We start from the raw sequence: 71239 nt of genomic DNA, 5'->3' as shown, positions 1-71239 counted from the left end.
TTCATCCCCCTCGCGTGCTCCTCCATCAGTGCCGACATCACCAGCATCATTAGCACCATCTTGATTGCCAAAGTACCGACCACCTTGTCCATTGCCATAGTCATAGCCCATTTCTTCTTCAAGCTCAATTGTGTATTGGTGCATCGGCTTCGGCGGCATCTCCTAGATCAAAGTTGCCATCATCAATAACCGTTGTTTCGCCAGGATGAGTCCACACTGTGTAGTTCGGAACAAATCCTCGCATAATCAAATGTGATCTAATGGTATTCAGATCTGCAAATGCCATAAAGTTCTTGCAATCTTTGCAGGGACAAATAATTGTATCCTTATAATGTGTCAACGTTAATGCATGCTTCTCTGCGGCTTCAATAAATTTATCCACCTCATCGCGAAAACCTTCATCAATCCTTGACTAACCATACATCCAAGAGTTCCTGTACTCCGTCTTTTAAAACAAAACAAAAATACAAAATACATAAAAAAATAAATTAATGAAGAAAAAAATACAAGCTAGACATTAATTGTGTATATACTCATGGTAGAGGATAATTATTTAGTTGGCTATTAATAAAACTAAATATTTAGAAAAGGAATAAGCAACAAATATTATTTTACCAATTAGCAACAATTAGCAACAAAACGAAAATACAAAATACATAAAACAAGCATTATTTTATAAAATATTAACTTATATATTAATTAGTTGGCTATTAATGAAACTAAATATTTGGAAAAGAAATTAGAAACAAGTATTATTTTACCAATTAGCAACAATTAGCAACAAAACGGAAATACAAAATACATAAAACAAGTATTATTTTAGAAAATATTAACTTATATATTAATTAGTTGGCTATTAATGAAACTATATTTAGAAAAGAAATTAGAAACAAGTATTATTTTACCAATCAACAATAATTAGCAACAATTATTAAATTATAATTATATAAATAAACTTATATATAGTTCCATTGTCAACAATTAGAAACAATTATTATTTTACCAATAATTTTTCATATCCAAACCATTCTAATTTCATGAACCATAAATAAAAAAATTAAAAAGCAAATCCTAGATCTAGAACTAGATGAACATACATGATAGAGTAAAATATATCACCACTAAAATCAAGCAAGAACGACCAATAAAGAGGGCAAGCTCATATCTTTAACTAATTCCAACTAATAGCTTAAGAACAAGGGTCTAATTTGCTCCATACAAAGCTCAAGCACCATGGAAGAGAGAGAAAAGCAAAACTCAAATTACTCACTAACCAACCACTAAAACTTTAATACTTTAATTAAAGTGTTGGAATAGCATTTTCTTACCTTTTCTAAGCTCCCCATGATAGTTTTTGAGACCAAAACCTCCTGCCCTCACTAGAGCAATTTTTAGGAGGTGCCCAAGGCCTCCCAACCTTATCTCCTCGGGTTGGAGTGAGTGACCCGAGGAGGAAGAAGGCTGCAGCCATATATACAGTCGTGATTTGTAAGGGCGGCTGAATCACCAACCGCCCTTAGAAATAAGTTTGTAAGGGCGGCTGGATCACGAACCGCCCTTACAAATCCCACAGTAAGGGCGGCTGGATCAACAACAGCCCTTACAAATGCAATCATTTGTAAGGGTGGCTCGTGTTACCAGCCGCCCTTACTGTGGTATTTGTAAAGGCGGCTCGTGATCAACTAGCCTAGTGCTGATGGAAAATGCACTGTAAGGGCGGTTGCATCACCAGCCGCCCTTACAGTGAAAACCCTTGGCTCTTACAAACCAATTCTGTAGTAGTGGGTGTAGGGGATCGAATGATATCATCATTATCATCATCATCATGGTTCGCCCACTAGCGGCTTGATTTTGATCCCACGAGAGCTCCCATCTCGATCCACTGGGCGGTCGGTCATTTGGTTGGTGCTTCTGCTCACGTACGTAGCTTGGTGATATATATGGTGAACAATGCCGGGCGATGACTCTGATGAGATCGAGAGCGTATCTCGTGCTAGCTTTTTGCAGGAACAACGACGACCATGCATGTACCACTACAAGTGCAGTGCACACCATTATTTGTGAACTGCTGAGAGACGATACATACTATATGCACCAGACTCACATCCACGTGCTCGCACTGCTCACCTACAATAATCCACCTCCACCAGTCGAGATAGCATATATCCTATTTTGCTTCAGATTTGGATCCGGTCGTTATATCTACTAGGGTTTTGTTTAGATCCGAAATCTTTTTGAATTTGAGTACTATAGTAATTTCGTTTATATTTAATTATTTTTTAATAACTAATTCAACAAGGATTAATTATCTTAAAAGGTTTATTTTATAAATTACAGATAAATTATATAATTAATTATTTTTTTATCTATATTTATTGCTCATACATGTACTCCAAAATTCGGTATTACGAGAGAATCTTAAAAAAAAATTAAATTTTGGAGCTTCTCTGCTATCGTATGTGGAGTGGTCGAGTGGACTACTTGTACTATGTTGTCAAACTTGCATGATGCGTGCCTTGCTTGACAGTGCGATCGAGGAATGTGATGTGCACATGCACTATATATATATATGGACCTCTACGTGTATATATGTGTATATGATGACCAAAGACAGACGAAAAAGGAGGCGAGAATGCGGCGCCAAAATGCCAAATCATATAGATATCCATGATCTCCCTTATTATATATATGTTGGTGGAGGTGACACGCTGTATCTGATCTTCCTACCGCTGTCCCAACGGGATATATAATTATGATGTGGTAATTATGGTTTTGTTTGGTTTTTTTGTCGAATATAATTATGTGGTAGTAATAATTGACCAATTGTAGAAATGTTATACTAATAGAGTGTGAATTATTGACGCATAGTATTGCTTTTGTAATATTACATACCATTAAAACTATTTAAAAGTGATGACTAATAATATTAATTTAAAAACTAATATGTATCTATACCTATATATAAAGAGACAAAATTTCAGTCTGCCTTTTTTTTTCTGTCCGCCAATCTCGAGTCCGTATAGGACTATGCCATTAGCTTGGATCAAATCTTCATCTGGCCAACCATCCCAATAATCACGACCCCAGGAACGGGTCGCCCGCGCCCAGAACCGACCGGCACGTACGCGACCCCACCGAGAATCAATCTCACCTCTAGAACGGGCGCCGCCGCTGTACGCCGCCGGCCGTGGTCCCATCCGACGTTGGCTGGATTCCAGCGCGCGCCGATGGAGCCGCTGGCAACGGTCTCATCCGACGGTGGCTAGATTTTCGGAGGGAGGGCAGGGCGGAGGCAGTTGCTGTGGTCGGAGCGAGGCGAGGTGGCAGGCGAAAGCAAGATGAAACGAATGGAAAAGGAAGGGAACAGAGGCGGAGACAGAAAGCGACGTGTGGCCTTTCTTCCTGGAGACCGGTAGCCCGACCTTGAAGAAACAGACCCAAGCAAATTGGCGTGGGTGAGATCGGTGGTGCAGCGTGGGGAGAAGCTGAGGCCAATCGATGGTGGTGAGAGACCGAGCGACATCGGCGTGGGTGAGGCCAAGCGATGGCGGGGCGAGGAGACGGTGGTGCGGCGAGACCAGGCGATGGCGGCGTGGGCGGAGCTGCGTAGAAGAAGTCAGGCTTGTCTCCGCGTCCAAGCCGTGCGTATGGGATAAGGTAGAGAGAGAAATAAACAAAGAGAAACAAAGGAGAAAAATAGAAAAGAAAAAATAAAAATCAAATAAATTAAAATAAAGGGGAAAATAAAAAAGAAATAGTGGAGAATAATAGACAATAAATAAAAATAAGGGTATTATAGAAATTTCATTTTTATTTCTTTTTAAGGATAAATTGGACACAATACAATGACTCATAAATTGAATACAAAATGGATTAAATTGGACACTAATTAAATAATATACACAAGACACCATATCGGCACAATCAAGGCAGAGTGAAAAGATGTTGAGGTATGAACGACGATGGCACGAGGTCCGAGACGATGGTGAGGTCAGGAAATAGTGGTGTGACCTGACAAGACACGGCGACGTTTGAGAAAACGAGTCAAGGATGTGCGACAGCAATATCGCAGGGCAAGGAGACAGCAACGTGGCCGAGGCTTTCGAGTCGTTAGGGCGTGCGGCTACTAAGGCTCTATCACATGGAGCTATCAGGCTATAGGGGCATCATCGTGTGGAACTGCCGGAATGTGGTCATGCTAGGGCTCTACGACCGCCGAGTTGTTGTGACCATCAACCCATCAAGGCTTTGTGGATGTCTTGGAAAGGCTCTAGGCGGACGAAAGTCTTCATGGACGCCTTGGCAAGGCTCTAGGCGGACGAAGTTGAAGGCCCCAGATGCAAGTGGACAAGGCCTCATGACTCCAAGCTAGCAAAAAAGGATAAAAAAAGAGAAACAAAAGAAAAAGAAAGAAAACAAAAAAAATATGGACATTTTATAGTTTTTATCTACTATAAGAAGTCGTTTTAACAAATGTTTCACCAAAACAGTTTTATCTGGATCACTAAAGTTGTCTCTGAAGTTGAAGTAAGAAAAGTTACTTCACTTGTGATATTCCTCATTGTTATGGGTTTCGGCTTTTTAACAAAAGTTGCATGATGAAGTGTTTATGCCTATATGTAAATTCACTGGTGTGCAATATGCTCAATTGCATCCATTGATTTCTTTGATTAATGTTATAATTAGAAGTGGATGTGAAAATGTGCACCTCTGTCTCTTCGTATTTCTAAGAGAGGCCCTGCACTATGTCATGGATGCAATTAATTATTTAATTAGAAGAAAATATATTAACTAAACATTATTTATGTACATTCAAGTGCAATAAAAATATAATGATATAAATAAAAAATTATAGCTTTCAAGACAAAACAATATGTAGATGTTAAGGCTTTGGATGATGCTATATATTTTCTCCCGTCGCAATGCACGGACATTTTTACTAGTACATAAATAAAACTTAATTAATTTTATATACTAATGACATTAATTTAATAAGGATAATTATGTTATGATATATAACATAGTTTTTTAATAGTTGGCATTCATCTTTGAAAGGTTGATTTTTTTTAAGTTGTATCTACAAGTAATTAATAGTCTTTAATTTGTTTTATCTTCAATACTAGTGTTACACATATAGTGAAGATTATTTTGACTTACAATTTATAAAGTTAATATGATTATTGATTTATCATTAATATATTATAATTAGTATGACTAGAAATATAGTCTTATTATTGTTTATCTATACATATTGAATTTAGTGTGCATACTATATTATATTTTGGCATATCATTACATTATTTGTTTATCTAAAATCATTGATGCATATTATTGAACCTACAAATCTCGATATTGACAAAGTCACCATAAGTACCTCTAGGAGCACATTCGAAAGATTTGCCCTTTTGTACTACCGAGGTACGCTTATGTTCTGATGATGGCTTCAAGCTTTCTTGGTTTGATAAAGTCAACATAGGTGTCTCGTTATCATTCTAACAACTAGCATGTACCCTATAAGCACATTTGAAAGAAAGACTAGGTTGACATATTTCGAGATTAATAAAATCAGCATAGGTGCCTCATTGTAGACATACACACATCCTAGAAAAAATGCAGGAAAATACGATCACTCACATCAAGTCATGGACTTAAGGTCGACAGTTTCTAGAGCGTAATTGGTACCTCGCACTTGTCATGCCTAGTTGGACTAGCAGAGACTAGTCGTCTAGAGCCGGATCTACTGCATGCACCTCACACACCTGTGCGTGTTTGGTTTTGCTCTTGTCTTAGCAAGGTGCAACAAGGTCTGGTGTTTGGTTCTGGTGGATCACGTCTCACGGGTGGGCATCCTTCGCATAAGTGCTCTAGCGCCAGCCAGACTCGATGGAAACAAGACCTCGCTGTGTTTCTCCTCAGCCTGGCTGTGAGAGGAATCTTAGGGCATATTTCCTAACCTGTATCTGGTTGGCCTGGCCGGCTAGCTTGGCTATGGCCAGCTAGAGACAGGTTCAAATGGTGCAAGTGAATGTATTGGGTTATATGTTCCCATAGAGTCGAGTTGAGACGGGATAGTGTTTGTTTGCCGTTACACAAGAAGTGTGGCTACCTTTCGTAGGAACATGGTAGCCTTACCACTCAAGGAGTCCACACTTGCATTACATGGAGCAGTTGGTGGGTGTGATCAAGTCTAACACTAGGATGGCCATGGTGCGGAGCAACACCGGTGAGGGACGAGGATGACACTGCGAGCCTATGCATCTGGCTGGATGGCCATGGAGAACCTACAGCCTAGGTGGACAGATGCGGTGAGGTAGAGAATGGAGGTTCTGCCACTGCTCTTGCCATCCTGTTGGTGTCGGCTCCCCTTGGTGATGAGCCCCCTCGACTCGCTTCGTGGCCCCATGGCGACGGTGGAGCCCGCAACCATGGCGCGACAAGCCCGGCACGTGGAGCACCTAGTAGTGGTGTGGCTTGCTCCAGCCCACCCCAGCGTGGTGCTTCTGTCGGTGGCGTCCCTCGTCAGCGGCGCGACTTCCCCTGCCTTCCCCTTCCCCCATGCGCAGAGGCCTTAGCGGCGGCGTGGCTTGCCCTAGCCCACCACCCACGCGGCGCCTGAATCTGAGACTCAACCTTATGAGGGCATGGAGGGCGAGGGAGCCAATGATGAAGGATAGCGAGCGTGGCATCTCCAACAACTGAGCGCGAGTGTGGAGGGCGAGGGAGCCAACGACGACCTCCATGCTCTCCCTCGATGACGGTCGTGTCTCTAGTAGCTGAGCAAGAGTGTGGATAGATACGTCGTGTGCTCGGTCTCGCTCCATTGGGCCAGGTTCCCAAAAAACGAATCCCCCACTGTTTCCTAAGAGCCAGGTCAAGAGGTGCTTTGAGCAGCGTGCAAGTCGGGTTGACAAGTGGCCTAGTGACATCAAACACGGGTCACTGCAACTGGGGAGCTCAGGCCACCCCCAGGCCATCTAGCAAACACGCTCTTATTGGATAGTCCCTCCGTCCCTATTTAAATGTCTTTGTTGGTGTACGTATCATAAGTTTGACTCGATTTGTAGAAAATACGTACAACATTTATATCTTCAAATAAATTTATTAAAAAACTAGATTCAAAGATCTTTCTAATAATACTAATTATATACCATAAATATTAATATTTTTAATTTATATTTAATTAAAGTTGTTTCTCGAGAAGCATAAATATTTAGGCATGAAGGGAGTATGCCGAGACAGACAGGCCCAAAGTCTAGTCCAGAAAACCCACGAGACGGGTCTGGCCGAGTCATGGCTTTTGCAAAATGGGCACCATAGAATTTTCGTTTGTATTTGACAAATATTGTCTAATCATAAAATTAATTAGGCTCAAAAGATTCGTCTCGCAAATTACAGGTAAACTGTGTAATTAATTTTAATTTTTATCTATATTTAATACTCCATGCATGTGTCTAAAGATTCGATGTAATGAGAAATGTGAAAAAAATTATAATTTTTTTAAACTAAACAAGGCTATAGTCAGGCTACCGATCACGCCCCTAATACAAAAAGAAAACAACTGTTACACCCAATTTGCATTCATGCCGGTGCCATAGAGAATTGGGGGCAGGAGATCGAGCTTTACCAAATTGGGACCCGTACATGCGATTTGACATTGGGATGTACAGTCTCTTCTCTTGCTCCGGCAGCCATACATGCACTGGCTCCGGCAACTGTACAAATGCGGTAGTTTGAGGCCGAAAAAATTAGGTACTACCCAACGATGTGCATGTGTACCCATCATGTGCACTGTGCACATGCACACTGCCACGCGCCTCAACTTTGCAAGAAAACGGCATTGGCCTAATCGAGATGATCTATGCCCTGTTAGGCCTTGTTTAGTTCGTAAAAATTTTCAAGCTCCGTCACATCGAATCTTTGGTCGCATGCATGGAGCATTAAATATAGATGAAAATAAAAACTAACTGCACAGTTTACCTGTAATTTGTGAGATGAATCTTTTGAGCCTAGTTACTCCGTGATTGGACAATGTTTGTCAAATAAAAACGAAATGCTACAGTAGCCAAAAACAAAATTTTTTCGAACTAAACAAGGCCTTAGCTCGTGTTTTTTTCCGATAAAAATCCAATCATCGCTTCTACATCAATTCGAGCAGTAGTAAATAATTATCGACGACATTTTATTCCTTCAGCGGACCAAAAGTTGCACTGGGCATATGGCCAACGAGGCAACGACAAGCTAATTATGATACTCACTATCATTATATAGCAGGTGCAAACATTGGGGGATATGCTATCTACTCTCTTCTGTCTCTGTCCTTTTTTTTTTGAAAAGTCTACTTAACTCTCTCAACTATTAGTGGTTATCTACTTCACCTCTTTACCTATAAAACTAGTTATTCCACCTCTCAAACTATGAAAAACCGTCTACCCCTAAGACGGTTTTGAAAGTGGTTTTTGCTGACGTGACATATTAAAAGTTTGTATAACTCCCTATCATAAAGGATTATCTGCATAACCTTCTTAGCTGTAAAACATGATGTTATAGCCTGTAAAACATGAAATAATGTTTAAATGACTCACCAGATGGTATTTAGGGTTGTTTGGACATATTATCGTGCCACACTGGCCTAAAAACACAAATTTACACTCAGGCCATTTGTTGCCTCTATCTCCCTACTCTTTCTAGAGTGACCTACCATTTAACATGCAACATGTGACATCTTATCTCCTGCTCCACATCCCATCACTCATCGATAGCATTGAGCTCAAGCATGACATGCCTACATCAGCGTTGTTTCTAGACTGACGAAATGAAGCTTCTCCCACATCCTCCATCCGGTTGTCCTTCATTTTTAGGTAGCCATAGTAAGAGAAAGTGAGAAGGGACGAGGATGTGGGAGGAGTCGGATGACAAGAGTGCAAGCGTAGTGCATGTGCTCATGTCATCGAGAGTGCATGATGTGGAATAGCAAACAAGGTGGTGCTTTTCGTGTGGTAGCACAAGCCTAGAAAGAGTTCTGAAAGAGAGACAACCAATGGGTTGAGTGCAAGCATGTGTTCTTAGGCCTATTGGTGAGATACAGTGTCCAAATTAACAACTCTACATAACCATCATTTCAACATTATTAGGTACTTTAAGGGCTAATATCGTATTTTATAGTTGATGGGGTCATGCAGTCAACCCTTGATATGTTATGGGGTTATAAAGACTTTTTAATATGTCATGTCAGCAAAACCACCTTCAAAACCACTTCAGAGAGTTATTTAGACGATTTTCAATAGTTTGAGGGATAGAATAACTGGTTTTATATATGAGGGGATGAAATAGGAAACCACCAATAGTTGACAGGGATTAAATATACTTTTTCCTAATTTTTTTATGTTTTAGTTTTATCTGAAATCTAACTATGTAAAATTTGACTAGATTCGTAGAAAATAGCATTGACAACATTTGTATATCTAAATAGGTTTATTGTGACAATATACAACACGATTAATCTAGTAATGCTGATTTGATATCACAAACATTGGTAAATTTTATGTATTTGATTAAATTTGAGATTGATTGACTCCTCAGGTGTACACTTATTTTGAAATCAAAGCAGTAGCTGACACGCTGCTATGATATCGCAAAATTGAACAAACTCAGTAGAGATAAAGGCATTGTTGGCTGCAAAGCATCTCCAATAGTTTGGCAAATGACTTCCCATCTCCAACAGTTTGGCAAATGACGCTAGCGGGGCCCGACTCCCTTCTCCCGGCGATAAGGCCTTGAGTCCCTCCTTGACGGCTCCGAGATCCGGTCCCGGCGGTGCATGGACCCCTCCCAGGCGGGCGCGCGACGGACGCAATGGACGGGGCCTCCTTCCTCGACCCGGTGGTTCTCGTGGCGACGGCTCCCTAGATCCGGCCATGAGCAACTCCATCCGGCGATTCGAAGCCAGATCCCGACGGTGTGAGGCAAGATGCTGTTGGTGCACGCATTTTAGGTTATGGCGAGTAGCTACAGTGACAGCACCCGTGGATGGGCTTAGTGGGCCCCTGGATGGGCTTAGCGGGGCTATCTATGGGTTTTTCTTTTTTTTTGTTTTCCATGTTTGATTTATGGAGGCGGGCAAAGCAACCGCCTCCGTAGGTCACGGATTAACGGAGACCTTTCATTGGAGCTGGACGCGGTTGCCTTTGCCTACCTCTAAAAATATAAAACAACCGTCTCCGTTAAGTTTATTGTAGTAGTGGTTGTTGTTTTCATGGTTATATTATGTATTGTATAGTTCAATAAGAACATGGTTACACAATTTTTTTATTACTAATTTTAAAAATGGAAATATATAGTGAGTTTTCTTTTGAAAATTATTTCTATATTTCGAATATAGATCAACCAGGAGTTGACTTGAACTCTCCGGCTCACCCCATCACGTTCTTTATGACCAAACATCCGGTAATTTTCCATGAAAACCTCTCTCTAGCCAACCTTCGAGAGGAGTCCTCGCCTTTCCAGCATGCAGCTGGGCAAATAGTGCTACCGACAAATCTTGGCTTATACTTGGTGGTAATTGTACTTCAATCCGATCCAGCATAACAACGCCTTGACACCTTTATGTGCCGAAGATCAAAGTGCAGGCCGATCGAAAACGTGGTCGATCTGTGTCTTGATCATGCATGATCAGTCCCACCAGCACTGCCGCCGTAGCAAAAATCAGTGGATCGAAAATGAGGTCGATCTTGTGTCCCAGTCCCACTAGCTAGCACTGCCGTAGGCCGTAGCAGAAATCAGCGGGATCAGCCGGCGTTGAAGACGTGTGATATTTTCTCCGATCCATTTCTCTCTCGATCGATCTGCTTTATTTCCTTGGTGGATCCGATCCGACCGAACCCGGCCATGGCCGATCGGTGGTAGCAGCTCTGCTAGAGATCCCGTTCGCACCCGACGAGATCGATCGATCGATCACGGCGGGCGGCGCAAACAGTGGCAGTGCGTAGCTAGTGCCGGTAGCGAAGTGGATGCCAGACACTGCCTGCCGCCGGTGGTGCGAAGCTGCGTGCATGCACGTCCACCTACGCAGAACGCAGTAGGTAGGTACACGCGTGGCCGTGACCCCACCGCACATTTTCTGGTGCTGCAGCATGGCCTTGCGCCGTCACCTAGCTTTTCGCTCGCGCCAAAAAGAACCGGAGAGCTTTTGCATGCCTGTATATGTCGTTCCTCTTCCGGCCTTACCGGCAATTTCTAAGCAACACAGAATGTGCTCCTTTGACCTACATTTGATGTGACACGGCCCTTGATTAGTATTAGTAGTTACTAGTAATAAACTTTTATTAGTTTTCAAGTAGTTACTAGTTTTCAAGTACTAGTATATTACTAAGTTTTCAAGTATTAATAAAATCCCTGCGTCAGTCAGCTGGCTATATAAAGCCCCACATATCCATCTCTCTAGAGAACTGACTATAAGGCTATCTGCTTGCATTTCTTCTCTAGCTAGCAATCTCTCGCTACAAAAACAGGGAGGGATCGAGAGGGAGAGATAAATAATCAAGCAAATCTCTTGAGTTCTGAGCTAGCTAGCTTGTGATCCATATACAGTTATATATACGCTGCTCACTGCATATATATATAGTGCATACCCATGGCGACGACGGCGAGGAAGGTGTCCGTCTCCGTCTCCGCCATCCTGCTAGTGCTGGCCGTGCTCTCCTGCCTCCTCCTCGTCCACGGTTTGTACGGCTTGCTCGAGCTGTTCGGCCCGCCGGACCTCTCGCCGGAGGCCATGCTGCTGATCTTTGCCCTGTGTTTTCTTCTCCTCCTCCTTGCAGCGGCAGGCAACCGGAGGGCTCTGCTGCCGAGGGAGACACCAGCCGACGACACCTACGCCGGTGGTGGTGGTGGTGGACAGGTGTTGCCGACGACGGGGGACGAGGAGGCCGCCGTGCTGGGATTGGGAGGTGACCTCGTCGCCGACGACGAGGAGACGATGGATACAGCAGCCGCCAGGAGGGCGGGGCTGCTGCAGACTCAGGACTACCCGGGGTCCGGCCCCAACGGCCGCCACGATCCGCGGAACCCGCACTGATGAGCTGCTGCTGCCTCCCTGCTTGTACAACCTGCACAACACGTATAGTCGTGTATAGACCTATAACGTATTATACGCATGTTTATCACACCATAATTTTGCATATAAAATACTACTTAGTTTACATATGAAGGAAACATGATCTAAATTAATTTAATTCATCTCGTGGAAATGACAACCCATAAGCCTAGCATGCATGTAAATGTACTTGCATCGTGTTAGTTTTCAAGTACTAGTATAGTAGTTTGTGATCAATCCTAGCTAGTTGGAGGTTCAATAGCTAAGTTAGAATTAAGCATGTGGGTACGTACATGTGTCATCATCTGTACTCCCCGAGACCAATAATGAATAAATCAAAAACGGTTGTTTTTGTATCTATCTAGCTCCATTTGCTTGTTTTATAAAGCCGTATTTTTCTGTCAAACAACAGTGTTTTTTTTCTCATAATAAATCAGCGAATAGTACTTTCAATCATGACTTTTCAGACAAGCGGGTAAGCCCGATAGCTGGGATTTTCTAATTGATCTAGGCCAAGTTGTGTAAGCTCATGGGCTTCCTATTAATGCAATGCTTATCTAAGTCTATATATGAGAAATTACTTCCTAATATATTAAAAATAATTAGGGTGATAATGTCTATCTATGCTCTAGATTTAGGGTGTATACATCAAGTATGCAATATATGGTTATAATGGTATTATAATAATATATCAAATAATTTGAAATATTTAAAAATAAGTATAACTCAAACAGATAAATATGTATCATACATACTTAATAATGTGATTTATTGAAGATGGAAGTAACTACTCACATGAGTAGAAAAAATACACCCTATAATAATAATAATATTAAAAGTAGAAACGCTATGTCATCCATCCGTCTTTCATCCGAGACTTAAGAGTTAAGACCCATACAAATATGACTTAGATGTGCAAGCATCTAACCATAACTTAGAGTCTGGTTACCAGATGTATTAGAATAGAAGACGTGATACAGAGTCTAATTCCAAGATATATTGGAACATATGACAAGATGGTTACACAAGTCCACTACAACACATATGTCCTTCTATGTCATTTCCTTTATGTCATAATATCTAAAATTTGTGTCACGATTCAATAATATGTGACATTCGTGTCACAAAAATACAAATGTCACTTATCATGTGCCTCTCTCTCTCTCTCTCTCTCTATATATATATATATATATATATATATATATATATGACATTCACAGACCTATGATACTACTTTATACGTTCCAAATTTAAAGACATGCCACATAGGCAAAATTAGTGTTTTTCTAAGTGGTACATGGTTGGCAAGGCCTCGCGTATCGTTTAGACGTGGACATGATGTGTACAGAATGTTTTACACGGGACTACAAGTTTTTGTACTATATTTATAAAAACAACTTTAACAACATGTATATAACCATAGATTAATATATTCCTAGCAATATAGTAAAGAATACAAAATTACACAACAACTTAGTCCAATTTTGCAACAGCAACTTGCAAACATACTACCACAAACAAAAATAGATAGACAACTATGAATAGTTGATATAGTCCATTGATGCATCCAATGATCCAACACAATTATCACAAAAAGGATAACTCTAACATGAAAACAAACATGCGCGCGCACACCCACACACATAATTTTCACTTCTCACAAACATGTCAGGTTAACAACAATTTTCGTAGTTCTCACAAATGACACATAGCATCATAGACATATAGTTCTAGTCTCTATCACACACACAAACACATAGTTCTCACAATCATAGATCAACATCTAAAAGTTCTTAAGCATGTCATCTGTGTTTTTTGTTCTAATATTAGTGCTCAAGAGGATTGCTGACTTGGACCTATCAATCATATGTCTGAACATCATTCATATAGATCAAGAATGTGTTGTAGCTGCATAGCCTCCTTGCATGAACCAAGACCAAAGAGTCATTGGCAAAAAAAAGGTGAGACCGCCTTATTTTGCTCTATTCAGCAATGCAGAAAAGCCCTCCGCACATAAGAGGAAGAGATAGGGTGATAGTGTATCCCCTTGCCTCAGCCCTCTTTTTGGTTAAAACAACGGGATAGATCAACGTTTACTTTGACTTGAAAGAGACTGAAGTGACATATCCATTATCAGACTATTTCATTATTCTGCAAAACCCATCTTACCCATCTTTTCATAATGTCCACCCTATCATAAGTCTTGCTCATGTCAAGTTGAATGGTTGCGTGTCTCATGCACCCCTTCCTTTTATTCAGCAGGTAGTAAGTGAGCTCATATGTAAAGAGAATATTATATGAAATTAATCTCCCAGGAACAAATGCATTCTGATTCAGAGTTATGATCTCGGGCAAGTTCTATTTGAGGCAGTCCCATGGTTTGAGCTGATTGCAAGCACCTTATACACCACCTTCTACAAACATTACAAAGGGCTAACGGGTCACAAATCAGTAACTTTTCTGGCTTACTTACTATCGCGATGAGAGCTATGGAAGTGTCATTCCACGCCCTCTTGCCCCATTCAACACTTTTGAAACCTCCATAGACAACTTCCCACGCCGACCACATCTCAAAATTTCTTGAAGAAAATCATTGACAAGCCGTTTGGTTCATGTGCTTTCAAGTCAACAGTGGAGTCCAACGCCCTCTTTACTTCATCGAAGGTGAACTCCTTTATCAGACGTTCATTCATGTTATTAGTAACACACGAAGACAACATGGAGAAGGAGATATGAATCCTATTATGAGACACAAGAACACTTGACCTAAAAAGGTACACAAATGGTTAGTAATAAATTCCTTCTCCTCTTCATCCTCCACCCAACTCCCATTCTCTTTGAACAGAAGTGATGTACATTAACAATAACTAATCCAGTGCACAGTACACCCGTTAAGTAGAACAGTAACGGATCCAGTGGAAAGTATACTCGTTATGCTCTAGTGAACAGTACGCCCATTATGCTAAATAGTAACGGATCCAATTAACAGTGCGTACCCGTTATGTTTAACAGTAAGGGGCCCAATGAACAGTGCACACCCGTTAGTTGCGAATAGTATCAGATCCGTGAATAGTACAATCCCCGATAGGCGGTACCCGTTAGGTTGTAAACGCTTATAAACAATACCACAAGTCTTCCACTATTTCTCAATGGTTGTTACCTCGTGCAACTGCACGGAGATCCCGACTAGTTTACATGATTCTTTGCTTTCACTATACATCAAGCTACTCCTCGAGCCTATCAACTTTGGAGCTCAACATGACTTCTTTTCCTACCGACTCATCACCGATCTCCTGCATGCTTCCAAATCCTTTTTTTTTACCGATTTCAACCTTTTTTTAAATCTCCCAAAATATTCATGCTCCAGTCTTTTAGACTAGTCGCCACCCCCTTCGAATTGTCCTTCATTTTCAAGAGTGCCAAATTCTCATGTGCTATATTAGATTTCCTGCAAGAACACGAGTGCTAATTTGCCAATAGGTATTATATCGACATGGCACTTGGTTTTTTATATTTTAATCCTTTTTACTAAATATTTCAATAATAATAATCACATCTTTTTTTTGCAGGTCTAACCCTTTTGGTCACGCTAGTCTCACTGGTGTGATCAAATAACGCTGTCGTGCTACATGTGTTGACGCGGCAAAATATGCCACGTTGGATGGCGTTCCCAATGTGAAAAACCTTATCGCACCACTCCCACGGGCTTGACAAGACTAAACTTTAGAAAATTCATAAAGCTTCAATGATTTTTATATAAAAATTGTAGTTTCTTTTATTTAAGGACGTTAGATGCTCAAAAAATATTTTTTATGAGATCAAATGAAGATACTTTTATATCAAAGTGGTAGCTTTTAATGAGATCTACAACTTTATAACTAGGAGAATTCTCCACGCGCTGCTGCGGGTATGAAGGAGGAATATAAATATAACCTATTATCGAGTTATCTATATATAGTTTTTGTAGTCAGTTTTTGAAGAGGAAGAGAGGTCACGTGAGAGAATAATTTCTAGCAATATACATGCTTGGTTATGTATAGGTAGCTGCATCCACTACTAAAACCATTTATGAGTGGACACTTAATTGTATGCGGCAGCAGAAGAAGTGGATAACGATGTGGCGCAAGGAGGTGCAAAAGAATTAGCTTAGTGGAATTTGCCTTTATAGGATACTAGGAGGATTTTCCGCGCGTTGCCGCGGATATGAAGAAGGAATATAAATATGTTAAGAGTGTTAATCACTAAGAATCAGAAGATGTATATGTATGATGTTGGTAATGTAGCAATGTATATTAATAAATGATGTGGTTTTGCTAATGTGAATAGCTTGAATGAAGACATAATGACATGTGTTAGTTGGATGTGTTAGTGGATGCTGATGTGGATATAGATATAGATTTTTAGGTTTTATATTTGAGGTTATTAAAATGCTTGATAAAATAATATAAAGTTTCAGCAGCATGTTATTTAGGTGCATGCTTGTTAAAAAGTACTTATAAATTTATAAATAAGTTATACATGATCCAATGAGTATAATTTTTTACTAAAGTTTAAGCATATAATGATTAGTCCATCATAAAAAATTCACCACAATTGGACCAAAGAAATTACAGCTATGAATTAATTACAGAAAAACATAGATCTAAAACTACACTAAAAAATTATACTAAAGTGCACCATATTAGGTCTTGTTCCCTTGAGCTTATCTGCCGAAACTGACAGACATTCAACAATGTTTTTATCTCACAACAAATCAGCGAACAGTACATTCAGTCATGACTTTTTAGACAAACGAATATGTTCTATATGTTTATTGTGTAGAACTATTTATGTGAAATCCAACAAAATTACATTTTAAATTTTATAATTTTCTGTGGTTTATTATGATTGTTTAAATATTCAATAGAAATAAATATAAAAAGAGATAAAACCGTCTTTGAAAACCGTTTATAACCGATCAAGGATCAAGGAGGTAAAATAAAAATCAGATTTTCGTAAAAGTGGAGAGAGATAATGTCTATATATTTCCTTTAAAGAAAGGCCCACTTAGACACTTAGTCTTGGACTCGACCTAAAAACAGGCCCGCGACTGTAGACACTTCTGACCATGAATTTTCGGCCCAAAACAAACCGTGCTATTTTTTTTTTATCCTGCCTGCAAAATGCAAGTTCTAGTATACACTCGGCTTTGCAGTGTGGGAAGCGAGGCGGAAGAACTCGGACTCGAGCGCTCCGAAGCGAGCCACCGCCGATCTGCTCCTCCTCGCCCTCCTCCGTGCGCTGAGCAGGCATGAGGCTCCTCCTCGTCGGCGCCCTGCTCCTCTGTGCCGCCGCGGCGGTGGAGTCCAAGCCGCCCCTCGACACCCTGGGCATACCCCCGCAAGGTTCAACCGGATCTGTCCACGCCTGCTCTGCTATATTCTTCCCATCTTTCTCTGTTGCCTTCCGTTGATGTGGTCCCTGATTCGACGTTTCTGGGGGTCGCAGATGAGGCGTACTACAGAGGCGGCGTGATCAAATGCAGGGACGGATCGGGCAGGTTCTCCCAAGACCAGCTCAACGACGACTTCTGCGACTGCCCCGACGGCACCGACGAGCCCGGTACTGCCTCATCCTCCTTGCCTCAAAGGATTTCTCTATTCTGGGCTTGATATCCCCCGGGTTACTGTGGAGGCTCTAGTTGCTAGTTTTAAATTGCGAGAGATTTAGGGTCTTTGAAGTAGATTTCTTTTTCTTTGTGTGTGTGTGTCGTGACACCACTATGTGTTTGTTTGAGTTGGTGTTTGAAATTTGAACTGTGTGAGAACAGTTACGTAGTTGAATAATTATGTCTCTTGCATGCAGGGACATCTGCGTGCCCTGAGGCGAAATTCTACTGCAAGAATGCAGGCCACACTCCAGTCACCATCTTCTCATCACGAGTGAATGACGGCATTTGTGGTAAGAGGGTCATAATTGTTGGCATTGTTCGTTTCATTGCTTACTTGTTTTGTTAAATAAAGATGCATGTGCAAGGCACAGACTGCGAAAGTCGTTGGAGCTCTTGTTTTGTGTGCCGTGGTGCTTTGGTGAAATCCCACTAGGCGACTAATTCTCTGTATTTGTTCCTTCCTGCCTTCTAGATTGCTGTGATGGGAGTGATGAATATGACAGCAATGTCACCTGTAAGAACACTTGCTGGGAGGCTGGCAAGGCAGCAAGGGAGAAATTGAAGAAGAAAGTCGCTACATACAAAAATGGTGTTGTTATTCGGAAACAGGAAGTTGAAAGGGCAAAAGAGGCTTTTGCTAAAGACGAATCGGAGTTAGCAAAATTGAAGGGTGAGGAGAAAATACTCCAAGGACTTGTCGACAAACTCAAAGGTTTGGTCTTTGTATCCATTGGTCTTGAGCCATCTGTCAAAGAGTGGTATATGGAACAAATGCTTGTTTTTTTGTAGCGTTGTTGTTGAAATAAGTCTTTCCATCTTTGTAGAACAAAAGAAATTAATAGAGAAGGCAGAGGAAGAAGAGCGTTTAAAAAAAGAGAAGGAAGAAAAGAGAATAAAAGAAGAAGCTGAAAAGCAAGCTGCTGTTGAAAAGGGAGCACCTGATGCCTCTTGGGATGTAGATTCTAAGGAAACTCAGGACCATGTGCAAGAAGATGAAAACAAGGTTGGCATTTCATTCTGTTTTATAGTTGCCTACCTATCCACCTTTAGCTTTGCTGATTACTCTGACCTCAGTTTGAAAATTATATCTTCCTTCTCTGTGACTTTAAATAATGGCCTTAAGTTGGGTGTTAGGCTGTTAGCATGCTGAGCATGTCTAACAAAAATTCAGTGTTATGCTTATTATACATCAAACAACTGCATGCATTTAAGTATCAAACCATTTACATTAGAAATCAAGAACCCGTACTTGGTTTAGCTTCATGATTCCCTTATCATTCGTTATTCCACTAAAACAATAACACCTTAAATTGTTACCTTATTTTGAAGCTCCCCATGTGCCATGGGCACTGGTATTTCCATTATTCTTGTTTAGTATCTTGTGGAATCACAGACTCACAGTTCACAAGGATGTTCTATTACTGTGAAACATAGAGATCACGACCATTGTGTATTGCAGTAATCTGAAATGTAGATGTTTACTGGGAAGCATATATGGTTCAACTGCAATATATGGATCTTTTATAGTACTTAATTTTATTTGTTGAACATAGGTAGCTGAACAGCATGATGGACATGCAACGGACCATGATAATCATGTAACAGAAAGCGGGGCATCTGTTGAGCAGGTATTTTTGAGCTTTGGTATTACAAAATCAACAGTCTGATTGCTAGCATTGTCTTGTGAAGATTGACCAATATTATATTTTGGGCTGATATATTACAGCATGGTTCCGTAAGTAAAGATGGCATTAGTGCTGAAGCTGGAACTGTAGATGAATTGCCGCAGAAGGAGTCTGCAGCATCTACCTTAGAGAAGGTTATATATAAACCACATTTCAGATTGCTCGTCACTTCCCTTTTTATTCAATCAATGTGTCATGTTCTATTATAGAATTCATAGAGAGTAGTTTGGTGGTCTTTTCCCATCTCAGAATTAAACCCCTATAGAAACCACTTTACTTCCTATCTTATAACTCGTATAGCAACATTGTCACATTACCTACTTTATTCTGAACTGTTTACCCTTTTAGTGCTATGCTCTCATCTTTCAGACATTATTTCGACTCTGAGAGCAACCACAAAAACTAGCTGATTTTTGTGGTCTGAATTCTAATTCCTGTAATCATGCATTCTTCTAGTTATGTGTTGTCATTATAATTAATCTACTTAGATGCAAGTTGCTTTAACCAGTCAAAGCTCGAAAATGAGCTTTGGCTATTCTTTGTAGCAACTTATTTCTAGCAAGATATGTTGATTTCATGTCTCTAAGGGTGGCGTAATACGCTTAACTCTCAGTTGGTAAATCTTATTGAGTGTCTTCAAATGCTTAGTTATATGTTGTCTAGATCCTGGTATCTCAGAGAATACATCTGTTCCAGCACTTAGTGTTTGCACATCATCATTCTTCAGTTACACTTGATCAAGCTTAGTTAACACTTAATAGAGACAGTATTATTGCTATTACTTGTACTGGCATAACACAAACAACAACATAGTATGATTTGCTTCAGCGATAATTCTTGTTATTGTTTTTGGAGTGCACCACAGTATATGAAGCATTGTCTTGGTGAATTTCAGGATCTTAGCTCTGACAATCCTGAGGGTTTATCAAGGGAAGAGTTAGGTCGTATGGTAGCTTCTCGTTGGACTGGAGAAAGTGTAAATGAGGTTAGTAAAGATGATAAGAAGGGGCATAAAGATGAGCAAGAAATACCAGAACCTGCAGAAGAAGCACTTGAAGATGAAATAGAAATCCCAGAACCTGCTGAAGAAAGTTATGGTGGTTATCATTCAGAAGTTGAGGATGACAGGCATAAATATGAAGATGAAGAGTTTGACCATGAGTCAGAAGATGAATATGTTGATGACCATGATGACCATGTTGAGTCCTATAGATCTGATGATAACCAGAAAGCTGATCACCATTCAGGTAGCGTAATATGACACTACTACTATTCTTGTTCTTTTTATGTGGTTTTGTTTTGTTAATATTTATTTGCTATTTCAGATTTAACTGAGCCAGGGCATGCATCGTGGTTGGACAAAATTCAGCAGACTGTACAAAATGTTTTCCAAAAATTCAACTTTTTTAAGACCCCTGTAGATTTGTCAGGTAATTTGTATATGCTGGTTTCTAATGAGCCGGTCGTTCATGAGTCATGAGGGGATGCTATAACATTTGCGTATCTACCTTTTTAGAGGCTTCTCGTGTTCGTAAGGAGTATGATGATGCTAGCTCAAAGCTTTCAAAAATTCAATCTAAGATATCCAGTCTGGCTGAGAAGCTAAAACATGATTTTGGTAAGTGTCATTTGAAACTCTGTTCCCTGTATGATTGGGTGCTAAATTGAATTTCTATAATTTGTACTTTACACCTAAAGTTGTTTCTGATTCTCAGATGTAATTTTCCGTTTGCAAAAGCTTCCCATTATATGTTCTTCCATAGACTGACAGTTGTTGAAATTCTGGTGGATAAGCTGCCATCAAAGTGCTTAAAGAACAACCGTCAAAAGATTTGATGAAATACCTCCAAGATAAAATAAAGAACATCTGTTTCTAATTTCTGTTGACTATACTTTTTGGTCTATGAGCTGAGAATCCTCGAGTTACAGAATTAACCTTTGCATTCCAAATACCTTCAGTACATCTTTACCTTTGAAATGTGAGTTCAGCAGAACAAATATTTATTTTGCCCTGTGCTATGAGTTAATAGCTGCTCTAGATGTGCTTCATCTTGTTTACTAGTCTTGTCTAAATTATACATTTCCTCTGTAGAGTATGTGTATGGAATCAGACTTAATTTTAAACACATATTATTGTTAGGTAAGGACAAGGAGTTCTATTCCTTTTATGATCAGTGCTTTGAGACCAAGGAAGGAAAGTATGTATACTAGCATCCAATCTTTATTGTCCGCTCTTTCTGCATTTATTGCTTTTTATTATTTGGTTCTAATTTGTGAACTGCTTTTCTTATGGATAGGTATACTTACAAGGTCTGTGCATATAAGAAAGCAACACAGGCTGAAGGGCACAGTTCCACCAACCTGGGGTATGCTTATTGTTCTTCTTTATTTGCTGAATTCTCATAGTATTTTTATTTATAAGTTGATTATACTTTTTTTGTATGTTGCTGCTGCTGTGTTTTTTCTAATTATGAATGGTCCTACTGTTTATTGAAAGAGTTAATAGTGATATGTTGTGGACCTACATGGGCGGACGTTCTCATTATTCTTAACTCCACCGCTATAAATTTGCATCTTAGTACGGTATTCTTTAAACTGCTAAATACTTTCAAGTGGAGGGTAATAGTGCTCTTTAAGACAATGCACTACATAGACCACAAGTAATGTTTCAGAGAGCATGCTGTTCATTGTTAGTTCACTTACCTGAGCATGCTGTTCATTATTAGTTCACTTTGCAGATTACAGCTTCATATGTTGCTGTCAAATGTGACTGTCAATTCAAATGTCTAATTTATGAATGTTGTTTAGGGAATGTTTTTTGAGGAATAAGTTCCGGGGATCAACTAGCCAGGACTCATTCCATCTTTAGAGCATATGTTCTACATAACTTTGAATATCAGCTGGTTTAAGAAATACTATTCTTTAGAGAATGTTGGTCCTTTTGCTGTATATACAAGCGTATTTCCTCCTGTTTACTGGTGCTTAACCTTAAATGTCTGTTTCTAGAATATTTAGAAACTAGATTTCAGTGCTAGAATAACTTGCTCGAATGCTTGGTATGTTTTTTCTTCACACATCCTTATGTGATAAAACAAATTTTCTATCATCAGGCGGTGGGACAAATTTGAAGAATCGTACAGAGTAATGCACTTTTCAAATGGAGACAAATGCTGGAATGGTCCTGACCGAAGCCTGAAGGTAGGTATCTCTATTTGCATGCCCTTTCAAGTTTGCAGATTCAAAATTCAAACTCTTTCTGTTGTTTACACTCTCGTGCAGGTTAGGCTTAGATGTGGGCTGAGCAATGAACTTAATGATGTCGATGAGCCTAGCAGATGCGAGTATGTGGATGCTACAGATTCAGTTTTCATCTTTCAAAAAAAAAACGTAGTATGTCATCTTCTTATATGTACCTATTTACCATTGCAGGTATGTGGCTGTATTGTCGACTCCTGCAGTTTGCGTTGAGGATAAGCTGAAGGTTCTTTCTGTTTCACAAATGTCATAATCTTCCCTTCTCTGAAGAGATTTGAGGCTTATACAATTGTTTTAATTTGACAGGAGCTGCAAAACAAATTGGACGCCATGTCTTCAAAGCAGCCCGGGCATGATGAACTTTAAATTGTTCTGGCATGAACATAAAGAAAATGTCACCATGAAGCATAGCTCTGACAGTTACATCCATAACCATAAGAGTGGAAGTCAATGAGGAGATATATGGAAGGGCCAAGTGGGAGAAATGGGAATGTAGAGTTCAGGCCACCTACCAGGCAATGTTAGCTCGCATAGAACCTTTTTTAGCTGAATTTGATAGGATGTTGCAATTTTCCAGCCTCATCCTGAGTTGTTTGGTGGAGGCGACTGCAACCGTGCTTTTCTTTGTGATTTAACATTGCTCTATTTAGGGAAAGACGCTAGACGTCTCCAGCTTCATTGCCGAGCCATTACACATTTGATGGAATATATAGTAAGAAACAGTATACCCTGAACCAGTATAATTTAAAGATGTCGGTTGCCCCGGGTTGTTACATGATACAACTCTGTTCAGCACGGGCCATTTGGAGCTGAAGGAATTCCCATTCAGATTTTGGAACAAGCCGTGAATCGCCCACATACCTCAAACATTGTTTGGGTATCTAGAATTGGGTTGAATCAGAACCCTCAGATCTAAATTATAAGTACATTTATTTTCCTATGTATCTAGTCTAGAAAAATAATATGTCTACATACATAGTAAAATAGTTGAACCAAAAAAATCAAAATGACTTATGATTTGGATAATTTGGAACGAGGGAGCAATATTCTTTGGGCAATCTGTTTGGGTTCATCAAGAATTGGAAATAACGGTTCCAAATCATTCCAGTGAAATCCCATCTACTCGCCTGAAAAATCTAAACGCCGATTCTCTCGTCTACTCGCCAAAATAGAAACTGCATCGCTGCTTTGCGATGGCGACGGCTTGCGCCCAAGACGACGAGCCCGCACGCGCTGCATGCCCGATGTGCCTGTGGTGATGCTCGCGAGCGTGCGGGAGCGTGCGAGGTTCGGCTGGCTCTGCAATTCCAATCCATTTGTTATCTATCGAAATGAACTTCAGAAAATGATCCGTGGAAACCAAATCCAGATACACCCAAACAAGAAATTTTTGGTTTGAATAACATTCTAGCCAAGCTAAGTTGGTTAGGTTCTTTAGGACAGAATCTGCTCATCTTGGGTTAAGCCCTTAACTTCGAGTGCTCATATTTCTCTGAATTTAATTCTTTTAGGAACTATTCTTTCGGTGGTAGGTGACATGTCCGTCAATGTGAGACGTCTATGATAATTTCATTAATCTTAAGATTTATCGGTCCAACTTAGTTCTTTAAATGTGATCATAGAGATAGGATGTGTATATACACTTTATAAATGTGGGTATATGCTCGTGTATAAATGCCTGCATCTATATTAGGTGTTGAAAAAAAGTGAACCAGAATTAAATTGCCGGAAAGACACTCCAATTTAAGGTATCAAATATTCCATAGGCCCTTATTTTCAAAGTACCATTTTAGTGACACGTGGGATCAGACTACACCTGGCGCGCTGGCATAACTTGTCAATGGTATATTTCTTGGTACTTCCATAACTCAGTGGTATTTCTTGGGGTTTTGAATTCTTAGATCATATTTAGATCCATGATCACTAAACTTCATATCAATTTTATCTCTTAAGACTGTTTCCAACAGACTGCCCATATGGTGATCCAAACCCATAATGCATCGCGTGCACAAAAAAAATAACGTCTAACGGAGTAGTCATACTCAACACCTATTTTGCGTAGGAGGAGATTGAGAACCCAAATATGCGTCCTCCCTCATCTTCTCTCTCCTCAACCCAATCTCTGCCATCGTCCTCATCAGAGGACTCGAAGGTGGAGGCGGAGGCGGCGAGCAAGGGTGGGACGGAGGCAGGAGCAGCGGGACACGCGGGGCCGTGGCTGTGGCTGCCGTGGGCGACACCACCGGTGGAGCGGGTGTCGAGAGCAGGGGTTGGTGCTGGCAGCGCGCGTCATCCTTGTGGTAGCGAGGGCGGGCGGCGGCGCAGAGCTGGTGCCCCTCCGAGACAGGGTCCTCCTCCTGCTGCTGCTCCTCCTCCGGGACGAGGACCCGACGCCTCACAAGAAGGCCACCCTAGCCGCTCCCGCTCGCTCCTGTGTCACATGAGCTGCAACTTGTTTTTGCGTTGGCTATTGGAGAAGGGATATTTTGGGTGTGTGACTCTTTCTCTGTAGGTGACCTAGATTATAGAATGAGTCTCATATTTGGGTTAGATCTGTTGGAAATAGTCTAAGGCGCGCATTCATTATTTATCTGTTATTTTCATGATTGGTCGGGTATCCTTATTTGTCTTGGTCCCCACAACGAACTTTAGAGCTTCTGCTTTTCTTTGGGGCTTGACCTAGGTGATTTAAAGTGTTGTCTAAAGTTTAGCTAATCTCATAAAAAGTTATTAGTTTATTAGGTCATGCAATTGAGCTAAAATGGTCTAAAATTTGACTCTAAATTTTAAAGTTTTAACCGACTAAACTTTAGATTACGAGATGGCTAAGAGCAACCACAATGTATATAGATTAGTTAGTTCATATGGATAGCTTTTTCGTCAGTAAACTATAGTTATTGTTATTGCCATAATGTATATAGAGTTGGTAGTCCATGTGAGAGAGGCAAGGGAGAGAGTGAGCACAGAGAAGAATTTTTTTTTGACAAGAAGCAAATTTATTAAATCAGTAGCAATGAGCTGCTAAAAAGGAACATCCATCCAAACAAAGATCGTTTATAGCAACTCCTAAAGGACAAGTCAGATTGTGGCTAGAATTCGAACACATAAGATTGATTTGATCATGGACAGCCCATAGAACTATAGATACCTTTACTTATGGACTACTCTATAGACCACTTCTATAATGTTTCACCTACCTAATAGCCAATATTCTAATACTTACGGATTACTTTTATGCAATATTGTGCTTGCTCTAAGTGACTTGGATGTATTGACTATCGTCCAAACGACCCCGTGCTTGCACCTATAGGATCGATCTAGATATCTAAATATCTAAAAGATCCGATATATGTATTCGATTTAGCGATAATATAGATATTTATATTCATATCCCATGTTAATGTGGATGTTAAATGGCTGTATTAGAATTCATTTTATATGATTATTCTCTACCGATTCCACATATTCTATAATCCTAGATTCTCATCCAAATGATCTAGATTTTATAGAGATTTTAACTCACTTATTTTTAAAAATATCGAAGTTCAATAAGCTATTGAGATTTTTTTTTATTTGGATTCTCAAAGCCCGTTAGATCCAAACGGACAGTCCGGCTTCTGGAACTAAGGCCTTGTTTAGTTCCTAAAAAATTTTGCAAAATTATTCATATTCCCGTCACATCGAATCTTTAGACACATGCATGAAGTGTTAAATATAGACAAAAATAAAAACTAATTACACAGTTTGGTCGAAATTGACGACACGAATCTTTTAAGCCTAGTTAGTCTATGATTGGACAATATTTGTCAAATCATAACGAAAAAGCTACAGTGTCGATTTTGTAAAATATTTTAAAACTAAACAATGTCTAATGTGGTAGCCACTCGCCAGCCGTTCTCTCCATGGAAACACGGATCTGGTCAAGTCAAAATGTCAAATACAGCGCCCGACGCGCAGAGACCAAGGAGATTCAGAGGCACCTTTTCCTTGTGGACGTCTTTCTGATGGAGGGAGAGGCCGGGACGAGAATGCTATGGGTGCACCCGACAGGCGACAGCATCGTCGCAACGTGAGAAGTGACAAAGGCACGCCGTGGAACGGCTGGAGCCTGGAAGACTAGTCCAGCTTGGCCGGATCGTGGGGTTTGAATCTCTCCTCACCTTGTTTGAAAACAAAATTCTTTCTTCTATAACAAAAAAGGAAGCATGGTTTCTCTTCCAATTTCAAAAACCGTTAGGTCGCCTTCACTTAGTTGAAATCAGATACGATCAAGCATTAAAATACATTACCGGCCGTAGCTGTGAAACATGAATCAAACACCTAACTTGAGTGTACGATGAGGAATTTAGGGTCTAGTATTTCGCAAGGCTCCTCGCGAGGAGCTTCTCTATAGGAGCCGGAGCCGTTTTAGTGAAGCCATAAATTATGACTTTATTAAAATTACTCCAGCTCCTCTGTTTTTTACTCAAAAATAGCTTCTTAAAAAAAACATTTGATAGAAATTCTCTGTAGAATTCGGAGCTGGATTCGGAGAGGAGTCCCACCAAAGAGACCTTTATATAAATGGAGAAATCAACCAATGATAACCTCTTTGGCTCTTTCATCGACCGCAGATGATCATATATAATATTCATATTGACCTTGCCAAAGTCTATTGCGTGTACTCCTTTCGTTCTAGATGTCATTTTAACCTTATAGTTTTTATTATTATTATGTATAGTAGAAGTCATATACTTAAAGCTAAAATAATTTATACTTTCCCCGTTCAAAAAAAATGCAATTATACTATCTGTGTTGATCAATTGAGTTCAAATTTGATTAAATTTAAAGTAAATAATAATAGCATTTATGTTTCTAGATAAAATTATTATAAAAATATATTCTAGAACTGATCTAATAGTACTTATTTTATATCAAAAAAATTATACCTATTTATAAAAGTTTAGTTAAATTTTAAATTATTTAATTTCTTAAAATTTTAGTTAATTATTCTATACTATTTAGAATAGAATGAGCATTTATTATTGATATAGCGACCCATGATGGTACATGAACATGAGAAATAGTAGTTGGGACAAGTGGTTATCCGCTTCTTAGGCTTGCCTCATCAAAGCTGAGTAGCTGACTAGCTGAGCAAGAAGACAAAGAGGACTAGCTGTTTGGATCTAAATTCTAAGCCTTGTTTAATTGGCGAACTTTTTTTTGGTTTTAGCTATTGTAGTACTTTTGTTTGTATTTAATAACTATTGTCCAATCACAGATAACTAGACTTAAAAGACTCGTCGCGCAAATTATAGATAAACTGTATAATTAATTTTTATTATAGTCTATATTTAATGTTCTATGTATGTGTCTAAAGATTCAATGTGATATAGGATTTTAAAAATTTTCTGGAAACTAAACTAGGCCTAAAGCAAGCTTTACACCAAACATGTGCAGGGAAGGATTTATCTTTTTTTTTGGGAGATGTAAGGCCCTGTTTGGTTAGAGCTGATCTTTTTATCACATATTACATTGAATGTTTGGATACATGCATATAGTACTAAATACTCCCTCCGTCCTTGAATACTGCTATTTCTAGGAGAAAATTTTGTCCATATATACTGCTATTTCTACTAGCATACTCGGTCCACTAGCCCATTTAATTTCTTCTCGGAACTTTCATCCCACCATCCTATTTAATGTCTTCTAGGGAGTAGTACTTTGACGCATGGTAATTGTTTGAGTCTGTTTAGTTGACATTAAATGCAGCTCGTTGGAACCAGAGAATCATGACTTAACGTGCATGATTAAATGGTGGAACCCAAATTAATTGAGGGTAGAATGGTCTTTTGTTTGCCACACTAATCTGTCTGAAATCTGCTAGAAATAGCAGTATTTGGGGATGGAGGGAGTATAAATTATTTACGAAACCAACAACATAGCTAGAGAATAATTTGTGAGACGAATCTTTTGAGCCTAATTAGCCTATTATAAACAGTAATTATCAAATAAAACGAAAATACTATAATACTATTAAATTTTAACCTCCCCCAACTAAACACCCCTAAATCAGCTTGCACATGTTAGCAAAGACTAACCTTGCTCAGCGAGCTACGGCTAGCGAACTGGACAAGCATAACAAACATATCCGGAATTTAGATTCTCATTACCTAGCTCTAGTTAGTTGATTTGTGAGATTTGAGATACTCCCACCGTCTCTTTTTACCTGTTGTTCTTGCTTTCTAAGAATTCAAACAACTTAACTTTAATCAAATATATAAAAAATATTAACATATACAATATATAACTAGTATTATCAAATAGATCGTTGAATCTTTTTTCATAATAAGCTTATTTAGAGATACATATTTCGCTAATATTTTTTATAAATCAAGTAAATTTTAAGAAAGTTTGACCAACACTCTTTACATAGCGACAGATAAAAAAGGATAAAAGGAGTACATATTTAAGACAAGCAAATACTTCCTCCTCCCAAAAAAAACTCTTCATCTCACATTTCAAGAAGACAAACAATCTCAAGTTTAACTAAATATATAAAAAAGATACACATATTTATAATACCGGATTTGACTAATGTCATATATTTTCAAAATATAACATTTCCGGAGATATAATTTTTTATTCCATTTTATGTATACATTATCTAGTTAATGTTGAGATCAGTTGATTCCTTAGAATACGAGATGGTGATTTCTTTTGAGATCAAGAGAGTATCACCTTGATAGAAAATAGAAAAGGATAGCTGTTTGGTTAAGACTTAAGAGGCTAGCTTGTTTTGGGACTTGAGCAGTCGAGCTAAGAGCAAGGTAACCAATTATTTGACTATAAGTCAAATTATAAGAGCAAAGTTATACAATTGTTATCTTCTATTTATTTATAAAAAAAATATTTATTATTATTATATGGTAGCATGTCTTCCGTTCTCTTTTCTATTCGTCCTCAAATATATTATTATCTAGATCCACCTATGTTTCTATGCCGAGTTTGTTGCTTGCTTTGGCTCTCTTTACATATGCTTTTGTGCTCGATTTATTATTTGCACGAGAGCCAAGCTCTCTTCTCTTGCTTTCATTTTCTCTTTTATAGTTCATAAGCTACTCATTTTATATTATAGGTATTGATGTTCTTTTATATAAAGTTGACCAACTTTTAAAAAAATTGATTGACACGAATTCTAGAAAATTGGAAGATTTTAAAGACAGAGGGAGTATCTAAGGTCCTGTTTGGTTTGGGCTGTTTTTTTTAACACATATCCCATGGAATATTTAGACATATGCATAGAGTACTAAATATAGACTATTTATGAAACTAAAAACATAACTAGAGAATCATTTGGAGATGATTTTTTAAGTCAAATTAGTTCATGAATTACTGAGTCTGTTCTTTTTTCTTTTCAGACGTACTTTTTATGTCAGTCAACAGTGTTTTTCTCTCACAATAAATTAGCCAACAATAATTTCAGCCTTGACTTTTCAGACCAACAAATTACAAATGTGCTACAATACACGTTAAACTTTAGCACCTCTAACAAAACACTCCTACGAGTAGTATTTTGTTACCCTAAGAGCAAGATCAATAATAGAGTCAAGTGCTTGACTATAAGCCAAGTGATTAAAGCCAAGTTATACAGTAAGTTGTCTCATATTTGTCTCTAAGACATCTTTTCTTTCTTATTCCTCCTCACAACACTTGCTATTTGAGCCCACTACTACCTATGCATCCGTGTCCAGTTTGATACTTGCATAAGAGCCAAGTTATCATCTCTCTTCTATCTTTTCTCCTCTACATCAACATTAGCTTGACTATAAGAGCATCTCTAACAATTTTGTATATTGCTTTTTACATTCTTGATTTTTGCCAAAATTCACAAAAACACCTCTCCAACAGTTTTACATATTGGTTTTGTATTTTTGGAAACTTGGCAAATTCTAGGGGAGGCTTGGCATTTATGCAAGTCCGCTCGTGACTTGGCAAACATCGATCTGCCACGACTCCCGCGCGCGACCGCGACTCCCACGCGTGATTGGAAAACACCGATCACGGCAGCAGCAAGATGGATCAGCGACCGTGGCTCAGCGGCCACCGGCCAACGGCGATCATAGACTACTTGCTGATCTATAGGAAAACTTGCACTGTTTGCCGATCTCTAGGGAGCAGCTACCGAGCCACGGGACGAAGCAACTGGTGGCGGACCTGCTCAACGCGAGTGGCGGTGGACTTTTTAAATGCGCGAAGAAAGCCCACGAACGGAACGAGACCGCGCGCGCTGAAAACTTTCGGTAGTTGGGTCCATATTTTGGTAAATGGCAAGTTAAATTTGCAAAACTCTTGAAGACGTCTTGTTTTTCTCCTTTCCATTTGCTTTTCAGAGTTGACAAACTCCAACAAATGACAAAAAAATAGCAAACTATTGAAGATGCTCTAAGCCTATTATTATACCTGCTCTAATTTTAGTCGACAAGTAAGTCATCAAGACTGTGGCCTCAGTTCACCCCAAAAACTAAAAACTTTTCGAGATTCTTTGTCACATCGAATTTTACGACACATGCATGAAACATTAAATATAAATAAAAATAAAAAACTAATTGTACAGTTTGCTTATAAATTATGAGATGATTTTTTTTAGACTAGTTAGTCTATGATTGGACAATAATTTCCAAATAAAAACGATAGTGCTACACAACTAACAAACAAGCCGAATCCTTTGGCCTTGTTTAGTTTCCAAAAATATTAGGAAATCGACATTGTAGTAATTTTATTTGTATTTGACAAATATTGTTCAATCATGGACTAACTAGGTTTAAAAGATTCGTCTCGTCAATTCTGACCAAACTGTGTAATTAGTTTTTATTTTTGTCTATATTTAATACTCTATGCATGCGTGTAAAGATTCGATGTGATGAGAAATCTAAAAAATTTTGCAAAATTTTTTTAAGTAAACAATGCCTTTGCCTTCCCAACAAAACATGCCGTCAGAGTTGGCGCATACGGTGGGAACCCAACGGTGCACTGCCCCCATGGTTTTGACCGCAAGAGATTTTGGTTGACCGTCCCTAGCAGGCACGCGGCCAGGCGGGCCCACTCGTTCCCCTCAGTGCCTTTCGCTTTCCATCCCTCCCTCCCTCCCTCCCTGACCATTCTGTACAAATCTCCTCCACACCACAGACGAAGAATCCTTCCAGCAGTCTCCTCGACGCGCCCCCATTCATTCTTGGAGAGCAAGAAGAACAGCGCGCAGTTCAAAAGCGAGACAAACGAATCCCGTTCCACGCAGCACCTGCCTCTCTCCTCTCCTCGCTCGCGCAGATCTAGCGATGGCGGCGGGCGGCGACGCGGCGGCGTGGGGGGAGGAGCCCGTGGCGCGGCGCCGTCCCAAGACCAAGATCGTCTGCACGCTCGGCCCGGCGTCGCGGTCCGTCGAGATGATCTCGCGCCTGCTGCGCGCCGGCATGTGCGTCGCGCGCTTCAACTTCTCCCACGGCTCCCACGAGTACCACCAGGAGACGCTCGACAACCTCCGCGCCGCCATGGAGCTCACGGGCATCCTCTGCGCCGTTATGCTCGACACCAAGGTCCGCGCCTTCCCCGCCCCTCGCGCTCTCTCTGCTTTCCTTCTCAAATCCTCGCGGGGCGGGGCCTCGTGTGCTAAGCTTCACGATCTGTGATGATACGGCGTTGCTTCCTCACCTTGATGTGTCGCCTGCTCCACTTAGGTTTCTTTTTCTTTTTTGGGGGTTTTCCATTTTGGTTCATGTGACCGTTTTAGATCACAATTTCATTTCCACTGGTCAACTTTTAGGGATCTGATGACGTTAGATGTGATCTCTACTTCCTTATGTCGGCGCCGACGTTCTTTTGGACGTTTCTGCCTACTGTTGCTTGTTCTTGATTCCTGGGGCGGAGATTCCGACCATTCGTGCTGCCCGAACCCCAAAAAGCAGCTGGCTGCTTGTGCCTGCTTGTACTTGCTTTATATCACTACAGGTTAATTTTTGGTTGCCAGCTGCCAACTGTGGGACGACCAATTGGCAATTACTTCAAATCTCTGAAGATCTAGGCATTAATGTCCAGTAACCAGCATGTCGCTTGGCACATATGCGGATTTTGCAATAGGACTTTGGATTGTTGTTGTCCATTTCCATTCACCATTGGCTGTGGGCCTGTGGTCCTCATCCACGGCCACTTGTCCTTTCTATGTTTCATCAGTCTTAACTGAATTTTGTTCTGTCCTGCTCTGTTTTTGGCTTGGGTTGCTGAAGTCTGGTAGTGTTATAATAACTGTCTGCAAGTGATAATGGAAAATGAATAATCACAATATTGTTTTGAGATTTTTGATCTTTTGTTAATTCAGATGATGGAAGAAAATGTAAATGTGATTAATCGATAAATGAAATAATGTTAGGAAAGGGGGAAGTTCAGAATTATTCCATACTTTGTCTTCTTTTACTGCTTTTCTTTGTTTTTTCCTGATATTCTGCTGTAATTTGTGAATTTTTTAGTTATCTAATGAGATAATTTAGTTGTGGGTGCACCGAGGATTCAACTGTGCTCTAGAAATTTTTCTATGCTAATTTAATTTTCTGACCATTCACAATGATATGAAATGAGCATCATATGAAACAAAACCATACTGATTCACATAATGATTTAAGTCAATCTGTAGGTCTCAGTTTCCTATTACTGATTTGAAATCTGGTACCATGGTCAAGGCCCTTGACTATATCATTCAGTAATGGGCAATTTTCCAAAAGACAATACTAACGTAGTTTTACTGTTTCTATATAAAAACAAACTTGTTCACTCAGTGATTCTTGTATAATTGCTCACCATCTTTTATCTCTCAGATGGATACATGCTTGTAAAACCAATTTAGGCTTTGTGATATAGGATCTTTTCTAACGTTATTGAGTTAGTACCATGTTTGGTTGGGTAGTTTGCATAAGCTAGTCAAGCTATCATGAAGCACAAAATGATGGTTTAGCTGGTGAGAAACTGAACTTCCACCAAATCTTGTGATCGAGACATCTGTGGGCGATTAAAATAGACAGCCTGTTTCTATCTTCAGTTGTGGTTTGTTAAGTTCTCTTGAGCTTGATGAAGGCATGTTGGTATCTTCGTTAATTTTCTTTTACACCCTATACTGTCCTATGCTTTCAACCTTGTAGCATCCATGAGTCAACCAAAACATCTCAATCCATCATCCTTACTTGCTCCCCTAATGAGTACAACCATCAAGCCACACTGGATCTATGTGAGCAATCAATCATTGTCATCAGGGGAAACAAACATATTAATAATCACAATCAGTACGTAACCTGGCCTAGTCTTGTCAGGTATTATCTTGCTCCCTTTGTGTTTAGGTTACCTTGAGGGAAATTTTTCTGTTTGTTTGTCATCTTGAGGGAAGACAACCTCAACTAGTTGCCTGATTCCTACATGAAACCTGGAGCAGATCGAACCTGCAAAACCTTGATGTCGTATTTGTTATATGATAAATACAGCATATCGGTTGAAATTCATACTGTAAATATCCCTTTGACCAATTTAAATAGCTGTCAACCAGTGAGACCCTTTGCTTGGTATTCTTATTGACACTTGTCATATTCTTTGCATTATTACTATCTTAGAACATCTGAGTATTGGCATACTGTTTGCCTATTCAGCCCTGAACTCAAACCACGCATCTGCAGCACCCAATTTATATCAATTTCAATCAGGCATAATATTAGCCCAGTAATTCAGATGGAAAGAAATTTGTGTACTGGCAGCATCTGAACTGAGTGTACATTACCTCCTATGACCAGTCAAGCAATCCCTACTTGCATTCCTTCATTCTGCTCCAACCAAATGGGATTTTATCCCATGCACTTATTCTAACAATCATTTAACCCTATTAGCTAGCCTGTAGCTTTGAACCCAAATGTGCATCACGTCTTTACATTTACAAACCTCACATAGTACAACTTATAAAAGATTAAGCAGCACTTTTTGACTTTGCCTTAAATGTTATGTAATTACCCTCCAATGATTTCAGGTCGACTGGTCGAAGCTGGTCGCTCTAGGACCGACCAGGCGATTAATCGAGATTAATCGTCGACCAGGGCGATTAATCGCCCTGGTCGACCCTGGTCGTCCACCTGGTCGTCCAGCTATTTCAGGGCATATATGCCCATATATATACCTCTATATATACTATATAATATACACAATCAAGCTAGCATCAAGACTACATTAGTGTTTAGATAGTGAATTACTTGTGGGAGTTGGTTTCTTCTCTTTTCTGCACTGTCCAGAGGTCCATATTGCTGTCCCAAACCCCCCTGCAGCCCCTCTATTCTATCTAAACCCTAACAGGCCAAAAACTTAAAGCCCATTAGCCCAGTCCCAGTTGGAAAAGGCCCAAAAAAACAGAAGCCTGGTCGTCCATCTTACCTGGTCGTCTGATTAATCGCGATTAATCGGCGATTAATCGGACGACCAGCTTTCTGGTCGAACTAATCGAGTCGGACCTCCTAATCGAATCCTAGGAGCGACCTGGACGATTAATCGCGATTAATCGGACGACCTGAAATCATTGTTACCCTCTACTGCTACTCCATGGATTTGTTTTACTCATCTTACTGGCTGTTACCATGCGTTCAAACTCCATGGATTTGTGAAGTAAAGACTAAAGACTATTATCAAACTTGAGCCATGAACAGTACTGCAAATGCCTGTATTGAGGAGGCTGTTTGGTTGGGACCTGCAAGGCAGCGATCTTGACCCCAGGCCGATGAAATTGTGCATCTGGGAGCGCTGCCTGTGCCAGGCAGGTTTCCTAGGAATTCCAAGCAAACAGCCACTAAATGTAGTCATGCCAAAATGTTTGCTTGCGTATGCTGTGATATTCCTCCCTATCAAATCTAAATTAGGTCTAGATATGTCCTGATACATAAAAAGTGACAGGATGTGCCATCCTTGTATTTGGAAGCTGAATATTGCAGTATGCATGGCTGGGTGGTTGTTTTGATCTTCTTTTCTTTCCTAGCTGGGTGGTTTGAAATTGCAGTATGAAAGCAGAACGGAAATATTCCGAACCAACCGCTTTCGTTTTCTATATTATGATAATGTTTTCTATATTATGATAACATTTCCGAATATTGTCAAACATAAAAATTTGTCAGTTTTAGTTGGTTTTACAACCATTTTTTATACTCTTTAATTGCTAAAATGTAGAAATACCCTGAACTGACCGCGTTCGTTTTCTATATTGTAATTCCGTTTTTGACCGTTTTCATCCTTTGGAATAGACATCTTGAACTCAACTTCGTGCAAATAATCTGCACATTCTATTATGATATATTCAATATTAATTTTCTATGTATGCACATCTTAGAGTAAGCAGCTTGATAATATGAAATGGAAACATAACTGCTATTTTTATATTTCATTAGCTGTATGACTTATGGATTATCCCCTATGTGTAGAAACAGTACTGGAAGCCTTTGCACAGTTGTGCTATGCAAATGTATACTGGCCTCATATTCATTGCATGTACTGATATATATTGCAGGGTCCAGAGATTCGAACTGGATTTTTGAAAGATGGGAAGCCTATTCAGTTGAAAAAAGGTCAAGAAATCACAATTTCCACAGACTACAGCATTAAGGGTGATGAGAAAATGATATCGATGAGCTACAAGAAGCTTGTGGATCTGAAGCCAGGCAGTGTGATATTGTGTGCTGATGGTACCATCACCCTTACTGTGCTTCACAGCGATAAAGAACAAGGCTTGGTTCGCTGCCGTTGTGAGAACACTTGGATGCTTGGTGAGAGGAAGAATGTTAATCTTCCAGGAGTTATTGTTGATCTCCCCACACTCACAGACAAGGACAAGGAGGACATCCTTAAGTGGGGTGTTCCAAACAAGATTGACATGATTGCCTTGTCATTTGTTCGGAAGGGTTCGGATCTTGTGGAGGTTAGGAAGGTACTTGGCGAGCATGCCAAGTCCATAATGCTGATGTCAAAGGTATGGTTATGACATTCTTTTCGGGTTTGAAGTTTGTAGATTTCTGAATTCAAGGTTATAATTATAATAATTGATTTGAATGTGCAGGTTGAGAATCAAGAGGGAGTAGCTAACTTTGATGATATCCTGGCAAACTCTGATGCTTTTATGGTGGCAAGAGGTGATTTAGGGATGGAAATTCCTATAGAGAAGATTTTCTTTGCACAGAAGGTGATGATTTTCAAGTGCAATATTCAAGGCAAGCCTGTTGTGACTGCAACCCAGATGTTGGAATCTATGATCAAGTCTCCTCGCCCTACTCGGGCAGAAGCAACCGATGTTGCAAACGCAGTTCTTGATGGCACGGACTGTGTCATGCTTAGTGGTGAGACTGCTGCTGGGGCTTATCCAGAGCTGGCGGTGCAGACTATGGCCAAGATCTGCCTACAAGCAGAGTCTTGTGTAGACCATGCTTCTGTTTTCAAATCAATCATGGCTTCAGCTCCAATTCCAATGAGCCCATTGGAGAGCCTTGCATCATCAGCTGTCCGCACAGCAAACTCTGCCAAGGCAGCACTTATCTTAGTCCTGACCAGGGGAGGAACAACTGCTAGGCTTGTGGCCAAGTATAGGCCATCCATGCCGATTCTGTCCGTTGTGGTTCCTGAGCTGAAGACAGACTCGTTCGACTGGACCTGCAGTGACGAGGGGCCGGCAAGGCACAGCCTCATTGTGAGGGGTGTTATCCCAATGCTGAGTGCTGGCACTGCCAAGGCCTTTGACAATGAAGCCACTGAAGAAGCTCTTGGTTTTGCCATTGAAAATGCAAAGGCGATGGGGCTATGCAACACCGGTGAGTCCGTTGTGGCCCTTCACCGCATCGGGACTGCATCCGTCATCAAGCTCCTGACTGTGAACTAGGGTCTAGCCGAAGGGGGAGCCACACCACTTTGTTTGGTGGAATTTTTGTGAGGCTGCTTACGCATATCAGCGAATCTGCAGCTTTTTTGTTGCCAAAGATACAGACTTTGGGTTCTGGTACACCTTGGTGTCACAAGGTTGTGGGAATTTGTCATTTAGATGTTAGTGATTTAAACAGTTATCAACTGCTATAGCTAATTAATTTGCACTGTGTTGCAACTGCTATCGTACTGAAAACTTTATGGTTGCTTCACATGTTTGCTGGTTGATTTTATTTTGTTTGGCAATTTTTTTTCTTGTTTTGATTTCAAACAATGATCAGATATTACGATCAGTTCATTGCAGGGTTCAGCGAAATCAATTTATTACCTACGTAGTGTATTTGGACCTTTTGGAGTAGAAGAATCAAGAATGTTACTGAAGCAACTGGTTCTTCGACAAAATCAAACAGACAACCTGTGTAGCTGAAACCTGACAGAAAATAGTTTTCGAGGGCAGTGTTTTGCAACAGATTTATTTTTGTTTTTGGCAAAAATAAGCTTTGATTATAAATGTGCTCATTAAGTTGGTAATCACATGATTAGCATCCTGTGGAAGAATCATCACCCAGTTCACGCAAGAGGCAAAGAAGCAAGTTCATACACTTGCCAATTTCTGTTCTTTTTACAACCATGATAACTGTATCAGAGAGAACATTACATGAGCCAAACTAACACTGAAAAAAAGGCTCCAAATTTTCATGGCAGCAACCCGGCATGCTCCTGCTCCTTCCTATGTACATTGGCACCAATGGGCTCAAGGTGTCAAGCAGCAGCAACCATCCATCGTTATATATTGGCATTGCATTGTTGCTCAATTCTCCCAATGATGCGAACTGCTGCTGCCGCTACCGGAGGACTGCGCCGACGGCGAGAACAGGCTGTTGAGCCACTGCAAGGATGGCGGCAACCGCCTGCCGCTCTCTTCGGCTTCAGCTGGCTCGGCATTGCCTGGAGGAGAGGTTGCCCTACCAGTACCATCACCACCGCCGTCGTCATTGCCTTCACGATCTGCATCGACACTGACAAAACCACCGCCGTTGCCACTGCTGCATGAGCTCTTGTCATCGGTGGCCGGCAGCTGGAACCGGCAGACAGGGCAGGAGCTGTGCATCTCGAGCCACGGCACGATGCAATTGGCGTGGAACCTGTGCCTGCAGGGCATCTCGCGGGCGCGCTCGCCGGCGGCGTAGTCCTCCAGGCAGACTGGGCAGCTGGCCGTGTCGTCATCGTTGCCACTGGGGATTTCCACGATCGGCATTGCCTCCACGGCCTCCTTCTTGGCCGGCGGCGTCCCCTGCCGCCCCGCGTCGTTCTCGGCAAGCTGCTGCACCAGTGCGTCGAGGCTAGGGCCGAGGAAGTAGTCGCCCAGCGCCACGCCATGCTCGCTGCCGCCGCCACCGCCAGCTGCGCCGATGAAGAGGCTCCGGCCGAAAGGGGTGAGCTGGTCGCCTTCGAGGGCGACGCCGGCAGCAGCCTCCAGGCGCTGCAGCTGGCGGTCACGGAGCTCGTGCAGGAGCCGCAGGAACGCGGTGACGCGCCGCCGGCGCAGCGAGAACTCGGGGTCGTTCCAGTCGTAGACGTCGCCGGCGGCCTCCTGCTGCCGCCGGTTGCGGCGGCGGCGGACGGAGCTGTCGACCGTGCTGAGGATGGCGTGCGCCCAGATGGAGCTCGGGCGGTCGGCGCCGCCGGAATACACTTGAGCCACCGTGCCGTCACCGTCACCGTCGTCGGTCGCGACCGCGGCCACGGCCGCGCCACGGGCGGTCTCCATCTCCTCGAGGAAGCCGCTGTGGCAGAGCGGGCACTTCATCTCCGCCTCGCCCTCCGCGGGGCTCACGACCGCGGCGCACATGTGGCACCAGTACCTTCCGGCGCTCGCCTGCTCCGCCATTGCTGCTGCGCTTCTCGCGCTTTCTCCCCCGCCAATGCAGCTACGCTAATTGATTACGGGGAGATTCAGCTGCCACAAACAAATCGACAAGGAAAGATCAGAGTGTTGACGCTGCAATCCATCGTGGATGTGGATGATCTATCTAATTACTCCCACTGAATGAATGCAGGAATCATTCGGCACGGCAGAACGAATCACTTGCGTGCTCTTGTGATGATGGACAGATCAGACGCGGCTTCTTTGAAAGCTCGTAAATCGAAAGACAAGGACGCGGTGTTATTACTCAACTGGGAGTATTATCTACGCTGGAGGAGCAAGGTCAACCACCACGCAAGACAAACCAACACAAGATTCAATCAATCAGGAAAACTAACATGGGCAGGGCAACATGGATGGATGGAACAATTTCGCAAGGTGAACAAGAAGAAACAGACAGAACAAAATACACATAAATCAAGTACCCCCATGAATAATGAAGAAAAAAGAAACCTCAATCATCGTTCCGCACAGACAGATGGATCCACAGGTAGATAGCAGGCACACAAACTCCCAATCTGGCGCTAAGATACCAGTAGACAGATGAACAGATGGGTCCCACAAGCTGAATCTTAGCTTTTGGATCGGTGGTAGATGGGAGCAAAGGAAGAGGGGGGAAGAAAGCATGAAACGAAGCAAGCAAAGCAACCAATCAATCACCTTTGGGCGCAGCAGGGCAGGGCCGGGCGAGGGCAGGGCATGTGGGGGAGGAACGGGGGAGCAGCGAGGCCAGAGGGGGCCGGCGGTCTCCGCCTGCTTTTATATTATCAATCGCCTCAGCTGCGGCGGCATCCTCCTCCGTGCATCGATTATGACCTCGGCCCGGCACACATGTTTAGGGCAGTGATTAGGAGGGGGCCTGCCTGCTCAATTATTGCGCTGGACTTCTAATTTTAAGCTTTCCCCACCTGATTTCCCCCAGCAGCGCTGCCCGCCCTCGGCTAAAAGTTCAGCGGTGGTGGCATTTCGCTTTCCGGACAGCCCAGAAATAGATGGTTCCGAAAAAGAGGAGGAAAAAATAAATAAACATATGTAGAAAAAACGGGGAAATCGGGGGCGGCGCTTTGCTGCCTCGCTGATCATCTCGCAGCATGTGCAGGCCGGCCATGACGACGTGGTGTGGTGATGGGTGACACCTCAGCTAAAGTTTTTTTTTAAAAAAAATAAAATGTTCTTTTCTTTTCTCCGGAAAAGGGATATATGATGTCAGCTCTACTTATGCTGCACTGACTTGTTGCCATTTGATTGATGTCAGCTCGTATTTCAGGTTGGTTAGCCGCCTTGCTGGCGTAGGCCGGCAAAAATGGAGGACCTTTGGAACAGAGCGGATCGATCCTTGTGCATACGTCCAAAACTGCACTGTTCAAAATTACGGTAGGATCTTACTGATGGATCGTACTGGCGCTACCACTACTGATTCACATACCATGCTCACGCTGTTTGCCTCGGAGTCCTTGTAAACCTGCTCATATATGTTGAGGACGATCGTATTTTTTTTCTATCAGCCAACAATATTTTTTCTTACGATAAATCAGCGAATAGTATTTTCAGTTAATGCTTTTTAATCAGCAAACAGGCTCGCTGTCGACCCCCTACCCCCCCCCCCCTCTCTCTCTCTTCATATGTACTATTTTATTTTTACGACACGAACAACTTCCATTAACTAGATGGCACAATCAAAATGCACAAAAAATAGCTACTTTCTCTATAAGTCCATGTAGGTTTAAAAGAAACCAAATCATTTTACTCTAGGTTTTCTAGTATACTCTTTCTACCCGATTAGCAAAGAGTTTTGCAACACAAAGTCTATCCTATCAATCAACCTACATTGATCTAGGAAAGGGAAATATCAAACAATGCATAATTTTAAACAAGCAAGTTAGGGGATGGGAAACTCCTAAGATGAGAATTTTTTCCTATGGTATTGATTGCCAAAATACAAATCTAATCCACATTGGAGTTCTAATGCTCCATGAAGGTATGCTCCCGGTCAAGGTGTTGGGCTCACCGCAAAGACTTGTGCAACCAAGGAAAGTGGCATTAACCACTAAGTCTCACCATTGTCACCCATCTCTTCTAGTCACCTTGGCGCCATCAAATATGGAACTTCACCAAGTTAAGGAAGGGGTTTCCTTGGATTCCGTACATGGTTACCAAGATCTCAAGTGCTCTGCCTCACAAGATTACAAGGGTGCACAAGCCCAATCCCTCAACCTCTCAAGTTACAAGGCATCTCTCTCATAAAGATGAATACTATTAAGTCCTAATTCACTACATGAATTGTGATCAATATAGACTTGAGGGGGTGGATGGAGTATACAAACACCTGCAATAGCTTCTATCACCCTTAGGGCACTACAATAACATCAGGAAAGTGAGTAGGAACACATATATTTAGCTCGTGCATCATGGCTAGCCTTTGATTGAAATTCCGCTTTTCCATGCACCATCAAACGCCCTGATGCTTTGCTTTTCCCTACCGCTAGACTACCCAATGCAACTAGCATTTCATTTGACTGTTGGTTGGCATTCGGTGCTTCAATTTGTCCCTGTCGGACCATATTGTGTAGAAACACACTGTGACATGCATATTGTATAACATTAGACAATCTGTTTGGATGCTCCTCGTAGACCTCTAGATATGTCACTAAGCGATCTACTGCTGGTCGGCTCCTTCACTAGTGTCATAGGATTTAGCGTTTGACAATAAATCAATGTTTTGCACATAGAGAACCAGAGGATGAGCACATAGATTTATACTAGTTTAGGTATAAGGCACCCTATGTCTAGTGGATAATAGCCTTCTCTATGTGTCATGCGCCAGGTCACAAGGGTGTTATGTTGATAAGAGCCAAGAACTCAAGGATTAAGGATCACTACTATAGGGGACCCTACCCCTCCTTATATAGTCCAGGATAGGGCTTACATTGAGCAATTCCTGGTTGTATCTTTGTCGTTTCATAGTTTGTTACAAGAAAATAGGAGTTCGGTTCAAGTGGATCTTTACGGATTGCTTGGCTTCTAAGTATATCTAGTCCATGCCTTGTCCACCAAATAGTCGAAGTACCCTGGGCTCCTCCGTTCATCACACTTGGCCTACCCTGTCCTAGTTGGACTGTTATCCTTGAGACAAGGGCACTGGGACCCACAATAATGACAATCGATAGATCATCTAGCGATCATTTGGATACCTATTTGTTTGTCTGGTGCTACAAGCTTATGACTGCCGAACCATCTAGCTGGATCATTTGCATAAGGCACCGTTATGTTTGACCAAACCATCACCCAATTGTCTGATGCACTGGATATACGTGTTGCCCGACCATCCGGTGTGTGCCTACACAATTACTTCATTTTACTCTATTTCTTCATCAGTCTTCATGCTACTTGTTTCCATGCATCCCTAAGACCTATTAGAGGATATTTAATACATATTAACACACATGTTACCCCTAGTGATTGAGTTGTCATCTAAATCACCAAAACTACACATAATCATGTAGATGTGCACAATATCCTTACGAATAGACAGATATGATATTGGCACAACCAAAGTCATTATGAAACATTCTTTTTTATGATACAACTCTTTTTACATAAAACAATTAGATACTCCCTCCATCCCAAATTATAAGATGTTTGACCTTTTTACCCTAAGTTTGACCACTCGTCTTATTCAAAAAATTTGTGTAAACATAGTCAAATTTAAGTCATTCTTGAAGAACTTTTATTAATAAACCAAGCCACGACAAATAGTGATATTTTGCAATAAATTTAAATAAGAAGAATGGTTAAACTTGATGTCAAAAAAGTCAAACGTCTTATAATTTGGGATGGATTGAGTATTAGTCAAAGTATCACCTTGTAGACCATGTCAATGTCCTAATAAACTAATATTTCATATTGAAGAAGTATATATAATGTTTAGGGCGATATAAACACATTGATGGGTATGGTATCCTAGGTCTAGTACCATGTCTAGCAAGAGCACGTGTGTCACCTCTGCAAACAGTAAGGGTTCATTAGATTCATTCCATTATGAATTTTACAGTTTTGAAATGTACAATCATTCCGTTATAAGTTCTCTGGTTTTAAAATAGGATTAAGTCCACTTTTAGTCCCTCAACTATTGACCGAGTTTAATTTTAGCCTTCAACTACAAAACCATCTGTTTTTCACCCTTAACTATTAAAACCGGTCACTTTTAGCAGCACCCAGAGAGAGAGAGGACAGGGCGGTTTTGGTTTTTCCTTTTTCTTTTCTATGGTTAAACCTGTGAATTTCATAGTAAATTGTTTGAGCATGGTAAATTCATCAAATGTTTTGGGTAGCCTTGTCATGATGTTTTCTATGAAGGAAAAATATGAAACTATAAAATAAGTAGTTTTTTTATGCTAAAAAATTAGCTCTTTTAATTAATAAATGTATGTTCTGATTTTTTTAGGATAATATATATATATATCCTATGATCATGAAACTTTTTGCATAACTGTTTTATACTAAGATAGACCTTCACAAAAAGTTTGAGATTAATTTGATGATGTTTGCTTATATCCCTAATTTATATGATTTATTAATTACATATAAATTAGGGACATAAGCAAACATCATTAAATTAATCTTAAACTTTTTTTAAAGGTCTATCTTAGTATAAAACAGTTACAAAAAAATTTTCATGATCATAGGATATATATATATTATCCTACAAAAATCATAGAACATGTATTTATTAATTAAAAAAGCTAATTTTTTAGCATCCAAAAAATACTTACTTTTATAGTTTCACATTTTTTCTGCATAGAGAACATCATGACAAGGCTACCCAAAAAAATTGATGAATTTACCATGCTCAAATAATTCACTATGAAATTCACAGGTTTAACCATAGAAAAGAAAAAGGAAAAACTGCTCAAAGTGGCTCAAAACCGCCCTGTCCTGTCTCCGGGTGCTAAAAGTGACCGGTTTTGATAGTAGAGAGTAAAAAACAGACGGTTTTGTAGTTGAGGGCTAAATTAAACTCGGCCAATAGTTGGGGGCTATCCTTTAAAATATGCCACTACAACTTGTGAAATTGTATTGGAGCCATACCATCATGCTTTAAACTTTAGATTTTATCCATGTTACATTGTACAAAAAGGGTGCTCATAAATATAGGAATCATGACATTACAATACGTTTTTCTATAGCTTCTGCACTTTGGGCACTAAGACATGGTCTAAGAGATTTGGGAGTTCTACCATATGCAGCTCAGTAGCTAGTACTCATAGAGATGGTTGCTCATGCAACAACACTTATTCCTACACTACTACGCAGTGGAGCACATGTGTGATGAGCGCTAAGCAATTCCTATTCCTAATCATGGTAGAGATCTTGGCTATGGATTCATGGTGCTTGTCCAATACAAGGGGTGGACCCTGATGTGTGTTGAGTTTTTGTTGACAACATGATGTGATTTGAGTTGATGAGTACAAAACGTTAAGCCACATACGGGTTTGAGGGCAAGGTGGAGGCCTAGGGGTGGGATACCTGGCCATATTCATGAGGGATGGGTCACTCCTTAAGGAAAGATTTGGCTACCAAATTGGAGATCTAGATGCATTTTTTGTTTGATAATGGGTTTCACTAAAACTGAAGAATACTATCTTACAAGGATGAGATCATAACACTATCTATTTACAAAGTTGTTTGGAACCTTAACAGAGAACTAAAGTTTTTTTTTAAAAAAGAAACTGAGCATTGATTTGTAACTATTTTGCTAATATTGCCAATACCTTCTATACCCGCTTTGAACTTTTTTCTTCCCTCTGGTGCTACTTTTTCGTTAGGAAGTTAACAACCGCTTGACGGAAGTGGCACCAGAGGGAGAAAAATTCAAAAGCGGATATAAGAGTCTGGGCACACAAAGGATGACTTTTTTTTGTAAGGGTACACAGGGAATTCTCTCATATAAAAACTATGTTAATCATATGTGTTTGTTTACTTACATAGTGACAAAAGAGTTGTTTGCGAATGTGATTCAAATTTATTAAATTTGAAAGCACATATTTTCTTAGCATAAACTAATGCAGCAATAATGATATTATCCCAATGATCATTCATAATGGAAATACGAACATATTTTTGAAAGGACCTTTGATGTCGTCTAGAGGGGAGTGATTAAGCGTTTCTAAAAATTAATAACAAATAAAACTTCGCAGCAGTGGCACTTTCATGCAATTATGCAGAACTGCCGCTTCGTGGTACTTCTACAAAAAGATGCAAAACTTCCGCACACCTAGAAGCTCAGTTAAAAAAAAAACCCCTACATTGTAGCTAATGCCAAACTTATAGATGTGTTGGAGATGTTCAGATGCAAGTCCATAAAACACCTGTACTCATAGACACATACAACCAAGTAGATTGAGTTTAATACAAATAATGCAATTCAGAAAGCAAAAGAGAGGACACATGATTATCTCATAGTTTAACTCGTCACCAAAGCTTACCTATGTCGGTGTGGTTGAGGAAGTTTGAAAATCATTTATATATATACTAATATTTCAACACAGATGGATTGCACCACTGATAAAACTAACTTTTTTAAAAAAGGTGGTGGGAGCTAGCGAGGGGAGGTCGAGGTGCGCGAACCCAAGGCACCCGGTTGAAACAAGAGCCCATCGCTGTGTTATTATTTGTATACACACATGGTTGTGGCCACTCACTCCTAACGGGAAAGCAAGGTATTTACGGGCTTTTGTGTGCTGGGCCAAATCTCAACCCAACAACACACCGCATCTTCAACCCGGAGCCCGGAGGGGGGTCACTGGTCGCTGGGCCAGTGAGTTCGAGACAACACACGGCCTGCAGCTCAAGGGTGACGGTGGAACACCAACCCACTCACCACCACACTTGCCTACCCCCACCCCACTGGACCCAAAACTCGTCATCCCCTTGCCCAGAGCCGCGCACGCTGTGGTGCTCTGACCGTGGGGCTCGAGCGCACCCGACCCCGGCTCGGCCACGCCAGAGGAGAGAAACCACTCTCTCTCTCTCTCTAGCGTCTCACGCGACCGAGCTTCTCCCTCGCCAGCAATGCCCTCCGATGCTGGAATGACAGGCCTGCACCCAGGCCCGGCGATGTGGTGGCGAACCGGGCGCGCTTTACCCGCCGCGGATTCGGATTCGAATGGCGAGGTGGGATTAAATTGGTCGTTCGTTCATCAAATCTCCGCTGCTTTGCTTGTTATGCAGGCTCCCAGCGACTGATCGGTCGGTCGACGAGACGACGAGCGCACGTCGTCCGGGCCGGGGCGCCGGGCCGGCCGCTTGACGGGCCTCGACTCCTCGTTGATCTGCCGCCGCACTGGCCCCCAACGATCGAATAGGGGCGTCGACGTCACCTCGTTGGCGGTAGGGTGGAGAGGATGATCGATGTGCGATGCAGCGTGGTTCATTACGTTTCTGGATTCTGATGAATGAAAACGGAAAAGATACAAATACAAAATCTCATGTGCTTGCTGATAAATAAATAAATAAAAAAGAAATTACAGAATCACATGAAGAGAAATTGCAAACGTGGAAACGAACGATGTGATTCATGATACACACTTTCTCTAAAGAAAACCCACTAAAATAGTGTATCCGAGTATCCGTATCCGCGTATAGGTTACCTCTCTTGGAGTATCCGTGTAACATAGTTGGGAAGTACTCCATCAGTACCTACCGTTTGGGGAAGAAAACCAAGAAGGATGCGACGACTCTGCTCGTCAAGCCACCGTGGGGATAATTGTTGCCTGCTGCTGCACCTCTGAGCTGGCCGCACGGTCGCCGCCTCGCGGCTGTCCTAGGGTTTCGGGGATAACAGGATTGGAGGGGATGGAGCCCGGGAAAAGCCGGGAGGGAGAGAAGTCGACAACAGAAGGGCGAGAAGTGAGATTCGAGTCGACTTATATTCTCAAATAAAAAAAAAATCATCGACTTAGTTGTCTGGGCCACGTCCTCTCTGCCTCTATGGGCCTCAAGCAACCGGGCCCGAGAAGGCCCATCACCTGGCTGAGCAGAGAGTAACGAAGACTCGTGAAATCATGAGTGAGCAGGTCACGTCACGACTCACGACGACTCGGGGTTTCGATTCCGATGGCGGCGGCCGCACCAACCCACGCACCCGTGTGCTCCTCCTCAGCGTGCCGCGCGGGAATCTGCTCTAGCGGGACACCCTTCCCCAGTTTTCGCTCTGCGGAGGCTTCGGCCCCTGGGTGGCGGCGCAGGGAGCCGTACCCGGCAGTCTCCGTGGTGCCGGGCTCCGCGCCAGGAGCTGTGGCCGTCGACACCGAGGTTTGGAGTTTTCTTTTTTTTTTTCCCCCTTCTTCTTCTTCCAGCGAAATCTATTTCTCTCTTGTTACCTTAGGACCGGATTAGTTGTGGGGGATTGGAGCGGACTGTAAGCCACTGGGGTGGTAAGCCTTAAGTGCCCTGGTGACGGTGAGGACTGAGGAGTGCCACACTGACACATGATGGGTACAAGCCTGGATGAGGTGTTGTGCAAGGTTGTTTTTGGTACTCAAGGGGGGTTGCAGCAAAGACATTTCTTGTTTCCTGTCGATTTGGATAGCTCATACTTTGCTCTGTTTATGCTAATAAGACGGCATGCCGTAGGGAAATTATGTTGCTGCTAGTGCATTGCTTGCAGCCAACTTTCTGGATACACCATGAAACTTGTGTAATTAGATGCATATTTATGTCAGATGTATGCTTTATCAAGTGTTAAACATTAAGCTAGTGAAGTGCAGACTTCATCATGGAACGCGGATAAGTAGTGTATATGGATGAAACACCAGATAGTCTTGTTTGACTTGTTATGTTGCTAGCACTTTATCTTGTCCATTACCATTAGTGGTGATACTATATAGCATTCCTGTAATATGATTGGATGATTTTAGTTGCATCAATGTTGTATGGTCCATTACAAAAGGCAGTCATCAGTTGATATCTTTATTTGTGTGACTGATATTCCTTTTCTGCATTATTTCTAAGTAGCCCTTTGTATATGTTGAAAGCATGTATTGGTAATGTTTCTTGGTTTGCATTGCCTTTTATTTGATGATTTCTTCAATCAAAGACGCAAAATAAATATCTGCTAATCATCACGGGTAAATTTAGCATAGTGAAGCATCTCAGTGAGGCATTCTTGGGTTGCTCACTGTGGAGGCGTCCAATCGAGTAACTGGTGTCATGAACACATGGGTTTAGTTTTCCTGAAATTTTTGGGCAGCATTTTGTGTCGGGATTTTGAGGATTTGCCTCTTGTTTCTTGACATTTCAGATTTTGCAACTTGATATCTCACATTTCCATTCACATATGGATCGTAGGCACTTCATATTTGTATCGATCTTCATTCCTTAGAAAGTTAGAATGGTCAATTAGAAGTTGAAGTGCAGACTTAGTGCTGGTTTATCCTATATATATTTCCATTGCTTATAATCTGGTAGTGTTGGAGGCTTAGTAAGTTGGTATGCTAGTTGTTACTTCATAATGCATTAAGGGTGCAATTAGCTTTATTCTTTCACCATGTAAAGTGCTTCCATTTCTTAGACATATCTCCATAGCTGGTAGTCTTTTAGAAAAGTGTCACTTTTGGGTGCTGTGGAGCTAATTTTTCCACAAAGTTTAGAGAAAATAAGAAAAATATCAGAATGTGGAACCTTCCATTTTTTTTTGCTTAATTAAAACTAAGATACATTTTCTCACTAAATGTACTTCCCTAAAATGCAGTTTCTAAAACATCCGAGTACAGGTGAAGTTTGTGTAATTGCTTTAGGTAATTGTATCTTGTGCTTGTTCGGAGGGTTTAGGGTTCATCTATGTATTTCCTTGTACATGTAGATATATTCTTCTAACCTTTTGAATATCAGTATCTTTCCGGTGTAGACTCTGGCATTGGTACGAACTACAGCTAATTGAGTCTTTGCAGTAGCTCTGCTACAATTTTGCATCAGTTTTAAATGGAAGGAGAATGTATTTTTTTATTGTTCCCCTAATATAGAGTTTAACTATCATTGAATTCTAACATAATTTTATTATTGCGCTGGATAAAAAAAAATCAGGTTGACACATTACTAGACAGTGTGAAGTGGGACAGCAAAGGGTTGGCTGTTGCTATTGCACAAAATGTGGATACTGGAGCCATTCTTATGCAGGGTTTTGCTAATAAAGAAGCCCTTGCAAAGACTATATCAACAAGGAAAGCTACATTCTTTAGCCGCTCAAGGTCATCCTTGTGGACAAAAGGGGAGACATCAATGAACTTCATTAATGTGCATGACATTTTCCTGGACTGCGACCATGATTCTGTAAGCATGTTCTGTGTTGTGAATAAATAGTTTCACTTCGATTTCAGAGGGTACTAACTGCACGGATGTTTTGTTTTTCGTACAACTTAGATAATATACCTTGGAAAGCCAGATGGACCTACCTGCCATACAGGAGCAGAAACGTGTTATTATACTTCAGTTTATGATGCTCTACAAAGTTCAAAGGTATTCACTATTAGGTTACCCTTTCCTGAAATAGACGTCGACTCACAATTAAAATTAATATTTGATTTCCCTTCACAGCCTAATGAAGGCAGGCAGGTTATGACAACCCTATACTCACTTGAAGATACAATTAGTAGACGACAGGAGGAGATAGTTACTGAAGGAGGTGGCAAGCCATCATGGACGAAAAAACTACTGCTTGATAACCAGCTACTTTGCTCAAAAATACGGTATTTGATGTTATGTTTTTTTCTGAGCAATCATGGTACTTTGTTCTGAAAACTGTTAATAAAATTAATTGGAAAGACAACAAATATAAAAAGCAATGAGTCTTTTCTCTCTTTTTCTTAGCCTAGTTCACTAAGTTCTGCATTTTGAAATAAATTATTGTATTTGCTGCTATCCTTATTCTCTTGTGCTATATCTGTCATCTTTGCCATCTTCAGCTGTTCTATGGGCTATGGGTCTTTGATGCAACATCAGTTTGCTCTTGAGTATGTTTGTTGTCAGATTCTTAGATCGTTCACATTTCACAGGTTTTTGTAACCTATGGGTTTTTAGTTGCAGTGAGCATGCCACATGCATACTTCTTTATACCCTTAGGATGACATTAATTTTAACTGCTCATTGTTTCTGAAATGAAGTTTCACCAGTGTTTTTGATCATGATATTTTTGGGTTACAAAATGGCAACATTATGGAAGTTATTTTTAAATAAAATAAATAGGTCCTTAAAGTTTTATAGGTAAGTCTAAATGTTCAGAAATATATTGTTCATCAAGGATTAAAAAGGTTCAACAGGACATTTCCCACAGCTATGAATGTTTATGGCAGGATGTAGGTATCCCATGAGAAATCTGCTTCTGAATAGTATGTGTGCCTTTTATTATCTTGATTTCGAAATTATTTAATATATGTTGATTGTTGAATGAGTCCAATATTGAAATTGAATAATATCTTCCTTCTTCTTCATTAGATGTTGAATTAGCTTGATTCCTCAGTTGTGTTTATTTATGCTTTCATAGTACTGCATTTGACTGAAGAACTGATGGATTAATTTGATGCAACAAGATTTGATTGGCACAGCAGACCAAAACAGATAAAATTCATTTGTCTCAGTGTCAGGATTTGTTTATTGATGGTTGTCTATTGAGTTTATTGTCTCGTGCGATAGAGAATCCATTTACCCGATTCAAGCACATTTCATACCTTTTCTTTTGTTACTGTCATGTTTGTTCTCATTTTTCCTACTTTTCTATTAATGAGAATGCCAATATATTTCTCTCTTAATGTCATTGCTGCTATTTTTGCTTGTAATCCAGTGAAGAAGCTGGTGAACTAATTCAAACGCTGCTCGAGAACGAGGACCAATCTCGTGCAGCTTCGGAGATGGCTGATCTGCTGTACCATGCTATGGTGCTGCTCAGAGTCAAGGATGTAAAGATGGAAGAAGTCCTTGAGATCCTGAGGAAGAGGTTTTCGCAGTCTGGTATCGAGGAGAAGGCGAGTCGCAATAAATCTTAGCGTGATTGGTTAATAATGCCTTGATGGTGGATGACTTATCTGATTTACTATCGATTTGCCGAGTTTGAACTATGGCAGAATTTTGTGTTTGATGATCAGTTGTGGCTATTTTTTTTTCTCCGACAAGACAACTATGAATTTTTGGTAATCTTGATGACATTATAGGGTCAATAAAATTATCCGGTATAGCGGGACGTTTATTCATTGATTGGTAAGCAATGTACGCATCTTAAAAACATGTCTCGTGGAGATACATAAGGACATGCTTGGTTTCCATGACTAAAATTTAGTTATTCCATGACCAAAATTTAGTTATTAAAATCAATGACTAAGTCATCTTTGTTTGGTTCTAGTGATTAAAAGTGACTAAAGGTTATTATGAATGCACAAATCAGGGTGGGGGATCGACAATAATAAGGGATAGCACCTATCCACTTAGTCACTCCTGAAATATTACTGTGAATAAACTATTTTAATCCCTTTTTAGTTATTTTTTTTACAAAGCATACGCTAGCTTTATTAATTGATGAGATAGTTATATCTCTTGAGTACAAACTCTTTAAGGAAACTAGACGGCTCATCGTCTTAAATACAGTCTTTCTTAGTTTGCTTAGCTTGTGTTGCCAACTCGTGCACTACACAATTAGCATCTCCACTGTAGTGTTCAATCGAGATTTCCTGAAACCCGCTTATATAATAATGCATTCACAATAGATAGCAGCCACCGACTTTGCCGAAAATCCTCCGTTATTTATAGTTTCTACCACTTCTATACATTCTGACTCAATGATAAGTTTATTATCTTCAAGTAAAAGACCTTCCTTCAATGCATATACTTTAGCCATAGGCATATCAATTACATGGGGGACAAAGCTATGCATGGCTGCAATCACTCCTCCTGAGTGATCTCGAATTGCTACTCCTGTGCTTTCACACCCCTCATCATCATCAAACGATACATCCACATTAACTATGATCATTCCTTCTGGAAGTTTTTGCCACCCCTTTTGCAACTTTGTTTCTTTCTTCATTGCCTTTTTAGTTAGTTTGTTTGACATAATGACTAAAGTTTAGTTTAGTTGCTAAACTTTAGCAAGGGAATAAAAAAGACTCTAAGATACCAAAACTTAAGCGTAGCCCAATCGATTAATTGGTATAGAACCGCGAAAGGCCACGTAGACGAGAGAAATTTAACAGAGAAATTTGAGACCTTTAGTTTCCAAAATTTTCTGGTTCAGAGCACTGTAGCATTTTTCGTTTGTTTGTGGCAAATATTATCTAATTATGGACTAACTAGGCTCAAAAGATTCATCTCATGATTACAAGCAAACTGTGAAATTAGTTTTTGTTTTTTATTATATTTAATGTTTGATGTATGTGCCGTAAGATTCGATGCGATGAGGAATCTTGAATTTTTTTGATTTTTGAGGTGAACTAAGGCCTTGTTTAGTTCCAAAAAATTTTGCAGATTCCTCGTCACATCGAATCTTTAGACGCATGCATGGAGTATTAAATATAGACGAAAATAAAAACTAATTACACAGTTTGGTCGGGATTGACGAGACAAATCTTTTAAGCCTAATTAGTCTATGATTGGATAATATTTGTCAAATACAAACGAAAGTGCTACAGTATCGATTTCCCAAAATTTTTTGGCCCTTTGTTTACTTCCCAAAAAATTTTCTAAAATTTTTCAGATTTCCCATCACATCGAATCTTTAGACGCATGCATGAAGTATTAAATATAGACGAAAATAAAAACTAATTGCATAGTTTGGTCGGAATTGACGAGACGAATCTTTTAAGCCTAGGCCTTGTTTAGTTCACCCCGAAAACCAAAATTTTTTTAAGATTCCCCGTCACATCAAATCTTGGAGCACATGTATAAAGCATTAGATATAGACAAAAATAAAAACTAATTGCACAGTTTGTGTGTAAATCACGAGATGAATCTTTTGAGCCTAGTTATTCCATGATTGGATAATATTTGTCAAATAAAAACAAAAAAGCTACAGTGCCAAAATCCAAATTTTTTTTGAACTAAACAAGGCTCTAGTTAATCCATGATTGGACAATATTTGTCAAATACAAACGAAAGTGTTATAATATCGATTTGCCAGAATTTTTTGGAACTAAACAAGGCCTAAACAAAGCCGAGAAATTTGAGATTTTCGACGCAATTTCACACAAACGCGTGTACCAAATCGAAAACCCCAAAGCTCCGACCCTGGTCGGTTTCTCGCAGAGGAGCGAGAGAAATTCCCCATCGATCTCGGTCTCCCCTCTCCTCCTCCCTCTCCGCGGCATGGATCCCGCCGCCGCCTCGCCGGTGCCGGCTCTGGCGCCTGCCGTGGAGGAGCCCATCAGCGCCATCTCCGTTCTCGACACCCTCGGCGCGGAGGTGCTGGCGGTTATGTCCCCGGTCTCCATCTGCATGGCGCTCGTCGTGCTCCTCATCTCCCTCCTCTCGCCGCCGTCCTCCGGCTCCGCGGCGGCCTCGCCCCCGCCAGTCACCGCTGCCACACTCGTCTATCTCGAGTCCCCTAACGACTCCCCGGGCCAGAAGTTCCTCGGCGCACTCCTCGACGCTGCCGTCTTCGTTGTCCTCGTCGCCGCTGTCACCTTCGTCCTCGTCGCGCTCTACTACTACCGCTGCACGGGCTTCCTCAAGAACTACATGCGCTTCTCCGCCTTCTTCGTCATCTTCTCCATGGGAGGCGCCATCCTCACCGCCGTGCTCCGCCGCCTTGCGGCTCCTCTCGACGCGCCCACCGCGCTCCTGCTCCTCTTCAACGGCGCCGCTGTCGGGGTCCTCTCTGTCTTCGCCTCCGCTGTCCCCATCCTCGTCCGCCAAGGGTACATGGTCGCCCTCGCCGTCATCGTCGCCGCCTGGCTCTCTAGGCTCCCCGAGTGGACCACGTGGATCATGCTCGTCGCGCTCGCCGTGTATGACCTCGTCGCCGTGCTTGCACCCCGGGGACCGCTCAGGATGCTTGTGGAGCTCGCCTCCTCCAGGGATGATGAGCTACCAGCACTCGTCTATGAGTCTCGGCCTACAGTCGGCCCAGCCACAAGCTCTTCCTCTTATGCTTCGGCCATGGGGTCTGTGGAGATGCAAACCATGACTGATTCTGGTCAGATCAGTGGCAATCGGTATGACCGGGTGGAGCAGGAGGAAGATGCCAGCCCTGCTGTTGTGGAAATGAGGGATCTTAGAAGAGGCCGATCAGAGATGAACAGATCAAGAGGTTCTGTGCTTCAAATGGAGAACCTTGAAAGGGAGGTATCAGTGACTTCAGCAGAGCTCACAGCAAATCAAGGTGGGAGTTCACAGCATGCTGTCATTCAAATTGAACAACCTGGCGAAGAAGAGACATCACCTTTGGTATCTGCAGCATCTACCAACAATGCAGCTTTGGATGAGGAGCATAGACAAAGTTCATCATCAGAGCCTCTGGATTTTGAGATGTTTGAATCTACAAGGGGCATCAAGTTGGGCCTTGGCGATTTTGTTTTCTACAGTGTGCTTGTTGGGAGAGCTGCCATGTATGATCTGATGACTGTGTATGCATGCTACCTCGCCATCATTGCTGGGCTTGGTTGCACCCTTATCTTGCTTTCCATATGCCAGCATGCGCTACCTGCACTCCCAATCTCTATTATGCTGGGAGTGACATTCTACTTCTTGACACGGTTGCTGATGGAGCCATTTGTGGTTGGTGCTTCGACAAACTTGGTGATGTTCTGACTATTCACTGATCTGTTGTTGTCATTTACATGTGGATGAAGACCTCAACCGAAAGAAAGTGGTTGGTCAGCAACTCAGCATTCTATGTGAGAGTGACTAATATTTTGTTGGTCACTTGTGAACTGCCATTCGTATTTATTGCTAGGAATGCTTAAGACCATAGACTCTGAGGTAGCATCGTAGATAGATTTAGCTCGTGTCTTGTTGTAGTTCTATCAACCTGACATGATATTCAAGAAGAGTCTATTCTACATTCCGTGTTCTTTGGCTTATTGTGTTCTTTGAAGTTGGTGTTTTCACCTTAAGATTGGTGATCAAGTAATTGATCATCCATCATGTTGCTAATCATTCTATGCTCAATTAACTACTCATTTTTCACCTATAGGAGAAAGTTTTTTAATAGGAAGTTAGCCCTTTTACTTTGTTTTGAGGCTTTTTCAATATTTGATAGATTCAGTAAAGCAAGTGTTTTATTTTGGAGTCTGTAGCTAATTCTTATGTACTGTTTTAATTGAATAGTGATAACTGAATGATTATGAAAGAATTAGTACAAACTTGAATTCTTCTTTTTAAGTTTTAACTGATTTTAACTTTTTTTTGAACACGCAGGAGAGCTGGGTATCTTTGTATTAAGAACTGATAACATTGACAATACATAGGTGGTAGATGAGGCTAAGCATCTAAAATATTAGTTCCTGTCAAGTTTTTATTAATTATCATTAGTTCAAATTCTTTTCTGTCTTACGCTATCCAACATGATATACTGGGAAGGAAAACATTTTACACCTTTGTCAGTTCCAGCCACTTTTTACATTGCCTGAAAATGCTGCTAGAAACATTAGTTTTGCACTCTCCCTTTTGTTTTCATTTTAGTGTTTTCTTCTTTAGTATGTCAGTACTTTAGCTATTTTAAGCTCTGGTAAATCATTTAGTGGGAATTGGAATATCATTTTGGAAAAAGAAACCTGATACTATCTCTGAGAAGTGACACGGTAACATCGCAAAACTGAATATGATCTCGAAAACTATATTCATCTGTGGCTAAGTTCAATTTGTACACAACTTGAGCGTCATCGTTTCTGGGATGACTCTACAGACCATAGTGCTTAACTAGTGGCCTAATCTTTTAATAAAATCAAAGGAGGACAAAAATTTCAATGGCTTGAGCCATGGTATTGATTAACATTCTTGAATTATCCACTTTTGACAACAGCTTCTCTTTTGATCCATGGGTTGCACATATCCTCTATGGGTTATATAAGCTAAGCTTTCTCCTTTTGATCTGCCATACCCACCAGTTTCGGTAATTCCAATCATGTGAACTTATCAGAAATTCAGTGTCTTTTTTTGGTCTATGGATGGTGTGTGTATATTGTGATTCAGTTGTAAAATATTTCACAGAGATAGTGCAATGCATCAATATTTTGCAGACGTTATTAAGCCCACCCAATTCACGTGCTAATAAAAAAGGAGGTTAATATTAGGTGCATCTTGGCAGATAGGAAATAGTCATACAAGAGAGCCACATGTTGTTACAAGACAGTTGGGTTAAAATCTACAAGTTGTTGAATAATTTGCTGCCGGTCTTGCACAGAAGTCTGCAACTGTAGACCAATCTTCAGTCAAGGCTGCAGCTTGGTGACTAGAAATGTAAAACTGAAGACCAACTCTGAAAGGTTGAACAACCAAGCTGTAGTGGGAAGACTTAACTAGGAGTAGTGGGGACACATATTTTTGGTAGGCCATTGTGTCCCTTAGCTAATAAAGTATTGCAGGCTTATCTTGCAGCTAGGATATTAGACTTTGACTGCAGTACAATACCCTATCTTCTCTAGTTTCAGTTCATACATAAACTGAACCTAACCTTTGTGTATATAAGTGCAGCTCTAGTAATATAATTTTCAGTTCAGTTGCCACAACTCCCAAGGGCAGAACATTGGCCAACACTAGAGTTTATGCAGTGTGTGTGTGTGCTGTTTTCATCCCTTGTATCTCTAGCCATAGTAAGTGTGTGTGCTGGTAAGCTTACTGCTTACCTGTGCAAGGATCTCAGAGACCAACAAGTGAGAGTTGTATAGTTGCGTTGCCGGACTAACCGCCGACAATGGCACTTGGCTCAGGGACAGCTACTGCTGCTGGGGCTGCCCAACCACGATAGGAGGTCGTTGTGCGCACCGTGCGAGAGGTCAGCGACACAAGTTGGCCGATGCTAACTCGCACTAACTATGGCGAGTGGGCGGCGACCATGAAGGTCAAGCTTAGAGCCTGACGGCTTTGAAATGCTATTGACAAGGGCACCGACAGTGAAGAAGATGACATGTGAGCCCTGAAGGCTATCCTCGCTGTCGTGCCGACAGAGTATAGGTAACCGTTGGGGGTGAAGAAGACTGCTAAGGAGGTGTGGGAGGCCATTGCTGCCATGCGCGTTGCCTCTCATTGCGCAAAGAAGGCAACGGCCTAGCTGCTGAAGTAGGAGTACGCCAACCTCAAGTTCAAAGATGGAGAGTCAGTGGAGGAGTTCTCCCTTCGCCTGTCATCGCTCATCAGCAAGTTGGGGAGCTACATCGTCACCATCAATGAAGAAGAGGCGGTCTCCAAGTACCTCCACTCCGTGCCACCAAAGTACATCCAAATTGCTCTCTTCATAGAGACAATGTTGGACCTGTCAACCCTCACTATTGAGGATGTGACCAGCTGTCTGCGGGTGTGAAAGCTCTAGTTTGGTTTTGGATAATTGATGAAACCCTAGTACTAACCTCTATGCTAAGTGTGTGTACACTTAATGAGGTTGGTACATGCCAAGTGAAGGAGCAAGTGATGATCATGGTGATGATGGTGATAACCACAAGATGATCAAGTGCTCAACTTGGAAAAGAAGAAAGAGAAAAACAAAACCCTATGGAGTTCAAGGCAAAGGTATTGCTTAGGGTTTTGGTTTTGGTGATCAAGACACCATAGAGGGTGTGATCACATTTAGGATAGATAGCCGTACTATAAAGAGGGGAATTCTTTGGCCAAGCGGTTATCAAGTGCCACTAGGTGTCATTGTTCATGTGCATGCATTTAGAACCTAGTGAACTAACTTAACTCCTTTGAAGAAAATGATTGTGAAAATGCTAACACACGTGCACACTTGTTGGTACACACGTTGTGGTGTTGGCACACTTTGAGGAGGTGGAGTTTGAAGGGTAGAGAGAGGATGGGTTTCTATTGCGCTTTTCGAGAAAATGAAGTGCATATTTTCTATTGCGCCGGTGGGAAATTTGAAGAAGTCCTCGCTGAGAAAACACTCACCGGACGCTGGCTTCTGGAGCACCGGACGCTGCGTCTGAGCGTCCGGTGCAAACAGTGCCTGGCCCAGCTAGGGTAAGGCACCAGACGATAGGCACCGGACGCTGGCTTGAGCGTCCGGTGGTGTGCGTCTGGTGTGCGGGCGTTTTGCGACCCTCTCTGCGCATGGGTCCGGTGAGCACCGGACGCTACTGGTGCTTAGCGTCCGGTGACCTGTAGGGTTGCGGAACTCTCTGCGCATGAGTCCGGTGTGCACCGGACGCGTCCGGTGCTAACTTGCTCAGCGTCCGGTGCTCTGCAGGTTACCGTTAGACTCTGACACGCGGCTGACGTTGGAGCACCGGACGCCGGTGTTGAGCGTCCGGTGACCCCGAGTTAGACCCAGTGAGAGAGCCAACGGCTCTATTGGCTTGAGGGGTCTATAAATACGTGTTTGGCCGGCTTGGAGCTTACTCTCTTGGCATTCTAACATATTTGACATCCTTGTGAGCCTAAGCAAACCCCTCCCACTCATCTCCTTCATAGATTATACATCTTTGTGAGATTGGGAGTGATTCCAAGTGTATTTGCTTGAGTGATTGCATCTAGTGGCACTTGAGGATCGTTTTAGCTGCGGTTTTCTTGTTACTCTTGGTGGTTGCCGCCACCTAGACGGCTTGGAGCAGCGGAGGAGCTTTGGCACGAGTTGGTGATTGTTCGTGGCCATCTCCCGGTGATTGTGAGGGGTCTTGTACCTTCCCTGGCGGAGAGCCGAAAGGTAACTCTAGTGGATTGCTCGTGTCATCAAGCTACCTCACTTGTGGGTAGGTTCTTGTGGTGTCCTAGTGAGGACGAGGTTCGTGCTACACCTCTTAGCCACCGAACCACCAAGTGTTGGTCGACACAACGGGGACGTAGTGTGCCGGCAAGCACGTGAACCTCGGGATAAAATCGTGTGTCTCCATTGTGATTGTACTTTGGATTTCTCCTGGTGATTGGACTTCATATTATTGATTGGTTCATTCCCTCTACGCGGTGGTATAAAGATCAAACCTTCTCTCTTACCTTCTTGCAAACTAGAGTAGCTTACATACTTGTATAGAAACTTTAGGTAGCTCTCTAGTGTAAGTAGAGACATAGCTCTTGTGTGCCTAGTGATAATATCAACTAGAATTGTTGGATAGGTGGCTTGCAAACACCCCTTAGTGCTAGAGTAAAAAGCTTCGCTTTGTTATTTACTAACCTCTTGCTCTAGTGAATTTGTAGAACTTTTTAATAGGCTATTCACCCCTCTCTAGCCATATTAGGACCTTTCAGGGTGGGGGACGAGCGCATGGAATAGGCCACAACAACGATGAACAACGGCAAGCTGCTACGAGGAGTGGGTTGCCCGGATGAAGGAGAAGAAATCTAATCTGGAGAAGCCTCCTCCAACCATGGTGGCCATGGCAAGCGTCATGGCAAGGCTTCTTCGGAGAAGAAGAAGAAGATTGACCCTAACGCGTGCAGGCGCTGTAGGAAGACAGACCATTAGGCAAAGAGTGCCCAAATCGCAAGCAAGAGAGGCTGAAGCTCATTTGGTGTAGGCTGATGATGAAGAAGATGATGCCACTCTCATGATGGCGACGTTTTGTGCACTGCACGACGTTGAGGCCAACGAGAAGTGAGGTGATGGCGGTACATGAGCACGAGAAGGCTCTGAAAGCTGTCAACCTCGATGAGCCACATGCCCAAGTCCACCTCAGATGTGTGGGCAGTGAGCAGGAGCAGTGGTGGTACCTGGACTCTAACGCCAGCAACCACATGATGGGTTCCAAGGCGGCCTTCTCCGAGCTCAAAGGAAACGTGACCGACATTGTGAAGTTTTGTGACAACTCAAGGGTGGTGATCCGAGGCACGACACCATCATCTTCAAGTAGAATGGTGAGCACCACGCACTAACGATGTGCATTACATCCCGCAGCTGCGTTCAAGCATCATCAGTATTGGCTAGCTAGATGTGTGTGGCGGCGAGGTACTGATCAAGAACGACGTCCTCAAGACCAGGGACCGAGAGCAGCGACTTCTTGCCAAGGTGAAGAGGTCCTAGAACTGGCTGTACCTGCTCGACTTGAAGTTAGGAGCAGTCCATCTGTCTGGCTACACCGTGCATAGAGGGGCCACGGTTGTGGCATGCCCGCTATGGCCATCTTAGCTTCCATGCCCTCGACAAGGTGGAGAAGATGGTCCGGGGGCTGCCTCACATTGAGCACACAAGTGAGCTGCGTGACAGCTGCCTGGTTGGGAAGCAAAGGAGGCTGCCATTCCCAAAGATAGCGAAGTATCATGCGGTTGGGGTCCTGGAGCTAGTCCACATGGGCCAATCACGCCAGCGATACATGGAGGCCACAAGTATTTCATTTTGCTGGTAGATGACTACAACCGATTCATGTGGCTGCAGCTGATGACCAGCAAGAGTGAAGCGGCGAAGGTGATTAAGAAGTTCAAGGTGCGCGCGAAGGCAGAGAGTGGCAAGAAATTCCGCGTGTTGTGGACTGATCGCGGAGGCGAATTCACTTCTATGGAGTTCGCTGCATACTATGTGGAGGAAGGTGTGGTGCACCACCACACCGCGCCATACACACCGCAGTAGAATGGCGTGGTGGAAAGGCACAACCGAACTGTGGTCGACATGGCAAGGTCGATGATGAAGGCCAAGAAGATGTCGGCGGAGTTCTAGGGCGAGGCGGTGACCACAGCGGGGTTCATCCTCAACTGCGCGCCCAGCAAGGCCTTGAAGGGCAAGACGTCATTTGAAGCTTAGCATGAACGCAAGCCTAATGTCTCCTTCATTAGGACATTTGGTTGATTGGCCATGTCAAGAACACAAAGCCCCACCTCGGTAAGCTGGAAGACAAAAGCACGCCCATGGTGCTGTTGGGTTACGAGGAGGGCAGCAAAGCCTATTGGCTCTATGATCCCAAGAGAGTCAAAGTAGTGATCTCTAGGGATGCAGTGTTCGATGAGATGGCTGCTTGGAATTGGGTGCAACAAAGCGTCGGGGAAGCTGGTGGCACCAGTAGCACCTTCACCATCGAGCATTTGGTGATCCAAGCAGGAGGAGGTGGCGCTGGAGCGCAGGTTGTTGCTATTGGAGAGCAGCAGCTGCTGGAGAGCAGTCTCCACCAGTAGCAGCGCATTCACCTCCACCACAGTTCCCTGCGATAGTAAGACAGGGGACACCACCACTAGAATTCGCTTCTCCACCCACTAACATTGATGAGTACGTGGACGCCTTCCACGATGGCGAGAAGGTCCAATTTAGACGGGTGGACAACATTGTCGGCGAAGGGCGAGCTCCTGAGTTGGCTAGTCAGCTTCTAGATGACCCGGAGCTACTCCTTGTTAGCGTAGAGGAGCCGCCAATGTTCATAGTGGCTGACGCGACGCTAATTGGCACTAGGCAATGTTGGAGGAGATGAGGGTGATCGAGGACAATGGGACATGGCAGTTATGGATCCAGTGGCGGGCTACAGGCCGATTGGGCTAAAGTGGGTCTACAAGGTGAAGCGAGATGAGCGTGGTGCCATTGTCAAGTACAAGGGCTAGCTTGTTGCCCACAGTTTTGTGCAGCATGAGGGCATCAACTCCAAGGAAGTCTTTGCTCTGGTGGTGTGAATGGAGTCCATTTGCTTGTTGTTGGCTATGGCAGCAGCGAAGGATTGGCGTGTCCACCACCTTGACATCAAGTCTGCCTTCCTCAACAACGAGCTTGCAGAGATGATTTTCATCAAGCAAGCTCCAGACTTCACCGTCAAGGGTGCTGAGCACAAGGTGCTCAAGCTACGCAAGGCACTCTACGAGCTGCGGTAGGTCCCTCGGGTGTGGAACACCAAGCTCGATGCTACCTTAGGCGAGCTTGGGTTCACTCACTGCACCACGGAGCACTCGCTCTACACGTGGTGACGAGGGAAGGAGAAGCTTGTCGTCGGTGTGTATGTGGACGATTTGATCGTCACTAGAGCGTGATCAGAGGACATTGATCGCTTCAAGCGTGAGATGGCAGCTCGCTTCAAGATGAGCGATCTCGACATGCTCTCCTACTACCTCGGCATTGAGGTGAGGTAGGGGAAGGAGCACATCTCCCTGGGCTTGCGTGCCCATGCGGAGAAGATGCTAGAGCATGGCGGTATGGAAGATTGCAAGTCGTGCGCGACTCCGATGGAGGAACGGCTAAAGCTAAGCAAGCACAACACCACTGCTAAGGTCGACGTGACGTGCTACCGAAGCATCATCGGTGGGCTGCACTACCTCACTCATCCCCGACCAAACATTGCGTTTGGGTACGTCAGCTGTTTCATGGAGGACCTGCGAGAAGATCATTGGATGGTGGTCAAGAGGCTGCTCGCTACGTCAAGGGGTCACTTGATCAAGCGATCATCTTCCGCAAGCATGGTGGCAAAGGTGGGCTAAGGCTCACGGTTTTTATCGTGGCGCTGTCAACGTGTGAGGCGGAGTACGTCGCAGCTGCCATGGCGGTGTGCCAGGCTGTTTGGTTGCGCCGGCTAATGGGCAAGCTGACTTGTGAGGAAGCTCACCCACCAGCCCTGATGGTGGACAATCAGCCTGCCATCGCCCTTGCAAAGAATCCAGTCCTCCATAACCGCAGCAAGCACATTGACACTCATTTTCACTTCATCCGTGATTGTGTTGACGGAGGACAGATTGTTCTGGAGTTTGTCAAAACCGGAGGATAGCTCACAGACATCCTCACCAAGCCACTCGGCCGTCTTTGGTTCATGGAGCTGGGGTCAAAGATTGGAATAGTGGAAATCAAGCAAGAGCAGCAAAGATTAGGGGAATAATTGTTGAATAATTGCTGCTAGTCTTGCATAGAAGTCTGCAACTACAGACCAATCTTCAGTCAAGGCTGCAACTTGGTGACTAGGAATGTGAAACTGAAGACCAACTCTAAAAGGTTGAACAACAACCAAGCTATAGTGGGAAGACTTGACTAGGAGTAGTGGGGACAAAGATTTTTGGTAGGCCATTGTGTCCCTTAGCTAATAAGTATTGCAAGCTTATCCTGCAGCTAGGATAATAAACTTTGACTGTAGTACAATAGCCCATATTCTCTGGTTTCAGTTTATACACAAACTGAACCTAACCTTTGTATATAAGTGCAGCCCTACCCTAGTAATGTAATTTTCGGTTCAGTTGCCACAACTACAAGGGCAGAACCTTGGCCAACGCTAGAGTTTATGCAGTGTATGTGTGTGTGTGCTGTTCTCACCTCTTGGTCTATCTCTAGCCATAGTGAGTGTGTGTGTTGGTAAGCTTACTGCTTACTTGTGCAAGGATCTCAGGGACCAACACAAGTCAATCATATGTGCTAACAGCTTAGTTGCATGGTACCTCTATCTGATTCCAAGTATTTTCCACCGAAGATTGGTTGAATATGGTACACTCTCTTTTATTAAGTGGAGAGTTGATTTATGGAAAATGTTTAAGCCGGCGCAACCAAACATTTGTTGCTCCACAACAGATATCATAAGTACAAAAGATGAAGATTACAAAGCAGTTTAGCTCTTGCCTTACATGTTATTTCAGCATTTTTCCTTGCTACACCTGTATCATTTTCTTAATTTGAATTCAATGTCATATAGTATACTCCCTTCAGGCTGGTAAAAGAAGTCGTTTTGGATAACAAAGCATTAACTTTGATCTCTTATTTTTATAAAAATATTTATTGAAAACTGATACATGTATATTTTTATGAAAGTATTTTTCAAGACAAAGCTGCTCATATGGTTTTCACATTTCCAAACTCAACAACTTCAAAGTTATTCATGATTTATATTTCTATAATGTTTGACCCAAATCTTCTCAAAAACGACTTCTTTTATTAAACTGGAGGAGTATGCGTTATTTTATATGTGGACTATTAGATGGTATAAGGTATTGTTGTTCCAGAGCTGATAGTAGTATATTGTTGATTATTATCCTTGGACAACAACTTACTTGAAAGTATATTTCTAAAGAGCTGTCTTGATGTATGCACATAAGGTGATTGTGAAATGTCTGAGATAATATCCTGCTAGTTTACTACCCTTCTGTTCTGTTGGTCCTTTGCCCTCACGTCTTTGTGCTCTGAGCTTGTAATAGTATATAGTATAGTTTAGTTAATTCCCTTGGATTAATTTGTTACACGGACTACATTATAAGCTAGCCATTTAGTTGCAGCTTCTGTATTTCAACAGGAATCAGCTGCAGCTAAATGGATAACTCTCCTTGCATAACTTTCTGGTTCAGGCCAAGACATGATACTTGGCAAACAGCATAATAAGCAAGGAAATGGTCCTTTTTCCATACCCTGTACTTTCCCTGATTATTGCTCTCAGTTTCTTTGCTTGGCAGACTCTTTTGCATTCTCGAGTGTTACATTCAATTCTTCCCTCCTTTAAAGAAGTTGTTCATGAATTCAGCCAAATGGAACTATTAATGAAATGAGAATTGAACTACACGCTAAAAGAAATCACATACTAGACTCAAAGAGCTCTGGATACTTCTCACATATATGATCCGCTAACTCCCATGTAGTCATTTATTACACGTTTGATAGTCCATTGGAGCATAGAACTCCATTATATGCACTAGACGATATTCAACTATCAAGTCTTGCTCTATTTTCACCGGCTCGGTTTCCATCATCTACTCTGATCTTCAAATATTTTCTCAACACTGAGACATGAAAACACTGGGTGCACTCCTACCATAAACTCTAGTAAACAACAACAATATGCCAACGTGCCAACACGAGCAGTAATGGTATAAGGTCCAACTCTACCTCAGCTAAGCTTCACTTTGGTGCCAAAAACAAACAATTCCTTTTGACGGTGAAACCTTCAGGAGAACCTCATCTCCTAATACAACTCCAAATCCTTCATTCCAACATCTGCATATGTAAGACCCAAGAATGCATGGCACAAATACGGACTTTTAAACATGGATTAAGTAATGTATTTAGTGAAGATTGACCGACTTCAAAGGGAGGCTAGAATTTTGACTTTTTGATCCATTGCTTGGATGGATGAACAGAGTCCACCGATACATAGAGCTCATCAAATGTTTTTCGATTGACTATCTAATGACATTAATCAGACTTTAGATAATGGTTTAGTTGGATAGTACATTTTGTCTTTGTGTTGGAGCATGGTTATGTTTGGCTGGTGTTGTATTAGACTAGTAAACAGTAAAGTCTCTTTTTACCATTAAACTACATGATCGTTGTTGCTTCCGTGTACTCTGTTGTTATATTTTTTTATGGTGTAGTGTGGTAATTCTCTAGAAAATTTTGTTGTTTTTCTTCTAGGGTGTTATAGCATAGCTCTTATGTCGACTCTGAGCAGCCAACAAATTGTCTAATATCATGTACCTTATCATGAGCCTGTTGGACCCAAATCAAACCAATTAAAGATCGTTCTCCAACCATATCCCAGCAAAGGGAAGAAATAGACGCTCATACAATGCTTCATATGGTGTCATTTGAATACTAGCCTAACAACTATTATTGTAAGAAAACTATGCCAAAGGCAAGTGATCTTTTGAACTTCCCTTCCATGAAAGCGCGCGCCATTGCAACATATCCTCAATATGGTCTGAATAGTACGCTCAAACTGACCATCTTTTTAGAATAGAAAGCAACACTCATACCAAATTTCGTGCTCAAAGCACACTATGCATAATTTGCAAAAAAAAAATTAGACACAAACATACAGTCCCGATTTGACATAATATGACTTGTGCACACCATACAACCTCACAAACCTCTTTGATATATAACTGAAGTCGTCTTTATTCGAATGAGGTGAGCCACTTTAGTGCGCCTTTCAATAAAAACCCAAATAGCATCCGGCCTCTAGGGGAGCAAGGCAATCTAACCATAAAGTCCATTGTAATATTCTCGCATTTTCACTCGGGGATCTCCAATGGTTTTAGCAACCCAGGCCTCTAATGCTTAGCATTCATCTTCTAACAAATACCACACGAAACTACATACTTAGAAATGTCAAATTTCATCGGCTTCCACCAAAAATTCTGCTTCAAACCTCGATACATCTTAATCTATATGATCATTTTTCTTCCACGCACTCCGTTTTTTATGGTTGTTTTGTGGCGTAGTACGGTAATTCTCCAAAAGATTTTGCTGTTTTTCTTCTGGGATGTTACAGATATATCAGCTGCTTTTGTAGCAGTCCAGAAACCATCGAACATATCTTTTTTGAATGCACTTATGCTATATTCCTATGTAGGGTTGTTCATACGGTACTAGAAATTAAACCTCCCTTAAATGTTCACAACTTATTTGATATTGGTATCTCAGGAAAGATAATTTTTTTTAGGTCTTTCTTACTCATAGATGTAGCAACGATTTGTTGGTCTATCTGGCTAACAAGAAACGAAGTTGTTTTTGAACTCTTTTGCAAATATTGTTGAGGAGACCATATTGGTTCTAATTTCGGGTACCGTTGCAAAGGTATGAGGTACAAAAGGACCTTGTGTTGGAGGCTTGTCATAAGATGAAGAATGCGGCTATGCATTTTTTCCCATTTTGCTTCTAGAATTGAGTTTTGAGTCATGTTTGTATTGTAAACTCAGGCGGTCGTCTAGTGTGAGTGTAATAATTTGGTCTAATTCATTTGTTTAGAGGATGAAGCTAGAATTTCTTTCCATTATCTGAAAAATAAATTTAAATATTATACTCTCTCCGTCTTAGAAACTTGATTTTTAGTTTTTTTAGATAGATTAGTGCTAAATGAAAATTACTTATTTACTATTGAGGGTGGTCGACGCCAATTAAAAAATGTTCCAATAATTAAAGGAAATGTATGGATACATACAAGCCGCAATCTCAAGCTGATATGACCTAATTTAATATCCAAGAGGCAAAACATCATATTTTGTGGGATATTTTTGAGTCCCTCTGAACATTAAGTTTTCTAGATGACGAGGAGAGTACATTATACAATAACTAACATACAAATGTTATACAACCCCCCAACCTATTGAATTCCCTCATCATCCTAGGTTCTTGGACCATCCGGAGGCATCAAAATGACTGCGTATTCAATAGCGCTACCCCTAGATTGTCTACGGCTTTGAACCTGGCTCGGGAGGAGGCCATTTTATGGTCTTTAGCTGGTGCTAAGGGGGCTGTCCCTGCACGCAGCTTGGGATGGTGGTTAGAAGGTCTTTTGGTTAGGTCGTCCTTCTGCGATTAGTTTTAGTCAGTTTGTTTGTGAGTGTGGGTGTGGGTGTGTGTTTGGGTCTCTGTATGACTCTTTTTTTCTTTTTTTTAATACAATGATACGTAGTTGTTCTCCTGTGTATTCGAGAAAAAAAAATATGGACGAGAATCTCTTAATCATTTGTTAGTGCCTTAATAGATTAGTCAAGTGTTTGTAACATTGAGACACACGGGGAAAATATTGTCATAAATTAATACTAACTTTTAGGTGAAATGTAAAAGATATAGAGTGTGCTTTTACCCAATATGCAAAGAAATATTGGCGACCCACATTATTCATATCTGGCTCATCCCATGTTGCGTATTCATACTTGTATCCAATAAAATAGTTACCCGTGTCCAAAGTGTCCAAACAAATATGGATTGACAATATTCATCCGTATCCGATCGAGTTACACCCCAAACGTGCAAACGGCCATTGATGTTGGGCTTCGAAAATCTCATGATCTGCATGCACGAATTGAAAGCACGATCGCTTAAGCCTGCAAATTTGTTTGAGTACCGACATTTAGCAAGAGTACATAGTACATACGCGTCCGTATCCGTCTCGGCGCCTCGCCATTCGTCTTCCAGAGAGACGACGCCCGGCACCCCCATCGACGGGCTCGCGTGGGCCGGCCGTAGCGCCGCCGTGCGACGGGAAGCTAGTGCAGCGCGACGGCACGCGCGCTCCGAGGAAACTGCAGCAGTACGTGGCGCAGAGAGAGCATTCGCGGGCCGGGCCGGAGAGAATAGAAAGCCGATCGAAGCTCGTCGAACCGCTGGGCGCGCGGCGGCCGCGCGAGCTCGATCGCAAAGCACGCTTGCTCACAGTCGTCACAGCAGCCGCGCGCGCAGCAAGTGTGCTCGATCGATCGATCGATCGGTACCACCTCGCCAATCCGCGCGGAAACGGCGGCGAATAAATGGCGCCGCATTCGCGGGTGCATCGCCGGGCATGGTAGCGCGTGCCTGTCACTCCAGCTTCTTGGAGGGTAGAGTTGGCGAGGGACGCCGGATCCTTTGACGATGATGATCTCGTCCGGCGGGGGGTCTCCTAGAGGAGCCTCCGGGGGTTTTGAGCGTGCTTTTGAGCCCGAGGGGGTTTCAGAGACCGCCGCCGTCCGCCCACCCGGACCCACCGTCGTCGCGCCTGGCCCGTTGAGAGATCATCAGAGGACGCGCGCGGCTCTCTGAACCTGGCACACGCCGGTTACCGGCCGGGTAGAAAGGTGCCGGAGAAAGAATTCGGTACGAAGCCCACAATGTCTCTACGGATCGTGTATGATGAAATGAGAGAGATAAACTTGTGTGCTGGGGTTTGGGTTCGCACGCTTTAACCCTCTCTCGCCAACTCTCTTTTGTTTTTTTTTTCATTTAACTAGCTTAGTTAGCATGTTCGTACGTTGCTACGAGATAGCTAACATTTCGTATAAAAAACACACGGATCACACGATAAGATAATTATACTATAAAATTAAATACCAATATTAAAATGATATTTAATTTAAAAATCAAAATTTGTGAAATTAATAGTCAAAGAGAACGCAGCGTCACAACTCACAGACTTTCCTATATAGACCTATCTATAATGCGGCTAAGATAATATTTTATATCAAAGAAAAAAATCTATCATATCCATTTTTTCATGCGCCAATAAATCTACAATAGTGCAATCCCAATTCAGATAGTTCTGTGGTGCATTAACCATAGTGAATTGCCTAATTGAACTCGTCTAACAAATAAATTAACTAATGAAAAAAAACACAAATTCAACTGGTAATAATAATGTTTACTAGTTCTGTCTAGCACAACCCAAATGTTTATGTCTAAGTCACCCGTATGAGTACTTCAATAAATAGATATGTACGACGCTATAAAAATAATAAAAAAGAAGCAAATTGAAATAGTCGAGATAAGTTCTTGCAATATATCACAACCACTTTCACCCGAGGTGATCACCCTCTGAACCTACTACCAAGAAGGGTCGGCAGAGATCTCTATAAAGCCTTTCAAAAGTTCGTCTAACATGTTAGGGCTGTAAGGTTTCCCGGGCGTACAGATATAGAGCCCCCTTCCAATGGCACAATGACGCGCAGCCTACACACATAAATACAGAGGCTACACTATACCCAAAACGACAAGCCCCTCTAGCGCCCTTTCGGGTAATCTCTAACAAGCTAGAAAATATCTTCATACTGAGCTAAAGCCAGAGCCATTATAGCCCTCATGGTTGCACTGTTATATCACGTACAGACAAGATCTTATATAGTCATATGTCATCTTTTTAAGTTCATTGCATAGTCATTAGTTACCTTACACATCTATATCATTGGCTGGCTACTTTGGTCCACAGGTTAGTAAAAGATACCTGCGCTTTTGACATATCTAGGGAGGTAGGTTGTATATGGTGAGGATGACCGGCCAAGTGCTATGTGAGCTTCTAAGGTCATCAAACGGGTTCATCCCATCGGTACTCAGTGTGAACCTAACGTTCCTCGTTTCATTATCAAACTCCTTGTGAAACTTAGCATCAAAACGCTTCCATTGTTTGCCATCGGCGGGGTGTCGCAGCTTGCCATCACTCTTTGTGCGCTCATCAGATGCATGCCACGACATCAGCTTAGCATCCTCATGATTCCCAAATATAGCACGCAGGCGATCAATCACGGGTAGGTACCACATCGTCAAAGCTGGAATCTTCCTCTCCATGTAACCCTCTTCTTCCTCATCCTCCGGCAATGGGATTTGCTTCTTCGTGGTTGACTTTTTCTTCTTTAGTGCTCTCTCGTCATCCGTGTCCGTGCGACAACCGACATTCCTTTTGTACCGACTTGCGCCACAGTGTGGACAACTCTGCAATTTCTCATACTTGCCTCGATAGAGGATACAGTGGTTAAGATAGGCATGAAACTTTTTAAGCTTCATTGCCACTGGCCGGATGAGCTTCTTCGCCCGATAGGTGTTGGCGGGCACCTTGTTTCCCTCTGGGTATGTATCATCAAGGATACGTAATAGGTCTTTAAAGCTACTGTGTCCGACCACCCATGACGAGCCTTTACCATTAGCATTTGGAGGTTAAAATGTAGTGTCATCCAGTGCTTCAGACAATCCTTGTAGAGGGGATCAATGGTTGCCTGCTTCATCTCTCTAAAATTCTCCAACCACCTTGGGCTCCCAAATAAAATGTCATCATCATCAAGACGACTAACAATTGACTCAAATAGCTCCACAGTCTCAGGGTCTCTCACTGGCTCATTACTATCATCGTATCCTTCATCGCCGTCATCCATGTCTTGGAGCAGATCGGCCATCTTTATGTAGTCATGCTCGGTAGTAGCACTACCATGTCCGT

The 71239-nt window shown here is 41.9% G+C and overlaps 6 protein-coding genes across 7 annotated transcripts; 5 read left to right on the top strand and 1 right to left on the bottom strand.

Annotated features, from left to right (window-relative positions):
* Nucleotides 11433-12451, top strand: LOC8074537. Its single transcript, XM_021455772.1, has 2 exons — nucleotides 11433-11717; nucleotides 11817-12451. The coding sequence occupies exons 1-2, from the start codon at nucleotides 11630-11632 to the stop codon at nucleotides 12071-12073; spliced, it is 345 nt and encodes a 114-aa protein (XP_021311447.1). The 5' UTR covers nucleotides 11433-11629; the 3' UTR covers nucleotides 12074-12451.
* LOC110433931 (glucosidase 2 subunit beta) lies at nucleotides 17248-23495 on the top strand. The gene is made up of 16 exons (XM_021457083.1): nucleotides 17248-17475; nucleotides 17579-17692; nucleotides 17936-18031; nucleotides 18214-18453; nucleotides 18566-18744; nucleotides 19295-19369; nucleotides 19468-19560; nucleotides 20322-20673; nucleotides 20752-20856; nucleotides 20943-21044; nucleotides 21567-21624; nucleotides 21724-21792; nucleotides 22537-22624; nucleotides 22706-22767; nucleotides 22856-22907; nucleotides 22988-23495. The coding sequence occupies exons 1-16, from the start codon at nucleotides 17382-17384 to the stop codon at nucleotides 23045-23047; spliced, it is 1839 nt and encodes a 612-aa protein (XP_021312758.1). The 5' UTR covers nucleotides 17248-17381; the 3' UTR covers nucleotides 23048-23495.
* Nucleotides 31825-37882, top strand: LOC8054665 (pyruvate kinase, cytosolic isozyme). Its single transcript, XM_002457602.2, has 3 exons — nucleotides 31825-32256; nucleotides 36237-36695; nucleotides 36783-37882. The coding sequence occupies exons 1-3, from the start codon at nucleotides 31999-32001 to the stop codon at nucleotides 37593-37595; spliced, it is 1530 nt and encodes a 509-aa protein (XP_002457647.1). The 5' UTR covers nucleotides 31825-31998; the 3' UTR covers nucleotides 37596-37882.
* LOC8074536 (E3 ubiquitin-protein ligase RING1-like) lies at nucleotides 38206-40507 on the bottom strand. 2 transcript variants are annotated; one of them, XM_021458087.1, is made up of 2 exons: nucleotides 40017-40507; nucleotides 38206-39596 (listed from the first exon to the last, which is right to left on the bottom strand). In XM_021458087.1, exon 2 carries the CDS (start codon nucleotides 39525-39527, stop codon nucleotides 38448-38450), a length of 1080 nt encoding a protein of 359 aa, XP_021313762.1. In that variant the 5' UTR covers nucleotides 39528-39596; nucleotides 40017-40507; the 3' UTR covers nucleotides 38206-38447. The 2 variants fall into 2 exon arrangements, with proteins under 2 accessions (XP_021313762.1, XP_002455457.1); XM_002455412.2 differs by having other exon boundaries at nucleotides 40224-40506.
* Nucleotides 47635-51805, top strand: LOC8074535 (histidine biosynthesis bifunctional protein hisIE, chloroplastic). The gene is made up of 5 exons (XM_002457601.2): nucleotides 47635-47876; nucleotides 49647-49892; nucleotides 49983-50078; nucleotides 50157-50308; nucleotides 51400-51805. The coding sequence occupies exons 1-5, from the start codon at nucleotides 47679-47681 to the stop codon at nucleotides 51599-51601; spliced, it is 894 nt and encodes a 297-aa protein (XP_002457646.1). The 5' UTR covers nucleotides 47635-47678; the 3' UTR covers nucleotides 51602-51805.
* Nucleotides 53799-55621, top strand: LOC8054664 (presenilin-like protein At1g08700). Its single transcript, XM_002457600.2, has one exon. It carries the CDS (start codon nucleotides 53907-53909, stop codon nucleotides 55347-55349), a length of 1443 nt encoding a protein of 480 aa, XP_002457645.1. The 5' UTR covers nucleotides 53799-53906; the 3' UTR covers nucleotides 55350-55621.

The sequence above is a fragment of the Sorghum bicolor genome, chromosome 3 (genome assembly GCF_000003195.3).
Source record: "Sorghum bicolor cultivar BTx623 chromosome 3, Sorghum_bicolor_NCBIv3, whole genome shotgun sequence".
Classification (NCBI taxonomy): Eukaryota; Viridiplantae; Streptophyta; class Magnoliopsida; order Poales; family Poaceae; genus Sorghum; species Sorghum bicolor.
Note: the sequence above shows the minus strand (reverse complement) of the source record. Positions and strands in the feature narration are given on the sequence as shown.

Bases quoted from the DNA above. Each gene is read 5' to 3' on its own strand.
- LOC8054664 (XM_002457600.2), top strand. From the start codon at position 53,907: ATGGATCCCGCCGCCGCCTCGCCGGTGCCGGCTCTGGCGCCTGCCGTG.
- LOC8054665 (XM_002457602.2), top strand. From the start codon at position 31,999: ATGGCGGCGGGCGGCGACGCGGCGGCGTGGGGGGAGGAGCCCGTGGCG. The intron at 32,257-36,236 runs GTCCGCGCCTTC...TATATATTGCAG, and splicing joins CCGTTATGCTCGACACCAAG to GGTCCAGAGATTCGAACTGG. The intron at 36,696-36,782 runs GTATGGTTATGA...TTGAATGTGCAG, and splicing joins CCATAATGCTGATGTCAAAG to GTTGAGAATCAAGAGGGAGT.
- LOC110433931 (XM_021457083.1), top strand. From the start codon at position 17,382: ATGAGGCTCCTCCTCGTCGGCGCCCTGCTCCTCTGTGCCGCCGCGGCG. The intron at 17,476-17,578 runs GTTCAACCGGAT...TGGGGGTCGCAG, and splicing joins CCTGGGCATACCCCCGCAAG to ATGAGGCGTACTACAGAGGC. The intron at 21,625-21,723 runs GTATGTATACTA...TCTTATGGATAG, and splicing joins TTTGAGACCAAGGAAGGAAA to GTATACTTACAAGGTCTGTG.
- LOC8074536 (XM_021458087.1), bottom strand. From the start codon at position 39,527: ATGGCGGAGCAGGCGAGCGCCGGAAGGTACTGGTGCCACATGTGCGCC.
- LOC8074537 (XM_021455772.1), top strand. From the start codon at position 11,630: ATGGCGACGACGGCGAGGAAGGTGTCCGTCTCCGTCTCCGCCATCCTG. The intron at 11,718-11,816 runs GTTTGTACGGCT...TCCTCCTTGCAG, and splicing joins CTGCCTCCTCCTCGTCCACG to CGGCAGGCAACCGGAGGGCT.
- LOC8074535 (XM_002457601.2), top strand. From the start codon at position 47,679: ATGGCGGCGGCCGCACCAACCCACGCACCCGTGTGCTCCTCCTCAGCG. The intron at 47,877-49,646 runs GTTTGGAGTTTT...AAAAAAAATCAG, and splicing joins CTGTGGCCGTCGACACCGAG to GTTGACACATTACTAGACAG. The intron at 50,079-50,156 runs GTATTCACTATT...TTCCCTTCACAG, and splicing joins ATGCTCTACAAAGTTCAAAG to CCTAATGAAGGCAGGCAGGT.